This window comes from Bufo gargarizans, chromosome 5, assembly GCF_014858855.1.
Source record: "Bufo gargarizans isolate SCDJY-AF-19 chromosome 5, ASM1485885v1, whole genome shotgun sequence".
In the NCBI taxonomy this organism is placed as follows: domain Eukaryota; kingdom Metazoa; phylum Chordata; class Amphibia; order Anura; family Bufonidae; genus Bufo; species Bufo gargarizans.
Window position 1 is genome coordinate 105,477,558 of NC_058084.1, and position 72,089 is coordinate 105,549,646.

Sequence of the window (72,089 nt, forward strand, 5' to 3'; positions counted from 1 at the left end):
GAACCTCTTTAGGTAGCCCCACTCTGGAAAACATCTCCATTAATTCCTTTGCTATGAGTTTGGCCGATGTATGTCGCAGTGGCACTGCCTCAGGGGACTGAGTGGCATAGTCTAGGACTACCAAGATATGTTGGTTCTCTCTAGCGGACTTCGGTACTGGGCCTACGAGATCCATAGCGATTCTTTCAAGTGGAGTCTCGATAATCGGGAGAGGCACTAAAGGACTATAGAACAGATACTGGGGGCTAGTTGTTTGGCAGTTCGGGCAAGACTTACAAAAGTCATCCACCTCTCTAAACACAGTGGGCCAGTAAAACCGTTGTAGTATCTGGTCCTGTGTCTTCTGCAGTCCCAGATGACCCCCAAGGAGAACATGTTGGTGGGCTAACTCTAACACGAGTTTTCGATAAGCCCGGGGCACCACCAACTGTTCAATGGGTTCACCCCGCATCTGGTTTACCCGAGATAGCATATTCTGGTTGACCACAAAACAGGGAAACATTGACTCCGCCCCAGGTTGTTGGGGTACCCCATCAACTATTACCACATTCTCCCAAGCCCGGGATAGGGTTGGGTCTCGGCTTTGGGCTGTACCAAAATTCTCCCCAGAAATGTTGAGGTTTGCCAACTCAGGTCCCAGTGGCAATTTCCTCCCACCATTACCCTATGCAGGGTTGTCTCCCCCTCTTCTACAAGGTGGTGGTTACCCCTACTGCTGGCCCTTCGGCCTCAGGTTCCCAGGGTTCTGGCTGTCTTCCTGAACAAGGCCAGCCAATCTCCTGGGCTCACCCTTGACTCAGGGATATCAGTCCCTCTCACAACCAGTCATAGGCCCAGGAAACCTGGAAAGTCTCTCAGCAGATTACCTGGGTCCGGCCCATAGTCCGCTGACATGGAGGTAAGTATAAGTGTTTTTTTTTTTCTTTACAATATTTTTACAGGCACAATAAGGGCGGCTCTTGTTACTGGCACATTGGGGGGGCTTATTACTGGCACATTGGGGGGGGCTTATTACAATACTGGCACATGATGGGGGACTTATTACTGGCACATGATGGGGGGCTCTTGTTACTGGAACATTGGGGGGGCTCTTGTTACTGGAACATTGGGGGGGCTCTTGTTACTGGCACATGATGGGAGGCTGGGCTCTTATTACTGGCACGTGATGGGGCACTTATTACTGGCACGTAATGGGGGGCACTTATTACTGGCACGTGATGGGGGGCACTTATTACTGGCACGTGATGGGGGGCACTTATTACTGGCACGTGATGGGGGGCACTTATTACTGGCACTTGATGGGGGGGCACTTATTACTGGCACTTGATGGGGGGGCACTATAGGGGCATCTACTGAGGCCACAAAGAAGGGGTATTTTATATGGGGGGGCTCTGTACAGTAGCATTTTATACTGGGACACATGGTGGGTACTATGGGGAAGGGGGAGAGGAGTGCTATGGAGTCATCTACGGGGGACACTAAGAAGGGGTATTTTATACATGCAAATTATGGAGGACACTGAGGGCATCTACTGGGGCACGATATATGGGGCATTTTATACTGGAACATTATGGGGGGCACTAGGAGGAAGGGGGGAGAGGAGCACTATGGGGGGCATTTACTGGGGGCACTATATAGGGGTATTTTATACTGGCACATTATGGGGGCACTATGGGGACATTAGCTCAACTGGGGGCATTGCAAGGGGGTATTTTTTGCATTGTCACATTATAAGGAGAATTATTTCTACTGGGGGCATTATGGTGGGCTTTATTACTCCCTCGTGGTATGACCCCCTAGTAGCAGCACCAGCCTCTCCCTGCTCTGCTATCCCTCTGCCCCTTCTCCAAATCCTTATTATGAAATCTTTCTCATTAGGATAAAGCACAACATCAGCTCCGCCGAGGCCCCGGCCAAAGTGTTGAAGTGGCGTCCGAGATCCCCAAGGGCCAAGCAATTGTAAGTTTTCATGTGAAATATGTTTATGTTATACACATATAGCATACACTGTGCCACACAATGTACAGTATACCGCTACACTGTGCCACACAATGTACAGTATACCGCTACACTGTGCCACACAATGTACAGTATACCGCTACACTGTGCCACACAATGTACAGTATACCTCTACACTGTGCCACACAATGTACAGTATTCCTCTACACTGTGCCACACAATGTACAGTATACTGCTACTGTGCCACACAATGTACAGTATACCTCTACACTGTGTAGTCTGTTCTATAAGTACCATTGTTTTGTGGCGGCGGACAGAAAATAATCTGGAAGTGCCCCTCCCGAGACCAGGCTCTGGATCCACCACAGTTTATAAAATTTCAAATGTACACTCCTGTGAGAGGTGGGGAGGGAGATCTGTGGATGACACTGTTATGGAGGGGGAAATGGGGATGACACTGTCATGGGGTGGATCTGTGGGTGACACATATAGCATAAGATGCTATATACGGTATGTGGCATCCACAGATCCCCCTTCCCCCATAGCAGTGTCATCCACAGGCAGCTAGGACATGTTGAAATCTGAGCGATTTTTTATCTATTTTTTTAAACCACAGACAGCAGGACATTTCTTCCCTGTTGCGGTTTTGAGTATTGGGTAAAGTATCGCAGCATTTCTAAGTGTACTTGTGTAAATGTATCATTGTTATAGCTGCCCCCCTACTTTTGTCCTGGCCCCCAGTGTGCCCCCCAAAATTTGAAAGCTAGAGACGCCACTGAGCATAAGATGCTATATATGTGTCATCCACAGATCCCCCATAGCAGTATCATGTCATCCACAGATGCCCCCATAACAGTGCCATCCGCAGATTTACCCCGTAACAGTGCTATCCACAGACCAACATTAGTTAACAACCCACCAAATGCACACCTTGTGGTTCAAATTTTTTTTTCTCTTATTTTCCTCCTCAAAAACCTAGGTGCGTCTTATAGGGCGAAAAATACGGTATATATGCGGACAATAAACACATAGAAATATGTATATTACGTTCAGTGCTGGAAATCTGCAAACAAGAAGACGTCAAAAGTTTAGTGATTGTTCTCCTTCTTGCTCTCGGCCATGAATGTACAGTATATGTTTCTTCCAATCCCTGGGAGACGTCCATCAGATTCAGTGATATTATTCTTACCTCCTGCTGTGTGTCATGGCTTCTGGTTATAACACAGACATGGCAGCCATGCTGGATGTGACGACTCTTGATGACCCCCATAATGATATCCTGTATATGTGGAATTTGTGTTCACCCCACTATAAGGCCTCTTTCACACTTGCGTTGTCCGGATCCGGCGTGTACTCCACTTGCCGGAATTACACGCCGGATCTGGAAAAACGCAAGTGTACTGAAAGCATTTGAAGACGGATCCGTCTTCAAAATGCTTTCAGTGTTACTATGGCAGCCAGGACGCTATTAAAGTCCTGGTTGCCATAGTAGGAGCGGTATACTTACAGTCCGCGCGGCTCCCGGGGCGCTCCAGAATGACGTCAGAGCGCCCCATGCGCATGGATGACGTGCCATGCGATCACGTGATCCATGCGCTTGGGGCGCCCTGACGTCACTCTGGAGCGCCCCGGGAGCCGCATGGGCTGCTTTACCACAGCTGCCAGGACTTTAGCGTCCCGGCAGCCATTCAGAAAAAGCTAAACGTCGGATCCGGCAATGCACCGAAACGACGTTTAGCTTAAGGCCGGATCCGGATCAATGCCTTTCAATGGGCATTAATTCCGGATCCGGCCTTGCGGCAAGTCTTCAGGATTTTTGGCCGGAGCAAAAAGCGCAGCATGCTGCGGTATTTTCTCTGGCCAAAAAACGTTCCGTTCCGGAACTGAAGACATCCTGATGCATCCTGGACGGATTTCACTCCATTCAGAATGCATTAGGATAAAACTGATCAGGATTCTTCCGGCATAGAGCACCGACGACGGAACTCTATGCCGGAAGAAAAGAGCGCAAGTGTGAAAGAGCCCTAAACTACACATATATCCTGTCCATTCCCCCTCTAGGACGCACAGGGAACTTACTATACACCTGTATATGTGAAATATGTGTTCATTCCACTATAAAGTACATATATCCTGTTTCATTCCATGTCTAACAAATAAAGAAAACGGATTATACCTACTTCTATAGCTTTAAAAATTAACATGGTTCATTCTTTTTCTTCATTTTTCTAGTATCCCATATAAAAGGTAGTACATGTACTGATGTCTGTACATATACATGAATTATATATAAATGCAAGGTGTATATTTACTGTATGTAATATGTGTATATACACATGTAAGGCAGAGTTCACATTACCTCCATTATAAGAGCAGAACAACAAGACTATCAGATGTGCCAGATCATCCGAACGGGACCGATCCAGCGCGGATGTGAACAAACACTAACATTTATCATTTCCATTTGGACATTCATTTTCTTGCACTTAGATCGTCTTATTGTGTGGCAAGTGTTCACTTTAAAGGTGTACCTAAAGTTATAAACTTTTTTTTTTTTTTTTTCTTACTGTTAGAAATTGCATAAAATTTTTGAATGTATTTTATGTATTCATAGAAGGGTATAGATCAGAAAATAATTTAGCTAACATGAAATCCTCCATCCATGTTGTTAAGGGTGATATTCCAGCAGCATTGGAGAAAAAAAAACACATTGGGGAAAAAAAAAACAACGCATAAGAACCGCATCATTATCGCAATTGCGGTTTTATAACTGAAAGTAAGATCACAATGAAATATGTCTGTGCGATGCTTATAAGCCATGAAGAGATGTAATGCTTTTGAATGACTGTATTTTAATATCAACTATGTCACAGTTGGATTTCTCCATCACAATCTGTGCCGGGTTTCCGATATGACTTGTGCATGATCCAAGTCAGGATTCGGTTCCAACTGGATCCAATTAGGAAACAGGATATAAAAAGGTGTTACAATAGGAGCCAGGTTACCACGGAGGAAGAAGTCAGTAACCTATAGGACTTTGAAACGCGTCTGAGAGGAACCTGGACTCTGTAACACCACAGTCCCTGCGTACACTGGAGAATATCTATACATTTACCTCCTGACCACCTGCTGAGTGGGAAACTGATCCGTCCCATACATGTACAAGTGCTCGCTATAGAACTGCTTGGAGTGATATCGATCCACCCTCATTCTGACCGGAACAAACCAGGACCTGAGCACGAGGGACGCCGAAGTAGCGGAGACCAGAGGAGAAAGCCGCACTTCGATTTGGAGGTAGGGGAATAATATAGCTCAAAACAGCTGAATTCCCAAACAACTTAACTGTGGAATTCACTGCACAGAGTTACGACATTGATACAGCGACACCATTAGATGCTGAAACATATGGTGCGGACGTAACAGCACTTACCATTCACATTAACTATCCGAACTGAGACAAGTTGACCTTTGGATAAAGATAAACCAATATGTTACAATAACATTATACGGCGATTATTATAATCGAACTACCCGGTCCCTGATTGGGGTGGACACTATCTATGCAATTAAGCCTATGCGATCAATTAGTGTTCCCACGCCTTAGTAATATCAACTACAATCCGTCATTTTAGTGATGTTTTAAATTATTAGTATATGGTTATTAATTTGCATGTATTTTATGTGTTTATGACCTTTTAATCTATAGTGCGATTTATGGAATATTTAATTAATTGAATATATTGAATAAAATCAAGTGTTTAAGCAATTCTCCAGATATCCGAGTGCCATATCATCAATTATGATTTATTTATTACCCTCTGGTGTTTTGGAGTTTACACTTAGATATTGAGCACAACTCCATCCTACTTATTGGTAGAGCCACCTCATCCCACTAACAGTTCCGTATTTTATGTATTCATTTCATTGTTTTACTCGTAAAATAGGCCCCCAAAGTTCAGATCTTTGTGTAGCCACGTGTGGTGTACGGATTCTGTGTTCTACAATACGCACTGCAGTGACTCCTGTTCAGCTCTCAGTGTAAGCGCTTTTCTTTCACACTGATGGTACTGCTGTCAGTTAACTTACATCATCAGCGAGCAGATCAATCGGTATGAAGGGGAAAGTTCTTTTGTTCCATCCCCGCCAGTCCAGGGCAGGCACTCACATCACAAAGTTGGATTCACTGTTTGGCTGCAGATTTGTGTAGTGTGAGGTTTTGCAGCGGCTGAGGTTTGTATTCTGAGGTTCTGCAGCAGGGGAGCTGCAGTTCTTGTGTGAATCTCACCCTGTTCAGTGCAAGGGTGAGATCCGCAGTAAAGCTGCATCAAATCTGCAGTTTTTGGTGCAAAAATCTACATGGAAATTTGGGTGGAATTTCTGCATGACAGCCCACACCCGTGTGAAGGCAGCTTAAAGGGAACCTGTCACCGGGATTTTGTGTATAGAGCTAAGGACATGGGCTGCTAGATGGCCGCTAGCACATCCGCAATACCTAGTCCCCATAGCTCTGTGTGCTTTTATTGTGTAAAAAAAATCGATTTGATACATATGCAAATTAACCTGAGATGAGTCCTGTCCCTGACTCATCTCACATACAGGACTCATCTAAGGTTAATAAAAGCACACAGAGCTATGGGGACTGGGTATTGCGGATGTGCTAGAGGCCATCTAGCAGCCCATGTCCTTAGCTCTATACACAAAATCCCTGTGACAGGTTCCCTTTAAAAGAGATTCTCCGGGCTTTTAATATTGATGAACTATCCTCAAGATAGGTCAAAATCAGATTGGCAGGGTTACGACACCCCCGTCGGAGGCGCTCCCTTCTCTCTTCCTGGACAGCAGCAGCGAGCGGGAAGAGAGAAGTCAGACATCACACGCACACTTTCCCTTCAATACGGCTGATCAGCTGGGGCACCGGACCCCCGCCAAGCTGATATTGATGACCAATTCTGAAGACAGGTCATTAATAAAAGTTCGGAGAACCCCTTTAAAGGGTTTAAATTTATCCTCTATCCCAGTGATGGCTAGCCTCCAGCACTTCAGGTGTGGTGAAACTATGACTCCCAGCATGCTCCATTCATTTCTATGGAGTTCTGAGAACAGCCAAGAAAGTGAATCTTGGTAGTTGCAGTTTCACCACAAGTGGAGTACCGGAGGTTAGCCATCACAACCCTATCCACTTCTATAGGACGGCTCCTTCCTGTTCAAGTGAATAGGAAGGAGTCGTCCCTTTGAAGTGAATAGGACAGCTTATTTGTAATTACATCTGCTCACAACTGCGGTTGCAATGGCGAGCAGGTAAACAGAGAAGAGAAGGCAGCGCTCATATGAGCGCCGCTTTCTCTTCAAACATCTGAACGACAGGCATGCCAGGAGTCCGATCCTGATACTGATCACTTATCCTGTGTCTAGGACTAGGTCAATAAAAAAAAAAAAAAAAAAAAAAAGCAGACAACCTCTTTAATTTTGCACTATAGACTTCACATTTTTAGAAGAACCAGCTTCAGGGGCCATTCACACAACTAAATGTTTTGCAGTTTGCAAACCACAGATACTGGGCGTGTACACGTCGCATCACAGTGTGGACCCACTGACTTTGAAGAGTCAGTATGTTGTGGAGATTATAGGACATGTCATATCTTTTGTGGAGCAGCTGCATGGATGTGTGCACAGAAGATAGGACATGTTCTATAGTTCACCACAAGATGTAGACCACGGAGCCATTAAAGTCAATGGAACCGCAGCATGAAGTGGGCTACACACACCAAGTATATGTGGCCTGTGGACCGCAAAGCTCTTAAATCATGTGAATGCACCCTAAAGGAGTACATATACTGAAGGCTATACTATAGCACTTTAAACCACCGGTCCTTGACAATCATGAGAATGAAGGGACAGAAGACCATTTGGTTTAGGCCTCTTTCACATGACCGTTTTTTATTTCTCCGTTTACGGGCTGTTTTTTGCGCTCCATATACGGAACCATTCACTTCAATGGTTCCGCAAAAAAAACTGAATGTACTCAGTGTGCATTCCGTATTTCAGTTATGTTGAAAGATAGGACATGTCCTATTATTGCCCGCAAATCACGTTCTCTGGCTCCATTCAAGTCAATGGGTCCGCAAAAAAAAAAAAAAAAAAAAAAAAAAAAAAAAGAGAAACATACGGAAATGTGTATCCGTTCCGTTTTTCCGTAAACGTCTATTGAAAATTTTATGCCCAGCCTAATTTTTTTCTATGTAATTACTGTATACTGTATATGCCATACGGAAAAACGGAACGGAAACACAACGGAAGAACGGATCTGTGAAGCACAGACTGCAAAACACAGAAAAAGCCATACAGTCGTGTGAAAGAGGCCTTATTCCCAGCACTGTTTTGTAAGTTAATGGAGCTGCAGTGTAGCTGCCAGCATGACAGGGAGCACTGCTCTGCAGGATGAACATGTGAAGGAGCAGCAGTGCAGAACTAGCAGGACTGCACCTTCATTCTGAGGACAATGATGGTCTTGGGAAAACAATACCCCATTGACTAGTAAGTGACAAACTAGCTAAGCGACATGTGTAATCTTCCTATCATGGGTTTAGTACTTTAACCCTAAGTTCACACTTGCGCGTTTTACAGCGCGTTCGAACGCGCTGTAAAACGCAAACCAATGCTTCCCTATGGGACTGGTTCACATTTTCGCGTTTTACAGCGCGTATGATCGCGCTATAAAACGCCCTACGCTCAAAAAAGTACATGAGCTTCTTTGGGGCGTTTTGTCGCACGTTCCCGTACAGAGACATTCGGGAACGCGTGACAATGGGCGTACGCTTGTCTCTGTATGCGCGATTGCAAACGCCGGTACAATCGCGCATACAGAGCGCTCAGGTGTGAACCCAGGGTAAAGGTGGCAAAAGTGTTGCGCTATATAATGTACAAAATAACAGCAATCTGAATACAGAAAAACGGTGCATGACTGTTGTGACTCCCCTTGGCCATACTCCATTTTCACAGGCACTTAAAAAAAAAAGTATGTTTGTACCAAAATTATTGTGTGTTAGGGTGCTTTCACACTTGCGGCAGAGGAATCCGGCAGGCAGTTCTTTCGCCGGAACTGCCTGCCAGATCCAGCAATCCAGACTCAAACGGATGCATTTGTCAGACGGATCCATCTCACAAATGTATTGCAATACCGGATCAGTCTTTCCGGTTGTCATCCGGAAAAACGGATCCGGTATTTGTTTTTCTCATTAGATCCGTTTTGCCGTAACACTTGGGGCCAGATCCAGCATTAATGCATTTCAATGGAAATTAAGTGGGCAAGTGATCAGGATTTTTGGCCGCAGAGAGAAAACTGCAGCATGCTGCGGTATTTTCTCTGGCCAAAAAACTTAAGAGGGACTGAACTGATGCATCCTGAACAGATTGCGATTCAGAATGCATTAGGATAAAACTGATCAGCTTTTTTTTCCAGTATTGAGCCCCAAGGACGGAACGCAAAACCGGAAAACTTTAATGCAAGTGTGAAAGTACCCTTAAAAAGTTTGCCTGGTAGGAATTTTTTTTTTGTGTCAAAAAAGTTACATTTAAATGTTCAGTTTTTTTTATGCAGTTTTTGAAGCCAAAGCTGGATTCAAAATGAGGATATAACGCAGCCCTTCCTTTATAAGTTTCCTCAGTTTATGATCAGCTCCTGAATTCTGCTTAAAAAAAAACTGAATAAAAAACCTGAACGTGCAAACCAAGCTTTACCAACTACAAGAAATATGAGGGACCAGAACCATGTAGGTATGGGAACGAGTAGTGATTGGTAAGGGGAGTTTGTGGGGGTCCAACTCCCAGCACCGCCAATCAGCTTACCAACCACTGCATAGCGGCTATACTTGGTATTGCTGCTCGGCTCCATTCACTTCAATGGAACCGAGCTGCGCCTGATGAACGCGACATCGCTGGCTTAGGATGAGCGCCGCAGTGCTCATGGGATGTTCAAACTGATCGGTAAGGGTACTTTCACACTTGCGTTTTTCTTTTCCGGCATAGAGTTCCGTCACAGGGGCTCTATGCCGGAAAATAACTGATCAGGCATAACCCCATGCATTCTGAATGGAGAGTAATCCGTTCAGTTTGCATCAGGATGTCTTCAGTTCAGTCGTTTTGACTGATCAGGCAAAAGAGAAAACCATAGCATGCTACGGTTTTATCTCCGGCGAAAAAAAACTGAAGACTTGCCTGAATGCGCAGACCTTTAAAAATGAAAAAAATAAAAATAAATGCCTGATGACACCGGAAAAACGGATTCGGTATTGCAATGCATTTTTTCTGACTGATCAGGCATCAGTCAGAAAAATGCCTGATCAGTCAGAAAAAAATGACATCCGTTTGCATACAGTTTGCCTGATCAGGCAGTCAGTTCAGGCCACGGAACTGCCTGCCGGAATCAAACAACGCAAGTGTGAAAGTACCCTAAGCGTGCAGAGTTGGAGCCCTACTCAGGTCATCAGTAGTGAAGACTCAGACAGCCCCTGTCTATCAGCAATGCTACACCCTATGAAAGAAAACATACATCCACAGGCTGCAAACTGGATCTTTTACTATGGATTTAGGAATGCAGGGCAGGACACCAGAGAACCTTGGCTGCCCCAGGCCCCCCAGTCTTACACTGCAGAGGGGCAGACAATTAACTCAAGTTACAAAAATAATCTGTAAATGAAAAGTGAAGGTGCCACCTCCTCTGTATCCATACAGCCATCACCAGTCCCGACATGTACCCCATCCAGCAGCTGGGGTGGCAAAGGGGTCACTTTGGTGGGCAGGAGTCCATACCCCCCAGCTGAGAATGAGCATTGAGTCTCTACTTTACTTTCTTTTGCCCTTGCCTTTCTTAGCTGGTCCCTTCCTGGGCCCTCCTTGGTATTTACCCCCTTTGCCCTTCTTGGGCCCCCCTCGGTCTTTACCCCCTTTGCCCTTCTTGGGCCCCCCTTGTTCTCTGCCCCCTTTGCCCTTCCTCCTCTTGGCAGAGGCTTCTGCATCCTCCTCCCTCATCTGTCTGTTCACAGCTTTGGTGACATCCATTTTGGGCTTCTTACTGTCCATGACCTTCAGGATCTCCAGCTGCTTGCTCTTCTCAGCTTTGAAGTCTCCCACCAGAGGCTGGAACTTCCTCTTCTTGCCCATGTTCCTGGGCTCCTTCTCCTTGGGTAACTTGTCCTGGAACCTCCCCACTGAGGCTGTGGAGCGCTTGGCCACATGCATGGCTTTGCCCAGCTCATTCTTGGATGGCTGGCTGGTGGGGGTGAGCCCCACGCCTGGCACTTTACCCTTGTGTGCCCGGGCGAGGTTCCTCAGGCGGTTCAGCTCGTTCTTGGCCACCCTCTCCTTCTTGGCTTTCATTCTCTTCCCGAACTGGTCCTCATTGGGGTCGGAGGTGACGGGCACCTCGGCCAGCCAGTCCTTGGTGTCATCCTTGGCCCTCTTAAAGCCCCAGCGCCGCCGCCATTCCTTGTGCACTTCGTCCCACACCAGGTTGGTCTTCTTCTTCTTCTGGATCCCCTTCAGCTTAGCGAACTCCTCCCAGCGGGTGGGAGCTCGGGGTTTGGGCACAGGCTTCTCCCGGGGAAGGCGGGTGGTGGGCTCCGGTAAGGTGGCGGTCACGCACTCCTGCACCCGCTGTGTGGGCAGCGTCCATAGCTGGTTGATGAGCAGCTGCGTGTTGTCCCGGGCGAGGGAGCGCAGAAACTCGGCTCGTTTCTGCTGCCGAAAGGCTTTGCCGTCCGGAGCATTGGGGTCTACGGCCAGCAGGTTCCCCAGATCGAACTGCAGCTCCAGCTCCTTGTGCACGGTGATGAGCTTCAGCTTCTCCGCCTCATCTTTCTCCACCTGGGCTAGCACTTCCTCTACGGTGGTGGCCGCCATGTCTACAGCGCTGAGCGGAAACACGTGCGGACAGGCAAGGGGAAGCACGTGACTTATCTCAGGTCAAAGGTTTGCTTCCGGACAGGAAAGGCGCTCGGATTGGGTGTTAGTGACATGAGCGGCGCTTAGGAGGGCGTGCGGGGACTGCACAGGTGATGTTACTTGTGGCCACTAGGGGTCGCACTGTACTCGACAATGTGCTCCCGAGTTGCTAGAACTGCTTGTACTGCTCACAGGGATTGCTGGTACTTGTAGTTCTACATTCAGCTACAAAGTGTTACTTTTCGAAATAAGTATTTGACAAATGAACCTTGCCCTAGAATGGGTCAGATTGTGTGATATGCTATTGGTCTGTCCTTAGGCTAGGCCATCAATATTTCATGTGGGGTGGTCCATGTTCTGTAGTGCCATTCTGCGTCCCTTCCATTGTGCGCGTTGACACAGGGGCTGTCCGGTCCGGCGGCTGTGCCCGGTACTGTAGCCGGTTACAACACCAGCGTCAATGTTTAGATGGCATATGGACATGGGGCGTAAATAGCACTGAGAAGATCAGTCAGGGATTTGCGTAAGAATGTGGACTTCTAAAGATTGAAATCTGCAATTAAATAGACTTTCCACCTTTTAGATATTGATGTCTGGTCCTCTGAATAGTTATTTAATATCAGATTGGTGGAGGTCCGAACTGAATGGAGGCTGCTGGAGAACCTAACATGGCCACTATACGAAACATTCTGCCATCTGCTACATCCACTCTTAGGATGCGGAGCAGGTGCGGACCCATTCATTCTCTATGGGCCCGGACGTGAAGCAGAGAGCGAACTTCTGGTCCGCAGCTCCGCAAAAGATAGAACATGTCCTATTCTTGTCCGCAGCTGCGGACAAAAATAGGCATTTCTATAGGGGGTGCCGGCCGGGTGTGTTGCTGATCCGCAACACACCACGGACGTGTGGATGGACGCTTAACCCCTTAAGGACCAGGCTCATTTTCACCTTAAGGACTTGGCCATTTTTTGCAAATCTGACCAGTGTCACTTTAAGTGCTGATAACTTTAAAACACTTTGACTTATCCAGGCCATTGTGAGATTGTTTTTTCGTCACATATTGTACTTCATGACACTGGTAAAATAAAGTAAAAAATAAAAAAAAATTGCATAATAAAATACCTAATTTACCAAAAATTTGGAAAAATTAGCAAATTTCAAAGTTTCAGTTTCTCTACTTCTGTAATACATAGTAATACCCCCAAAAATTGTGATGACTTTACATTCCCCATATGTCTACTTCATGTTTGAATTATTTTGGGAATGATATTTTATTTTTTGGGGATGTTACAAGGCTTAGAAGTTCAGAAGCAAATCTTGAAATTTTTCAGAAATTTTACAAAAAACTAATTTTTAGGGACCAGTTCAGGTCTGAAGTCACTTTGTGAGGCTTACATAATAGAAACCGCCCAAAAATGACCCCATTCTATAAACTACACCCCTCAAGGTATTCAAAACTGATTTTACAAACTTCGTTAACCCTTTAGGTGTTGCACAAGAGTTATTGGCAAATGGTGATGAAATTTGAGAATGTCATTTTTTTGCCTAATTTTCCATTTTAACCCATTTTTTCCACTAACAAAGCAAGGGTTAACAGCCAAACACGACTGTATCTTTATTGCCCTGACTCTGCTGTTTACAGAAACACCCCAAATGTGGCCGTAAACTACTGTACGGCCACACAGCGGGGCGTAGAGTGAAAGATGCGCCGTATGGTTTTTGGAAGCCAGATTTTGCTGGACAGTTTTTTTGACACCATGTCCCATTTGAAGCCCCCTGATGCACCCCTAGAGTAGAAACTCCATAAAAGTGACCTCATCTAAGAAACTACACCCCTCAAGGTATTCAAAACTGATTTTACAAACTTCGTTAACCCTTTAGGTGTTGCACAAGAGTTATTGGCAAATGGGGATGAAATTTGAGAATTTCATTTTTTTGCCTAATTTTCCATTTTAACCCATTTTTTCCACTAACAAAGCAAGGGTTAACAGCAAAACAAGACTGTATCTTTATTGCCCTGACTCTGTTGTTTACAGAAACACCCCATATGTGGCCGTAAACGACTGTACGGCCACACAGCGGGGCGTAGAGTGAAAGGTGCGCCGTATGGTTTTTGGAAGCCAGATTTTGCTGGACAGTTGTTTTGACACCATGTCCCATTTGAAGCCCCCTGATGCACCCCTAGAGTAGAAACTCCATAAAAGTGACCCCATCTAAAAAACTACACCCCTCAAGGTATACAAAACTGATTTTACAAACTTTGTTAACCCCTTTGGTGTTGCACAAGATTTAATGGAAAATAGAGATACAATTTCAAAATTTCACTTTTTTGGCAGATTTTCCATTTTAATATTTTTTTTCCAGTTACAAAGCAAGGGTTAACAGCCAAGCAAAACTCATTATTTATGGCCCTGATTCCGTAGTTTACAGAAACACCCCATATGTGGTCGTAAACTGCTGTACGGGCACACGGCAGGGCGCAGAAGGAAAGGAATGCCATACGGTTTTTGGAAGGCAGATTTTGCTAGACTGTTTTTTTTTGACACCATGTCCCATTTGAAGCCCCCTGTTGCACCCCATTTTAGAAAGTACGGAATAGGGTGGCAGTATTGTTGGTACTAGTTTAGGGTACATATGATTTTTGGTTGCTCTATATTACACTTTTTGTGCGGCAAGGTAACAAGAAATAGCTTTTTTGGCACGTTTTTTTTTTTGTTATTTACAACATTCATCTGACAGGTTAGATCATGTGGTAATTTTATAGAGCAGGTTGTCACAGACGCGGCGATACCTAATATGTATACAATTTTTTTTATTTATGTAAATTTTATACAATAACTTCATTTTTAAAACCAAAAAATTGTTTAGTGTCTCCATAGTCTAAGAGCCATAGTTTTTTCAGTTTTTGGGCGATTATCTTGAGTAGGGTCTAATTTTTTGCGGGATGAGATGACTGTTTGATTGGCACTATTTTGGGGTGCATATGACTTTTTGATCGCTTGCTATTACACTTTTTGTGACGTAAGATGGCAAAAAATTGCTTTTTTTTATACCCTTTTTTTTTTTTTTTTACGGTGGTCATCTGAAGGGTTAGGTCATGTGATATTTTTATAGAGCCGGTCGATACGGACGCGGCGATACCTAATATGTATACTTTATTTTTATTTATGTACTTTTACACAATGATTTTATTTTTGAAACAAAAAAAAAATGATGTTTTAGTGTTTCCATAGTCTAAGAGCCATAGTTTTTTCAGTTTTTGGGCGATTATCTTGAGTAGGGTCTCATTTTTTGTGGGATGAGATGACGGTTTGATTGGTACTATTTTGGCGTACATGCGACTTTTTGATCACTTTTATTACCTTTTTTGGGAAGTAAGGTGGGCAAAATTTAAATTTTCTCATAGTTTTTATTTTTTTATTTTTATGGCGTTCACCGTGCGGGGAAAGTAACATGACCGTTTTATAGATCAGGTCGTTACGGACGCCGCGATACCTAATATGTGTAGTGTATTTTATTTTTTTATTTTTATTCAGTGATAAATGTTTTTTTTTAATCTTAACTTTTTTCACTTTTTTTACATTTTTTTTGACCCAGACCCACTTGGTTCTTGAAGATCCAGTGGGTCTGATGTCTGTATAATACAGTACAGAACCTATATAGGGTTCTGTACTGTATTTTACTTACACTGAACAGATCTATGCTTTTAGCATAGATCTGTTCAGCACCATGGACAGCAGGACGCCTGAGCAGGCGTCCTGTTGCCATAGGAACCTTCCCCGTCTGCCACAACTTCGCAGACGGGGAAGGGTGAGGACGGGGCTTCGGGGGGCTGCCTGGGGGCTCTCTCCCTCTCCATCGGGGGGCTGCAAAGGCACAGCAGCCCCCCGATCGGAGAGGGAGGGAGCTCCCTGCGCTGTTAACCTTTTCCATAAAGCGGTCCATACGATGTCAGACGTTTATACCAGGGTGCCAGCAATGTGCTGGCACCCTGGTATAACCCACTAGGCGCCAACGATTATTCAAGGGGAGGCGGGCGGGGGATCGCGATCCCGCCTGCCGCACCTCCCGCAACGCCCCCACCGCCTGCGACACCCCCCCTGCACCACCCGCCACCATCAAATCGTGCAGGGGTGCATGGGGGGGGGGGTTCAAAATCTTGATTTTAGGCACTCTGAAGTTTCTGATCCCCGCGGTCAGGGACCGCGGGGATCAGAAACTGCAAAAAGCGCAGCAAACCGCAGGTCTGAATTGACCTGCGGTTTGCTGCGATCGCCGACACGGGGGGGTCACATGACCCCCCCCTGGCGTTGTGACAGGATGCCGGCTGAATGATTTCAGCCGGCATCCTGTTCAGATTAACCCCTGGGGCGCCGGAATGCCGATTTTAAAGTTAGGTACGTCCTTGGTCCTTAAGGACTCGGGAAATAGGGCGTACCGGTACGTCCTATGTCCTTAAGGGGTTAAAGGGGTTGTGCAGCAATTTATATTGATGACCTATCCTCTGGATAGGTTATCAGTATCTGATCAGTGGGGGTCCGACACCAGGGACCAGAGGTGCACCTCCAATGAGGCCAGGTGAGGGGGCTGTCTGAGGCGGCGAGATCTAGAGACAAGCATGCCTCAGGCAGCAGAAAGGCTAGGTGCACCCAGGGCCGTCTTTTTTTTTTTTTTGTTTATATTTTGTGATACAAAAAATAAATATCCATATAACCTTAGTAGTATTATAAATCCTAAAGTCCGTACATTTCTGATTTATAAGCATAATTAGTACCAATTACATACAAATAACCATACTTATGGAGATAAAACAAATCAAATGGAGATCTCGCTTGCTAAGAGGGGAGCGGGACTCGCAGCCACACAAAGCATCTAACTTAACATGTCAATATCCAAAAGAGGGCAGAGGTCGGGGGCCCACGGTCCGGGCGGCCATCGGAGAGCGAGCACGCGCTCCACGCGTCCTTTCCCGAATATGGGTACAGAAAACGGCAGGATTAACAATCTTAGATCCATTCACCTGGTGCTCACATTAACCATACATAGCGGGCTTATAGCGATCTTTAATCCCAGGGCCGTCTTTAATATTGATTGGACCCTGGGCAAGAATTTACTTGGGCCCCCTGGATCCCGCGTTCCCACACCCTAGCATGCAATCACGCCCTCCACCACAACACACACAAAAAAAAAATAATCCCCACACCTCATAGAGTAGTAAACTTTAATAATGAAACGGCAGTGTTTACATTAAAAAGCTTGCAGAGACATGCTATAGACACCAGAACTACTACATTCAGCTGTTGTGGTTCTGGTGACTATAGTGTCCCTTAAAGGGAGTCTTTCACCTAATCTGAGCGTTTTAGACCGCTCAGATCAGGTTATAGACTCTTTGACCCTCATTACAATCGTACCTTTCTCTTGTGTGTCCCTCGTCCAGATAATGAAAATAACACTTTTTAAACTTATGCAAATTACCTTCTGAAGGTGCTTTTCATATTGCACATGTGCCGGCCAACTAACGACAGCTGGCTGGCGCATGCGCAATATGAAAGGATGTTCCTCTGCCCATAATGGGCAGAGCAGTGCGCAGGTGCGGGCCAGTTCCCAGCCGGCAGCTGGAGGTGTGTTTTTCTGGGCACATCGTCTAGTAACGCCGCCCCTGGGCACCTTCAGAAGATCATTTGCATAAGTTTAAAAAGTGTTATTTTCATTATCTGGACGAGGGACACAGAAGAGAAAGGTACGATTGTAATGAGGGTCAAAGAGTCTATAACCTGATCTGAGCGGTCTAAAATGCTCAGATTAGGTGAAAGACTCCCTTTAAGCTGGCGGACATTAGCGATGTGCTAATGTCAGCTAAACATAACTATATTAGAGCCATCTCACTGCCTGCCGCCGTTATTGAGAAAAAAAACGAACGTTTATAATATGCTAATTAGCCTCTAGGTGCAGGGGGGGGGGGGGGTGTTGCCCCTGCTCCTAGAGGCTCCGTTCTCCCACCTCTGGCCACGCCCTGCTACACTAGATTGACAGGGGCAGGCATCGTTGGTCTCCTACCTCCATCCCTGTCTGCGGTGTAAATCTTGCGCTGTTCAGTATTCGGCGCAGTGAAGAAGCTGGCAGCCATCGAGCGCCCTTCACTCACTGCGCCTGAACGGCGCAAGATTTACACTGCAGACACGGCCGGTGGGAGGAGAGCAGCGCTGCCCTGGCCCTGTCAATCAGGAGAAGAAGGGCGTGAAAAGAGGTGGGAGAACGGAGCCTCTAGGAGCAGGTGCAATGCCCCCCCTTCTCCTAGAGGCTAATTAGCATATTATAAAAGTTCGTTTTTCTCAATAAAGGCTTTAGGCTATTTTCACACTAGTGGCAGGACGGATCCGACAGGCTGTTCACCCTGTCGGATCCGTCCTGCTGCTGTTTCGCCGTGCCGCCGGAGCTCCGGCAGTGCATGGCGAAAGGCCACCGGACTAAAAGTACAGCATGTACTAGTACTAATAGTAGTACTCCGCAGATAGTGCCCTTCAATAATTATTGGCACACAGTGCCCTAAAATAACAGCGCCCAGCGAATAGGCCCCTGACACTAATAGTGTAAACATAACGTCCACACAGTCACAAAAAATAATGCACTATAATAATAGAAGCAAGCATAACATATGGACTAAGCCCTCACTCTATTGATAAAATCTGAGACACTTGGTCAATACATTTTGATCAAAACACATCTAAGCTCACCTACCAAGCGACAAGGTGGTCTCAGTCCAGGCGGGTCTTACGCTAAACCTGCCTATGCCGTTATGCATCTATGTTCAGGAGCGCAGACCCCGCACATTTAGTGTGTGGCTCCTAGTTACCTCCATGTGCAGCAGCCCCCGGTGGGAGGAGGAGGACCACACACACTTATATGTACCACCTTCATCAAGGTCGCCTATTAGACAGGTGGGGCAAAAGTGCACATGAATGCTACTCCCAAGATAGGAGCGTATTCACAAATGACGGTGCCACTCCTTCCAGACAAAAAATATCTAAAACATCCTGCACGATATGATAATGAATGTTGCGGATGTAATAGGCGACCCTGATGAAGGTGGTACATATAGGTGTGTGCGCTCCTCCTCCCACCGGTTGCTGCTGCACATGGAGGTAACTAGGAGCCACACCCCTATACAGAGCCCCCCATATAAAATACCCCTTCTTTGTGGCCTCAGTAGAAGCCCCCATAGTGCCCCCCCTTCCCCCATATAAAATACCCATTCTTTGTGGCCCCATAGTGCCCCCAATAATGTGCCAGTAAGAAGTGCCCCATAAATGCCCCATAGTGCCACCCAATAATGTGCCAGTAAAAAGTCCCACCAATAATGTGCCAGTAACAAGTGCCCCCATAGATGCCCCCACAGTGCCCCCCAATAATGTGCCAGTAAGATGTGCCCCATAGATGCCCCCAATAATGTGCCAGTAACAAGTGCCCCCATAGATGCCCCCCAATCATGTGCCAGTAACAAGTGCCCCCATAGATGCCCCCCAATCATGTGCCAGTAACAAGTGCCCCCATAGATGCCCCCCAATCATGTGCCAGTAACAAGTACCTCTATAGATGCCCACCAATCATGTGCCAGTAACAAGTGCCCCCATAGATGCCCCCCAATCATGTGTCAGTAACAAATGCCCCCCAATCATGTGCCAATAACAAATTCCCCCATAGATGCCCCCCAATCATGTGCCAGTAACAGGTGCCCCCATAGATGCCCCCAATCATGTGCCAGTAACAGATGCCCCCATAGATGCCCCCCAATCATGTGCCAGTAGTAGTACCATATAAAAGAAATAAACACTTATTCTTACCTCCATCAGGCTGGCAGCGATGCGATGCAGGCCTCTTCCGGCCTGTGTCCTGCACTGTACGGCTCAGGCGGCGCGATGACATCATTGCGTCGCTTGCACCGGCCTCTGATAGCCTAGTGCCTGCAGCCTATCAGAGGAACGGGGAAGGGAGACGCCTCTCCCTCCCCTGCCCCGCCGCAGCACTTCCATCTGTATCGCTGTCCTGAGGACGGCGATACAGATGACTATGGAGATGAGCGCTTCCACAATGGAAGCGCTTATCTCCCTGTGCCCTGCCACTGCCCCCCACATCACCAGTGGCTAGCGGTGCTCAAGAGGCAGCTGCCTTGGGCCCCCCAGGAGCAACTGGGCCGGGGGCACCTGCCCCTTTTGCCCCGCGTTAAAGATGGCTCTGGGTGCATCCTTGCCTGGGACCCCCCGCCGATCAGCTGTTTGAGAAGGCACGGGCACTCTTGTGAGTGCTGCGGCCTTCTCTCAGCTTTCGATAGGTCATGTGATGTCACGTTCATCGATTACGTGGTCTAGGTACAGCTCAGTCCCATAGAAGTGAATAGGGCTGAGCTGAGATACCAAGCATAGCTGCTATACTATGTCCAGCGCTGTGCTTGGTGAGCAGGGAGAAGGTAGTGGTGCTCACTAGTGTTGATCGAGCACCAAAGTGCTCGGGTTGAACACCTCGGGATGCTTGGGTGCGCTACCGAGCACCTGAGCACAATGGAAGTCAATGGGAGAACCCGAGCATTAAATCAGGCACCCCCTGCTCTGTAGAGAAGAGGGTGTCTGGTTCATAGGAAAAGGTCAGAAATTGATGGGAACACCACCTAAATGGTTCGGGAACAGCATGGGGAGGATGTCTGGATACATCTTGGACTCCCTGGTCGCTGCTGGGAACAATGTTGTCCGAGTAGTACGTCACTTTTACAGACTGACAATAGTACGCACAAAACCGAAGATAAAATCGATTTTAGAGGAAAAATTGTTAGGAAACATTCTTTCCCAGGGCTTTTTTTCTCAGAGAAAAGGTGGTGGAACTCACCCCCCCTCCCCTGGCCACGTCCCTACCCACCCTTAGGACCGCCCCCTAAAACCGCCCCTTTAGAGAACAGGGATGCAAGTAAAATTGCCAGTGACGATCGTGACAGCCAGGCTGCCAGTGCCCGCGGCCGCCGCCGCCCTAGTCCACACATGGGCAGAGCAGCCTGGCCTGGCCCCTTCCTTCCCTGTTCCTGTTCCCCTAATTGGCCAATTCAATCTTTTTTAATTAAAAAATGAAATAAATGAAAAATTACCTTTTTCCTTTTGTTTCCTTTTCCTGCCTGGTGCTGCTCTGCCTCCTGACTCCTGCCGACACCCACGACACTAAACTGCCTTGTCACTTTCATTCCCCCCCCCTTGTCACTCTCATTTCCATCCCCCCCCCCTTGTCACTCTCATTTCCATTCCCCCCCCCTTGTCACTCTCATTTCCATTCCCCCCCCCTTGTGACTCTCATTTCCATTCCCCCCCCCTTGTCACTCTCATTTCCATTCCCCCCCCCTTGTCACTCTCATTTCCATTCCCCCCCTTGTCACTCTCATTTCCATTCCCCCCCCCCTTGTCACTCTCATTTCTATTCCCCCCCCCTTGTCACTCTCATTTCCATTCCCCCCCCTTGTCACTCTCATTTCCATTCCCCCCTTGTCACTCTCATTTCCATCCCCCCCCCTGTCACTCTCATTTCCATTCCCCCCCTTGTCACTCTCATTTCCATTCCCCCCCCCCTTGTCACTCTCATTTCCATTCCCCCCCTTGTCACTCTCATTTCCATTCCCCCCCCCCCATGTCACTCATTTCCATTCCACCCCTTGTCACTCTCATTTCCATTCCACCCCTTGTCACTCTCATTTCCATTCCCCCCCCCCCTTGTCACTCTCATTTCCATCCCCCCCCCCCGTCACTCATTTCCATTCCCTTCCCCCTTCCTCCTGTCACCTCTAGTGTAGCGTGGCCAAGCTCTGTTCGGTCCGCGGTACAGGAGCTTTTGTTTCCTGTACCCGGCCGGACTGACAGGAAGTGCTCACTAAGGCTACTTTCACACTTGCGTTCGGAGCGGATCCGTCTGGTATTTGTACAGACGGATCCGCTCCTATAATGCAAACGATGGTATCCGTTCAGACGGAACTGTCTGCATTATATTTTACTAAAAAAGTCTAAGTACAATTTGTATTCAGTCCAGACTTTACATTAAAAGTCAATGGGGGACGGATCAGTTTGAAAAATGCACCACATTGTGTCACCTTCAAACGGATCCGCCCCCATTGACTTCCATTGTAACTCTGGACGGATCCGTTTGCCTCCGCACGGCCAGGCGGACACCCGAACGCTGCTGTTCGGGTGTCCGCCTGCTGAGCGGTAGACAGACGGTGCCAGACTGATGCATTCTGAGCGGATCCGCATCCACTCAGAATGCATTAGGGCTGGACGGATCAGTTCGGGGCCGCTTGTGAGAGCCTTCAAACAGAACTCACAAGCGGAGCCACGAACGCTAGTGGGAAAGTAGCCTTAGTGAGCACTTCCTGTCAGTCCGGCCGGGTACAGGAAACAAAAGCTCCTGTACCGCGGACCGAACAGAGCTCGTCTACCCTACATTAACAACAGCATAGAGCAGGCTGCGTAGCACTAAGCCGGCGGCCGGAGATTCTTTAGAGCGGCAAGCGCTCAGCCGCTCAGGAGGCGCAGCATGAGGGGCGCCGCCGGCCGGCCAAACTTATATAACCAACTTTTATTTTTTACACCACACCGCAACGGGCGCCCAACGGGGCGTTCCGCCAGAAAAAAAGGCCTGTTCTTTCCTATTTATTTACTTTTATATAAAGTGCAAATGCTGCCAAAAATTACAAGGAAGAGGCACTCTGATACAACCTGTATATCACATAATGGAGGGTCTCATTCACATTGTGGTACAATTGTTCAGGTAGTGGGACTTCTACACTCATAAAGCCTATGCACTAAGTGAAAGGGCTGCCAAAAATTAGAAGGAACTGGCACTCCAATACACTTTTTATTACACATAAAGGAGAGCATCATACACCTTTGAAAAATTATGATTGATGGCTTGCTGGTGACCCTCAAAAACATTAGGAGCAAGGGCATGCTGGTGACCCTCTAAAACATTATGGGCGAGGGCCTGCTGCTGAGTTGACCATCTAAAACATTAGGGGTGAGGATCTGCTGCAGAGCTGACTCTCTAAAACATTATAGGCGAGTGCCTGCTGGTGAGCTAACCATTGAAAAAATTATGGGCGAGTGCCTGCCGCTTAGCTAACCATTGAAAAAATTATGGGCGAGGGCCTGCTGGTGAGCTGACCCTGTAAAACATTATCGTTGAGGGCCTGCTGGTGAGCTGACCCTCAAAAATATTATATGCAAGGGCCTGCAGGTGAGATAACCCTCTAAAAGATTGTAGGTGAGAGCCTGTTGGTGAGCTGACCTTCTAAAACATGCGAGGGTCTGCAGGTGAGCTGACCCTCTAAAAGATTGTAGGTGAGGGCCTGCTGGCGAGCTGACCCTTTAAAACATTATATGCGAGAGCCTGCAGGTGAGTTGACCCTCTAAAAGATTGTAGGTGAGGGCCTGCTGGTGAGATGACCCTCTAAAACATTATATGTGAGGGCCTGCAGGTGAGCTGAACCTCTATAAGATTGTAGCTGAGGGTCTGCTGGTGAGCTGACCCTCTAAAACATTATATGCGAGGGCCTGCAGGTGAGCTGACCCTCTAAAAGATTGTAGGTGAGGGCCTGCTGGTGAGCTGACCTTCTAAAACATTACATGCGAGGGCCTGCAGGTGAGCTAACCTTCTAAAAGATTGTAGCTGAGGGTCTGCTGGTGAGCTGACCCTATAAAACATTACATGCGAGGGCCTGCAGGTGAGCTGGCCCTCTAAAAGATTGTAGGTGAGGGCCTGCTGGTGAGCTGACCCTCTAAAATATTATATGCGAGGGCCTACAGGTGAGCTGACCCTCTACAACATTAGGATCGAGGGCATACTAATAAGTTGATATGATGGAAAAGGAGGAGGACGAGAAAAGGAAGATTGAACCATTTGCCCAGTGCCTTTATTTTCAGCCGGTTTCCCTCTGGTGGAGTAGACAAGTCAGGGGCAATCCAGGCCTTGTTCATTTTTATAAGAGTCAACCTGTCAGCTTTTTCAGTTGACAGGCGGCTGCGCTTATCAGTTATTATGCCCCCAGCAGCACTAAATACCCGCTCTGACAAAACGCTGGCGGCAGTGTGTGAGCTAACACTGAGCCGAACACGTGTCATCGGGTGCTATATAGCACCCGATGACGCATTCCAGCCAGCCAATCACTGTAATGCCAGTAACCAACATGGCTATGGCATTACAGTGAAGGGCAGTACTTACCTGCACGTTTATTGGCTGCGTAGCTTCCAACAAATGTGCGGGGAGGAGACTCGGCCGAATACCGCCATGTGGCGAGCATGCTCGATCAACACTAGTGCTCACAGGAGTTTTCAAACATGCATGAAAATGCAGTGTGAATGCATCTTAAATGTTTGCAAGCCAAATTTTAATTTGGATGGAGAGAGCTTTATTTTCTGAATTCTTACCATTAACTGAAAAGGTTGATAGATCTTTGATCTCTGGATTGTGTTTTTGCAGATTGAGTTGTACATTACAGTGACATCATTTTGGGATACATATAACTTATTAACTTTTATTAACTTTCTCTGGAGGGGAATGGCAAAAAAAAGCAAATCTGTCATTTTTGCACTGTATGGTATAAATATTGTTACCTTGATTCTTTTTGTCAGTACAATGACGGTGATACCACATTTATATGTTTTCTTTAAAATATTTTTTACTACCTTTGCCTAATAAATAGGAGCTGTGTGAGGGCTTGTTTTTAGCATAACAACCACTAGTATTCATTGGTACCACCATGGGGTACATATTATTTTTTTCACTTTTAGTTTTTTTGGAAGGAAGGATAAACAAAACATCAGGTATAACTGACGTTTTAACTCTGCTCTGCAGGTCAATACAATTTATGGTGATGTCAAATGTATACAATTTCTTATACCGGTATGTTTTACCCCTTTTGTGGCAAAGAATCGCTTAAAAAAAGAAAAAAAATATATAAAATTCCATTGTTGTGCCATATTTTGAGAACCATACCTTTTGTATGTTTCAACTGGCAGAGCAAGATCTAGGCTTGTTTTTTTGCGGGGGAACCTGGAGTTTTTATTTGGGGCACATACAAGTTGTTGATAGTTTTTTTTTTTTACATTTTATGGAAGGCTGGATGAACAAAAAGAGCAATTTTGGAATTGTTTTTAATTTATTTTACAGTGTTTAACATGCGGGCTAAATTACATGATATGTTTATAGCAGAGATGGGCAAACTCAGCCCTCCAGCTGTTTTAAAACTACAAATCCCATCATGCCCTGCTGTAGGCTGATATCTGTGGGCAGACTGGGAATGATGGGATTTGTAGTTTTACAACAGCTGGAGGGCCGGGTTTGCCCATCCCTGGTTTATAGGATGGGTTGTTATGGACATGGACATGGAGATATCAAATTTATATAGTTTTTTAGTTGGATTTTTACAATAATACATAAGCCTCTCGGTACCATAGCAACCATCAGAACTCCTCCCTTCTTCTAAGCACATTGATGCTGCAGTCATTATTGTTATCTGGGGCTAAATGGCTGGGATTGGAGCTAGCTCTGATCCTGAACATTGCAGCTTGAGCCTGGCTGTATTTTATAAAGTCATTACAATGGATTTTCATTTACATTTTTTTCATTGAAATACATGTATAGGCATTCTATCATAATGGAAGAGGTCATCAGCATGTGGGAGGCACGGGGACAGTGAGGGAAGCACTTACACTGCTTTACTCACCCTCCCTGGTCTTCTTCTGTGCTCCGCTCTGCACTGTGTCCTGATGGCATACAACGTCAGGACGTAGTTGTCAGGCTTCGATGTGGGAGGAAAACACCACACCGAGCATAGTAGGGAAGGGGGGAACAGGGAATCAGGCCTAAGAACTAGGGAAGAAAATGGACACCTCCTAGTGAAAACCCTAACCAAAATCCTGACTGACTACCAGTATGAACAGACCCCAAAGGTAGGTGAGTTCATATGCAGGAATACCTAGATTCCTATCAAGCCCTATAGGACCCTGGTACTAATGGCAGGGACGATACTACCTGTTCCTCCAAAAGGAAGGACAAACAGGAGTCTTCTTCAGGCCTAATACAAACAATAGGGAAATGCAACACACAGAACCCAAACAAAATACAAAAGGGAAAGGAAAGGCTTATTTTCAAAGGAGCAATGGAAGCACCAGGAACTCAACCGAGATCCAATCACAATCTATCCAAAGGTCCAAACAGAAGCTGTAAACCACACAGCATTGTGGGAGAAGGTTAAATGACCTTAAAGGGTTTCTACCACTTCAGTATGACCAAATTAGCTTTCAGACACTAGCGATCTGCTAGTGTCTGATCTCCATAACCATGAAATTCTTAGACCTTTGTGTGGAGCAGTTTCATTAAAAAACAAACTTTTATTCCTATGCAAATAAGCCTCTAGGTGCTATGGGGGCGTCTTTTCAGCACCTAGAGGCTCGGTCTACTCACACTGTATGCCCGCCCATCTCGTCTTGAATGCCTGCCTCCATCACAGCGAATTCACTCCATCACACGAATTCACGCGCCTGCGCCGTTCACTTCTGTCATCGGCGCAGACGCAGTGAATAAATGATACGCTCCTGGTGCCGGATTCCTCACTGCGCCGACTACGTCACAGTGAGGAAGCCGGCATCAGGAGAGCGGCCTTCACTCACTGCGCCTGTGCCGAAGACAGAAGTGAACGGCGCAGGCGCGTGAATTCGTCCGATGGCTGTGATGGAGGCAGGCATTCAAGACGAGATGGGTGGGCATACAGTGTGAGTAGACCGAGCCTCTAGGTGCTGAAAAGATGCCCCCATAGCACCTAGAGGCTCATTTGCATAGGAATAAAAGTTAGTTTTTTAATGAAACTGCTCCACACAAAGGTCTAAGAATTTCATGGTTATGGAGATCAGACACTAGCAGATCGCTAGTCTCTGAAAGCTAATTTGGTCAAACTGAAGTGGTAGAAACCCTTTAATAGCCACACCTGGGGAAAGAAGGTGTGGCAAACCCCCAAAGCAAAAACAGACGTCATTTTATCCAAAAGGAAAACATGTCAGATCAAACCACGTGTTGCCAGTCTCACCAATTTCCTGCCACCTGTTGTGGGTACGTCCGTGACAGTAGTACACGTACCAGAGAGTGATGAGTGTGTGGCAGCGCCGTCCGAAGCAAACGAGTTAAGTTTATTTTTTAATTTTTTGAACATCTGATCTGAGGGCTGATGGCGAACTGATCTGAGGCTGATGGAGTCTGAACTAATGCTGATGGGGTCTGATGGGAAAAATCCATTACAGAGAAAAATGACAGGCAGAGGCAGGCCACCCCACAGGGGCAGTCGTGGTCATGGTGCTGTGATTTCCACTGGCCCTGGAATAATGCCCAGTGTTCAGAGGCCACGTACCCTGAACCCCAAAAATTCGGAGAAAATAGTTGACTGGCTTACATAGGACGCCCAATCTTCAACAGCTTCCGCTAAGAACCTTGACTCACCATCCTCCTCCAGCTCAGCTTTGGTCACCTGCTCTCAAGTTACCAATCTCCTGCCTGCCGCCACCACCACCACTACCACCACAGCCACCACAGCCGCTTCACTTGATCCCTCAGAGGAGTTATTTACACATCAGTTGGATGAAATTAGTGATGCGCAACCATTATTGCCAGAGGATGTAGATAACAGGGATATGTCTCAGTCAGGCAGCATTACACACATGGACGTACAGTGTGATGATGATGATGATGTTGTACCCGCTGCTGCTTCCTTTGCTGAGGTGTCAGATACAAGTGAAGCGGTTGATGATGACGATGTGTCCGTGGATGCCACGTGGGTGCCTGCTCGAAGAGAAGAAGAAGAGGGGGAAAGTTCTGAAGGGGAGACAGAGAGAAGGGGGAGACGAGTTGGAAGCAGGGGGAGGTCGTCGTAAGGAGCTAGTGGCACAGTCAGACAGCATGTATTGGCACCCGGGGTCAGCCAGACAGCACGCCAATCAACGCATGCTGTTGCCACCACCAGAATGCCGTCATTGCAAAGCTCAGCAGTGTGGCATTTTTTGTGTGTGTCTGCCTCTGATAACAGCAATGCCATTTGCAACCTGTGCCAAAAGAAACTGAGTCGTGGGAAGTCCAACACCCACCTCGGTACAACTGCTTTGCGAAGACACATGATCTCACATCACAAACGCCAATGGGATCAACACATGAGTACAAGCAGCACACAAACTCAAAGCCACCATCCTGCTCCTGGTCCAGCATCTTCTGCCACGTCAACCACTGCTGTTCTCCTTGCCCCCTCTCAACCACCCGCCACTCCGCCTCTCACCTTCAGCAGTTCCATCTCATCTGCCCACAGTCACGTGTCTGTAAAGGAAATGTTTGAGCGTAAGAAGCAAATGTCACAGAGTCACCCCCTTGCCCGGCGTCTGACAGCTGGCTTGACGGAACTCTTCGCCCGCCAGCTTTTACCATACCAGCTGGTGGAGTCTGAGGCCTTCAAAAAATTTGTCGCTATTGGGACACCACAGTGGAAGGTACCCGGACAATTTCTTTTTTCAAAAAAGGCAATCCCAAACCTCTACTCAGTGATTGAAAAGGAAGTCATGGCATTTCTGGCATACAGTGTTGGGGCAAGGGCCCATCTGAGCACTGATACCTGGTCTGCAAAGCACGGTCAGGGCAGGTATATCACGTACACTGCGCATTGGGTCAACCTGCTGACGGCTGCTGACGGCTGCCACTACTTCTCCTACTCCATCCTCTTCGATAACCTCCTCAGCCGAGTCCTCTTCTGCTGCGGCGTCTGGCTGCACATCAACTGAATCCCCCCAGCTCCCCAGGGCCTATTCCACATCCCGGATACGACAGTATCACGCTGTCTTGGGGTTGACTTGCCTGAAAGCAGAGAGCCACACCGGACCAGCACTCCTGTCTGCCCTGAATGCACAGGTGGATCAGTGGCTGACCCCGCACCAACTGGAGATCGGCAAAGTAGTGTGTGACAATGGAAGCAATTTGTTGGCGGCATTGAATTTGGGCAAGTTGTCACATGAGCCGTGCATGGCACATGTGTTGAATCTCATCGTACAACGCTTTGTGTCTAAGTACCCAGGCTTACAGGACGTCCTCAAGCAGGCCAGGAAGGTGTGTGGCCATTTCAGGCATTCCTACACGGCCATGGCGCACTTTTCAGACATTCAGCTCCGAAACAACATGCAAGTGAGGCGCTTGATTTGCGACAGCCCGACACGTTGGAATTCAACACTCCTAATGTTCGATCGCCTGCTCCTACAAGAAAAAGCTGTCAACGAGTATTTGTATGAGCGGGGTTCTAGGACAGCGTCTGCGGAGCTGGGAATTTTTTTTCCACGTTACTGGACGCTCATGCGCAATGCCTGTAGGCTCATGCGTCCTGAGGAGGTGACAAACCTAGTCAGTCGCACCGAAAGCACCATCAGCGACCCAATCCCATTTGTTTTCTTCCTGGAGCGTGCCCTGCGAAGAGTGCTGGATCAGGCTGTAGATGAGCGTGAAGAGGAAGAGTTGTGGTCACCATCACCACCAGAAACAGCCTTGTCATCATCGCTTGCCGGACCTGCGGCAACGCTGCAAGAGGAGTATGAGAAAGAGGAGTCAGAAGAGAAATGTGGCTTTGAGGAGGACGAAGACCAACCACAGCAGGCATCCCAGGGTGCTCATTGTCACCTATCTGGGACCCGTGGTGTTGTACGTGGCTGGGGGGAAGAACAGACCGTCAATGACATCAGTGAGGACGAGGAACGGGAAATGAGTAGCTCGGCATCCAACCTTGTGCAAATGGGGTCTTTCATGCTATCATGTCTGTTGAGGGACCCTCGTATAAAAAGGATGAAGGAGAATGACCTGTACTGGGTGGCCACGCTACTAGACCCCCGGTATAAGCAGAAAGTGGCAGAAATGTTACTAAATTACAGAAAGTCAGAAAGGATGCAGCAGTTTAAAACCAAACAAAAAAATATGCTTTACACAGCTTATAAGGGGGATGTCACAGCACAACGGGAATCTAACTGGGGAAGAGGTGAAAGTAATCCTCCTCCTACCACGACCACGGCGGCAAGGACAGGACGCTTTACAGATGTGTTGTTGATGGAGGACATGCAGAGCTTTTTCAGTCCTACACATCGCCACAGCCCTTCGGGATCCAGCCTTAGAGAACGACTCGACCGACAGGTAGCAGACTACCTCGCCTTAACTGCAGATATCGACACTCTGAGGAGCGATGAACCCCTTGACTACTGGGTGTGCAGGCTTGACCTGTGGCCTGAGCTATCCCAGTTTGCGATAGAACTTCTGGCCTGCCCCACTTCAAGTGTCCTGTCAGAAAGGACCTTCCGTGCAGCAGGAGGCATTGTCACTGACAAAAGAAGTCGCCTCGGTCAAAAAAGTGTTGATTACCTCACCTTCATTAAGATGAATGAGGCATGGATCCCAAAGGGACTGACAGTGGGGGTTACGTTTGACTAACAAAAGGCCTGATGGCATGCCTTGTACTCAATATGGTCCCCACGCTGCTGTATTTAATGTCTGCATACCGGATGACTTTCGTGAATTCTCCGCCACCAACTAGGGTTCAAGCCGCAATGTTTTAGTCACCTTTCTGCCTGGAAAACATCAATTTTTCCATCCGCTGCTACAGCAGCGGCTGCAACAATACCTAATTTTTCAGGCATGTGTACATGCCTAATTTTTCTGGCCTCTGGTGCTGCACTGTGGCTGCAAAAAAACAAAAACAAAAAGGCACATACATGTGTCAATTCCCCTTCGTGATCGGTACCTTGTTGTGGTGAAGGGGCTTGCGTATCACAATGAAGCGATCATCACCTCTATGAGTGTGTTGGCAATGTTGCTACACCCCAGATTATAAGGTCGTTGCTTCATTATGATCAGACCAAAAGCGATCGGCTGGATAATTTTTCATAGAAAAAACATTTTTTTTGTTGTAAGTGTTGTAAGTTGTATGGGTTTTTAATACATAAAAATAAAAAAATCATAATAAAGTCTCTTAATAGTTTATTAGAAATAATGCAGACAATTTAAAAAATCCCCATCAATTCCAATACAAAGCAAGTACAAAGCTCAGAACTAAATTATTTCAGGATGTCGTAATGGTTCGTTAATTCGACAATGGTTAATCAATTTGACACACGTCCCCGGATAGGGGACGTAACAGGGATTAAACTGATAGGAATAGTACTAATTAAGACACCACTCATATAGGGTGTCACAGCACATTGCCGTGCAAGCGCAGTGCCCCAACTTGGGAGTAAGAGGACCGACCAAGCTGCTTTTTCCATCTCCCGGTTCCTAAAATCAATTCAGTTTGGTGTATCAGAGTTTGGTCTGTCACTGTGAAGGCAGTCGAAGGTACCTGGCCTAAATTTTTTTTCACAAAAGGCAATCCCTGATATGGGACGGAACAGGGATTCAACTGATGAGAAGAGAACTACAGAAAATACCACTCATATCGGGTGTGACAGTAAATTGCACGGCGCAGACGCAGTGACCGTGGATTCAAACAAAATGGAGGGAGCCAGCGTTTTTTAACCATCTCCCCATTCGAAAAATCAATTCAATTCACCTTTCGGGGACCCTTGGTGTTGTATGTGGCTGGGTGGAGGAAGAAACCTTCAATGACATCAACGGGACATGGCTAGCTTGGTATCCAACCTTGTGCAAATGGGGAGTTTGCGGTTGGGCAAATGGACTGTTTGCGGTGCATTAAAAGCAGAGTTTGGTCTGTCAATGTCTGTGAAGCGGGCGTAACCCTTACACTACCTGATCGATACAACATCATACCTGATCGTATACACACACTGGATGTTTTAAACCACGTTGTTCAAAAAAATTTAGGATTGTTAGGTGATTTATGCCCTTTATGGATTAAAATCCAACTCTGCGTCAACTATGTAATTTTCAATGGGAGTTTTGCCATGGATCCCCCTCCGGCATGCCACAGTCCAGGTGTTAGTCCCCTTGAAACAACTTTTCCATCACTACTGTGGCTAGAAAGAGTCCCTGTGGGTTTTAAAATTCGCCTGCCTATTGAAGTCAATGGCGGTTCGCTCGTTCGCAAACATTAGCAAAAAATCGCGTTCGCCGTTCGCGAACGGAAAATTTTATGTTCGCGACATCTCTACTCTTTAACACACTGCCTGCAAATCAGACCCCATGTTCAATGTTATAGGTTCCCTTTAAGTACCTGTCCCTTTACCCCTTAAGCATGTTTGAGAGTGTCTCACTTTCTAAGAAATATATTTGTCTAAACTGTGCTGCTAATAGCTTGTGTTGGCAAAGGACACGGCACTATACATATTACTCCTGTTCACCTTCAGTACATAAACTCACATCTAAATGTGGAACTTTACAGAATTGCAGCTTGATGGCAGAAATGGTGCGAGATGATTCAGGCTCACCACACGCCTGCTGTGAGGATAGTTGCTGTGATTGCTCGGGAATCTAAACGTCCCCGCTGTAGTGTAAAGTAACGGGGAAGAGCCCTTATAATACTTACTTATCATTTTCCTTATTTTAGAAATTTAAGTGCAGAGTTACGAGTTTGCCTGAGCAATCCTTAGAGATATTTTATTATATGACTAATGCTTATCTGATATCATCTTCTGGTTTTATTTCATTACTATGACTACCTTTGATGCTGTTTTTTAACCCCTTAAAGGGTTCGTCTCATCTTGGACATTGGGGGCATATCGCTATGTCTGATATCGCTATGTCTGATTGATGCAGGTCTCACCTTTCGGACCCGAGCCTATCCTTAGAATGGAGCCCGCAAAATGACGGAGGGCGAATGGCGCATGTGTGGCTGCCTTCCATTCGTTCCTATAGGAGTGACGAAAAATAGCCAACTGCGTCGTTAGCTCCATAGGAGTGAATGGATCAGTGGCCGCACTTGAGCAGTTCGCTTCCCATTCATTTCAAAGACACTTCCGAAAACAGGTGAGCGAGCCACTAGGCTGTTTTCGGCACTCCCATAGGGATGAATTCAGGGCAGCCACGCATGCGCGGTGCGCCCTCCGTCATTTTGCGGACTCACTTCTAAGTACTGTATATATTTTTTGCCTTTGTGCTTTCAGCCATGGCAACGCGCACCTGCGCACTGGATGTGCTGACTGACCCCCAATTTTTCTTTGCAGTTTGTATTGGAGGTGTGGCTGACTCTGTTGGTTGTGCACTCCTGATTACCCTGTCTGCCCTATAGGCTGATTTGAATTAGTATAGCTATAAAGCTGCAGCCTACTCTCCCTGTATGTATTGGAGGCCATTTGGCACCAGGTAAGGTGGAATACAGAGTGGGCCCTGCATGCTAGTGAAACCTGCATTCCTTGAACAAAATGGAGGCCGGCACCAAAGAAGTATGATATAGTGTGGCTTCGGCATGCATGAGGAGTCTGCATCCCCTGGATATAACGGAGGCCATTTGGCACCATAAGAGGCATAATATAATGTTGGCTCGGCATGCATGTGGAACCTGCATTCCCTGAATGTAATGGAGGCCATTATGGCACCAGTTAATGTGGTATTTAGTGTTAGGTTCCCATCTTACTGAGATCGTCTTGACGTTTGGCAGACGGGCCCAAATAATTTTGTACAAAATGATTTGCCAAGCATCTCAAATTTATTAGCGTAGCATTTGCACCAGAAAAAGTTCTGCTCCCTCTCCGGGCAGGGTCAGCCGCTTTGGTTAGATGCCCTAGCCCAACCTTGGCCAAGCACTCTATTGTATGCCTTCCCCCCAACCCCCCACCCTTCAGCCTAATACCGAGAACGCTGATGAAGATAGAGGAAGAACGAGCCCGTGTGATCCTCATCGCACCTTACTGGCCATGGAGGGTTTGGTTTCCTCTACTGCTGAAACTGTCCGAGGGGATTTACTGGACATTACCACAGAACACAGACCTTCTTTATCAGGGTCATCCAAACTTAAAACAACTGAACCTGACGGCCTGGAAATTGAACGGTCAGCGCTAAAAGAGAAAGGTCTGTCAGATGAGGTGGTTGCTACTCTTATGCTGAGCCGCAAACCAATTACCTAGAAAATATACCTAAGGACCTGGAAAGCCTTCCTGACCTTTTCAAAAAATTCTCTTTATCCTGACATCCCTCAAATTCTAGAGTTCCTGCAAGCAGGTCTAAACAAAGGTCTTCGTCCTACCACTCTAAAGGTTCAGATATCTGCATATGATATAAGCGCCTTTCTGGATTTAGGACTGGCCGATTACCCTCTTATTAAACGCTTTATCAAGGGGGCTACCAGAAAGATTCCGACTGTTCGTTCCATTGTTCCACCTTGGGATCTGAGTCAAGTCCTCTCGGTGTTAATGGAGCCTCCATTTGAACCGGTGGATAAAATCTCTCTAAAACTTTTAACTTACAAGACAGTATTCTTAGTGGCAATAACCACCGCCAGAAGAATTGGGGAAATACAGGCCTTCTCTTGTAAGACACCCTATTTGTCTATACTAGACGATCGTATAATTCTAAGGCACTGTCCCTCATTTCTTCCTAAAAGATTCTCCCCCTTCCATTGTGGTCAAGAAGTCTCGCTGCCATCCTTTTTCCCACATACTTCCTCTGAAAAAGAGAAGAAATTTCATAACCTGGATGTAGGCTAAGACAGATCTTCTTCTTATCTAAAAGCCACGGAGGCTTTTAGACGATTGGACCAACTTTTTCTTCAACACCAGGGGGCCAATAAAGGAAAAGCCGCCAGCAAGTCTTCCATAGCCAGATGGATTCGGGATGACCTCTCCACTGCATACATCAAGAAAGACCTTTTTACCTCCTGTAGGAATAAGAGCCCACTCCACTAGGGCAGTTTCATCCTCCTGGGCAGAATCAGCCTCGGTCTCTTTAGACCAGATTTGTAAAGCGGCCACCTGGGCGAGTCCCATGACTTTCTACAATCACTATAAACTAGATGTCCAAAAGAACCTGGACTTATCCTTTGGGCGTAGAGTTCTTGCCGCTGTTGTTCCGCCCTAGTAGATTACTCTGCTAATCCTCCTGTCAGTGCCGTTGTGGAGGTGCCAGGGAAAAGTGTAAATTTTTCTTACTGTAATCCAATCTTGCTGTAATTGGATTTTCCAGTAACCTCCACAACGGCACTGAGTTTTTCCCTCCCAATTGAAATGTATGTTTATTGATTACTGCAAGTATTATGTTTCTTATATTGTCAAATTATGTTATTTGATATTTAATACAATTTTCTTTTGCATTTTCTTCGAGTACTCTCTTACTGACTGGTGAGGTAAGGGGAAGGAGGCCTTTTTGAATAGTTGCTCCTGCGTTGTTTCCTGTCCTGGGGGCGGGGACACCCTCCTGTCAGTACCGTTGTGTAGTTTACTGGAAAATCCAATTACCGGTAAGAGTAATTTACACTATCACTACCACCATGTAAACCATACGTGTCAATACTGGAGAATGTGACGCACTGTGGCGAATTTTTCAGGCATAAATCCAACCCCCTTTGCAGGTCATGACTTTTAACAAAGCCCAAGCAAAGGTGCTAGAGTGGTTCATCAGTGTTAGCAAAGGGCACAAATGGAGGGTCATAACTGAAACAGAGGTATTAGGGTCATCTGAGGCAGGGTAAGAGGTATTAGGGAGGCAACTGGAAAATATGCAATATTGGGGGTGCATTTAGAGTGGGGGCATTGGGGGGCAATCTGGAGCTGGGGTACTTATGAGGGTGCACTTAAAGCAGAGGCATTGGGGGTACCTTGGGCAGAGTCCCCCCAATGCCACTCTGAACTCTGCAGAGAGCAGCACACATTCAGAGATCTGTGTCTACTTTAAACAAATCCCCTATTTTCCCCTTACAGTCTCCTACAACACACTACTGTCACACACCTGATAAATCAGCCCAGCACCGCAGAGGAGTCCTTCTCTCCAGCAGCCAGTTTTCTGAAAGCATGGAGGGCATGAGGATGACCAGACATGTTCTCTCCTCCTTTACTGGCAGCAGTCAGGAAGTTTAGAAGATACTGCGGGGCCTCCTGTACAATTTACACCAGTAGGAGGCTGCATCACTGTCCGATACTGCCACCTAGTGGCTACAATAATTATCTCTCCTGAGAAACAAGAGAAATAATCCTCCGTCTTATCTCCAGGCGCAGGAGACTGGGGGCCCACCGAGGAATCCCCCGCCTCCCTGGTGGGCCAGTCCGAGCCTGGTTGTATAAGGCCTAGATCTGTGCGAGAACAGTTTGGTTGTGGGGATACTTAGTAAGTTTTGCTGACCGCACATGGCCGGCACTATGACAGAAATTACTATTTTCAGACAACAATCGGACATGCTCTATCTTTCTTGTGGAGCCGCGGAACAGAAGTACACTGCGTGCTGTCCGCATCTTTTGCGGCCCTATTGAAATGAATAGGTACGCACTACGGAACGGATGTGGACCCATTCATACAGTCTTCTGAATGAGCCCTTATCCTGTGATGTCCTTTAGTCGCATGGCCTTTGTGCAGCCTAGTCCCATTCAATGAGATGAATTGCAATATCAACCATAGCCAATATAAAATGTACAACAATGTGTTTGGTATAATATGAACATGTATCAGCGCTATTCTGAGTGCTGCAGCAAACAGATCATCAACTGGGGTGCCATGAGTCAGTCCTCCATCAATTAGATATTAACCCCTTGATGAAATACGCCATATATGTATCTTTAAAAAAGGGACACTGACAGGCCAAATCAGCATATTTAGTTATATATATGACATTACAGGTCTTATACAGTCTATTTAAAGCATCTAAGTATCCCCCCTGTTTACCTTATAAATACAGAAAAATTAAGTTTTATAACCTGCCTGTCTCGTCACCAATCTGCCCAAGGGGCGGCGTTTCATCTCAAAATGTGCCCAGCCAGCCGCTCCCAACTGCCGTTCTGAAGCCCCACCCAGCTCATCAATATTCACTTCGCTGGGCGGCGGCTACAGCTCTCCCCAGTCAAGATCCTGCGCATGGGCAATTGAATCCTCTTGGCATCGTCCTCGTCTAATCTTCTGCTCTTGCGCCCGGCCGTAGTTACATCGCGCCTGCGCAGGATCTTGACTGGGGACAGTTGTAGCCGCAGCCAAGATGGCTGGGCGCAATTTGAGATGAAACGCCGCCCCTTGGGCAGATTGGTGACGAGACAGGCAGGTTATAAAACTTTATTTTTCGGTATTTATAAGGTGGACACGGGGGATACTTAGATGCTTTTAATAGACTGTATAAGACCTGTAATGTCATATATATAAATAAATATGCTGATTTGGCCTGTCAGTGTCCCTTTAAAGATGCCGTACACTCCAGGCCAGAATGGGTGTCATAGCTGTCAGGTGTATGCTATTTCACAAAGCAGACACCCGGGGCTAATGTAAATTGTGACCATGGCATCTGAGGCAGCTTTCCCTGGGAGAATTGCGCTCCCGGGCCTGAGATCATGGAAGCCCTTTCTTGTTGGTGATAGGCCAGAGCGTGTACAAGCCTACCCGGTACATCACAGTTCCATGTAGGCCTCCAGCTGATACTACTCGAATATGCAGCATTTCCCATATGTTAATGTATTAAATCACATTAATGTATAGGAAAAGCAATTTAATGACTGCTCATTCATGTCCCCTAGCGGGGGCTTAAAAAAAAATTATTACATTTTTTAAAATAAAAATTCTAATCACCCCCTTCCCCAAAATAAAAATAAATTAACAATTACAAAATATAGATCATATGCACCACACATCCCAAAATGCCCGAAAGATGAGGCCCAGCTGTATCATCTGTTGGAAAATGTGCCCCAGGATACCTTACAGAACCTGTATGCCTCCATGTCCAACCGTATCTCATCTTGTATTCAGGATAGAGGCGCCCGCTACGGGAACTGGGGGTAGCGACATCCTGGTTTGTGTGCACAGAACTTTTGGGTAAGTTCCCGTAGCGGGTCCCAGGTCTTCATAATAAGGGTAGATTTTTCTGATCCCGGTTATTATTTATTTCTTTATTGTCATTCTTTGATGAATTGATGTGAAGGATTATGGGTCTCTGATAGTTATTGCTTATATAATTTAAGATATGGGACATACCCTTATTACATTTTCTATGTAAGAATCTACAATATATCATTAATATTTAGTCTGTGTAACTGACCAGGATGGTGTTTCTTTCTGCTACCTTTCCTTTTAAAGTGACATTGTCTTTTTATATGCATGTGATTCAATAAAATAAAATTTTTACTGGTACTCTGTAAAATCTTTTTTTTTTTTTTTTGTAGGTTTTGTTTTGGATTTAGGAGCTGGTACTCACAATTCTTTATAGTTAGCCCCCTTATTTTGCCACAATATGCATTGATGTACTATTATAGTCTTGGCATGTGGCATCTTTTCTCGATAATCCAAACTAGTACACAGTCTGGGTTTTAAATCTTTTATGTGCATGGCGGATGTTGAGTCTTTAAAGATGGCATCTGCTCTGTAGCGGAGCAAATGCCACAGCCGCTGGATGTCTGCTGTTTCACACAGCAGATAACCGGGGCTAATGTATATGAACGGTGATGACGGCGATTGCAGACATTTAACCCCTCAGATGCCGTGGTCAAATGTGACCACAGCATCTGAGAGCGCTAAAACTCAAAGCCACATGCTTCCCAGCCCGGGAAGCCTTCCCCTGGCGGAGAGCAGAGAAGGAGTTGCCCGAGCTGGTATATTCCAGTGCTGGCCTGCAGGTGGCAGCACTGAATTTGAAATATACTGAATCCTGTATTATGTGTAAAAATCCATTACAGAATACAAATGACAATTTAATGACTGCTTGTAATAGTCACCTAGAGTGAAAGGTTTTAAAAAAAAATATATATATATAAAATAAATATATATATTGTAGGAAGGCGCAAGAGTTTGTCATTGACGTAAGGTATGTGTCACCGAGGTTCCTGGCCTCGGTGATGTAAGAGCCGGTATTTTCAAGTGTCAGTGGCAGCTAGTGCTGGTTAACACGTTGCTACGCATTTTTAGTATGCAAGCTGATCCGGGCCATCTCTTACTGGGAGTAGCCAAAGTGCTGGGTGGGTGGCTTCTCCCCACGCTCCCTGCCTGGTCTGTACTGGCCTATATCAAACCCTGCCAGGAGTCTCAGCTGTGTGCGGATTACTCCTCTCTGACAGTGGAGCGCTGTCAGTCCTTGTGTGTTTTGGGATCTGAAAACTTGTGCGGTGCAAAAGGGCTGGGAGACGCATGCTGAGAAACAGGTGTCTCCTGGTAATGCCTTAGAGATGGTCGACCTGGTGGAGCGCTACGAGGCCATCAGAAAACTACAGGGGGGTTCTTTTGGGAGGGGGCCCATCAAACCCCGGAAATCTCCACCCCAGACCCGATGGCTGGTGCCAGCAAAACCCGCCCGGGATGTACCCCTGCAGACCTAGCCCCAGTGGTCTGCTGGCGGTGTCAGGAGCCTGGACACATAAGGGCCGACTGTCCCCATCGGGGTGAACCCATGGATACCATCTATGGCTACTGCCACTCATTGTATGCCAGGAAACTGTGTGCCACAGGTACCTCCGAGACTTTAGACAATGGCCACCTGTGCCAGGTGAAAGTGGGGGACACTCTGGCGGTGGCACTTCTGGATTCAGGGAGCCTGGTGTCCCTGGTAAGGGCTTCCCTGGTGCGGCCTGCCGAGTGTACTGGCCGAAAAGTCGGCATTGTGTGCATTCATGGAGACTTAAAGAACTATCCCACTGCCCTGGTCTCTCTGTCAATGGTGGCCGGCAGGTGGACTTATGAGGTGGCCGTTGACACAAAATTACAGTATGAACTAATAATTGGGAGAGACTTCCCCACTATGGCCGGATACGAAGATTACCGATACCCGTGAGACAGATGTAACCCTAGCAGAGTGGCCTGGCTTAGGGGGGAGACCAGAACCCTGGGAAACTGAGTCTAAAGGGCCAGCGGTAGGGGAGACCGCCACTTCAGTGGAAGAGGGGGAGACAACCCCGCTAAGTGTGATGGTGGGACTCGGGAGACATGGAGGACTTGCCGCTGGGTCCTGAGCTGGCAGACCTTAATGTTTTTGGGGATAATTTTGGTTCTGCACAACACCGGGACCCAACCTGGGAAAATTTATTAATACTAGATGGGGAATCACAACAACTGGGTGCAGAGTCGGTGTTTCCCCGTTTTGTGGTTCATCAAGATATGTTGTATCGGGTAAACCAGCTGTGAGGTGAATTCATTGAACTGTTGTTGGTGCCCCAGGCTTATCGCAAACTCGTGTTAGAGTTAGCCCACCAGCATGTTCTCAGGTGTCATCTGGGAATGCAGAAAACACAGGACCAGATACTACAACGGTTTTACTGGCCCAGTGTGTTCAGAGAGGTAGAAGAATATTGTAAGTCTTGCCCATCCTGCCAGATAACGGGCCCCCAGCAACATTTCCGTAGTCCCCTGGTACCCCTCCTGATTATCGAGGTACCGTTCGAGCAAATCGCTATGGATCTTGTAGGCCCAGTATTGACGTCCGCTGGAGGGCACCAACACATCTTGGTCGTCCTCGACTATGCCACTCGGTAACCTCCCTGGTCGTACTTCTATAATCCGGCATAACATTATCACTGAGCCTCAGGCAAAAGTCCAGTTAAAACCATACCGGGTACCCGAGGCTCGGCGACAAGCCATTGCGGAGGTAGTTTAGCTAATGCTGCAGCTAGACGTCATTGAGTAGTCCAAAAGTGAATGGGCCAGTCCGATAGTTTTAATACCCAAGCCGGACGAGACATTACAGTTCTGTAACGATTTTCGCAAACTAAACAAAATCTCTAAGTTTGATGCATATCCCATGCCTCGGGTGGATGAGCTTATTGAGAGGTTAGGCCAAGCTCTGTATTTTTCTGTTTTAGACCTCACCAAAGGGTACTGGCAAGTACCCTTGATGGAGGCTTCCAAAGAGAAAACTGCCTTCATCACACCAGAAGGGCTATACCAATACAAGGTGTTACCCTTTGGTCTGCATGGGTCCCCTGCCACTTTTCAACGGCTCTTGGGCATTGTACTTCATCCACATAATCGGTACGCTTCGGCTTACCTGGACGATATTGTCATTCATAGTACTGACTGGGAAAGTCTTCTACCAAAAGTGCAGGCTGTAGTGGACTCCCTTAGGAAGGCTGGACTGACCGCTAACCCCAAAAAATGTGTGATTGGGTTACCCAAGTAAATAAAATAGAGGCGATTCGGAATTGGCCCCGACCTGTCACCACTAGGCAAATAAAGTCGTTCCTGGGAATAGTGGGCTATTATATGAGGTTCGTTCCCCATTTTGCCACTTTAGCGTCTCCGTTGACAGGGCTCATGAAGGGACGGAAGTCCACCTGGTCATTCCAGCGGACCATCAGGGAAGAGGCTTTTTCCGCATTGAAGTCGGTCCTGTGCGGTAATGTGAGGAATGCTTGGGTCTAGGGATCGACCGATATTCATTTTTTTAGGGCCGATACCGATAATTTGTGAACTTTTAGGCCGATAGCCGATAATTTATACAGATATTATGTGAATTTTCATTAAAAAAAATAAATAAAAATTCCTGCTGAAAATGAATGTTTATTGTTAACGTGTATTTTTTTTGTAAATCTTTTTTTTCCATTTATACCTAATATTTTGGTGTTTTTTTATTTATTTTTTTACATTTATTTTATTTTTTTTACTAACTTTTAGCACCCTTAGGGACTAGAACCCTTTTCCTATTCACCCTGATAGAGCTCTATCAGGGTGAATAGGATCTCACACTGTCCCTGCTGCCCTGTGCTTTGTGCACACAGCAGCATGGAGCTTACCATGGCAGCCAGGGCTTCAATAGCGTCCTGGCTGCCATGGTAATCGATCGGAGCCCCAGGCTTACACTGCTGGGGCTCCGATCAGAGGAGGAGGGGAGAGGGGACCCTGTGGCCGCTGCCACTAATGATTAATACTGGGGGGCTTGGGTGAGGGGATGCACTGCGCCACTAATGTTGTTAATACTGGGGTGGGGGGCGCACTGCGCAATCAATGATTAATACTGGGGGGCTTGGGGGGGCGCACTGCGCCACCAATGAAGATAAATCTCTCATTTATATACAGGAGGCGGGAGCTGGCTGCAGAATCACATAGCCGGCTCCTGACCTCCATTAGCGTTAGCTGCGATCCGCGGCACCTGAGGGGTTAACTACCGCAGATCGCAGCTGCTTGTCATAGAGGTCAGGAGCCGGCTATGTGATTCTGCAGCCAGCTCCCGCCTCCTGTATATGAATGAATGAGAGATTTATCTTCATTGGTGGCGCAGTGGCCACAGCCCCGCCCCTCCTCTTGTCCCCTGTCCTCCCATTGGTGGCAGCGGCAGCAGCAGCACAGGGGGAGGGAGACACTGCTTACTTCTCCCCTGTGCTGCTGAGGGAACACGGAGAGCGCTGACAGCAGCGCAATCCTTGTTCCCCATACGTTATCGGAATATCGGCAAAATAAATGCTGATACCAATAACAGTCAAAATCCTCAATATCGGCCGATATCATCGGTAAAACCGATAATCGGTCGATCTCTACTCGGGTCACCAGATGGTTCTTGTCGATACAGAACTTCAAGTTCTCAGTGGAACACAGGCCAGGCTGCTTACAGGGAAACACGGATGCCCTGTCCCGGGTACACTGTCTTGCAAGTGTTCACCCCCTCAGGGTTGAACAAAGGGGGGAGGTATGTAGGAAGGCGCAAGGGTCCGTCATTGACGGAAGGTATGTGTCACCGAGGTTCCTGGCCTCAGTGAAGTAAGAGCCGGTATTTTCAAGTGTCATCGGCAGCTAGTGCTGGTTTAGACGTTGCTATTTTATTATGGCTGTAAGCTAATCCGGGCCGGCTCGTACTGGGAGTAGCCAAAGTGCTTGGTGGGTGGCTGCTCTCCAGGCCGGGTCTTTACTGGCCTATATCAAACCCAGCCAGCAGTCTCAACTGTGTGTGGATTACTCCTCTCTGACAGTGGAGTGCTGTCGGTCCCTGTGTGTTTTGGGATCTGAAAACTTGTCCTTGTTGCTACACAAAGCTAAGATGAAGACAGAAGGAGATGCCGGCTACGTGAGCAAGTGGATTAAGGTGAGTTAAAATATTTTTAATTTTTTTTTAACCCCCTCCAGTGCTATTTTACTATGCATTCTGTATTCAGAATGCTATTATTTTCACTTATAACCATGTTATAAGGGAAAATAATACAATCTACAGAACACCGATCCCAAGCCTGAACTTCTGTGAAGATATTCAGGTTTGGGTACCAAACATGCTCGATTGCAAAACGTATAACAATGTTTTGCACTCGCGCGGAAAAATCGTGGGTGTTCCCGCAACGCACCCGCACATGTTTCCGCCCTGTGAAAGAGGCCTAAGGCTGGTTTCACGCGGGCGTTGCGGATTGGGGCCGGATGCGTTCAGAGTGCGTTCAGTGAAACTCACACTATTTTGCAAGTAAGTTCAGTCAGTTTTGTCTGCGATTGCGTTTAGTTTTTTCCGCGCGGGTGCAATGCGTTTTGATGCGTTTTTCACATGCGTGATAAAAAACGGAATGTTTACAAACAACATCTCTTAGCAACCATCAGTGAAAAATGCATCGCACCCGCACTTGCTTGCCGTTGCAATACGTTTTTCACGCAGCCCCATTCACTTCTATGGGACCAGGGCTGCGTGAAAAACGCTGAATATAGAACATGCTGTGATTTTCACGCAACGCAGAACTGATGCGTGAAAAACAATGCTCATGTACACAGACCCATTGAAAGGAATGGGTCAGGATTCAGTGAGGGTGCTATGCGTTCACGTCAACAGTCTATTCAGTAGGACTATCAGCTGTGTATCCACCTGACTTCTCCACAACGCAACTGATGGTCCCAACCCCATTTATAAGGCAAGAAATCCCACTTATTAAACCTGACAGGGCACACCTGTGAAGTGAAAACCATTTCAGGTGACTACCTCTTGAAGCTCATCAAGAGAATGCCAAGAGTGTGCAAAGCAGTAATCAAAGCAAAAGGTGGCTACTTTGAAGAACCTAGAATATGACATATATTCAGTTGTTTCACAGTTTTTTGTTATGTATATAATTCCACATGTGTTAATTCATAGTTTTGATGCCTTCAGTGTGAATCTACAATTTTCATAGTCATGAAAATAAAGAAAACTCTTTGAATGAGAAGGTGTGTCCAAACTTTTGGTCTGTACTGTATATATATATATATATATATATATATAAATCCGGAAAAATGAGCGGCACTCCAATGGTAGAAAAAACAAGTGAACCTTTATTCACCCAGGTGCAACGTTTCGGCTCTGCTCTTGAGCCTTTTTCAAGCATGCTTGAAAAAGGCTCAAGAGCAGAGCCGAAACGTTGCACCTGGGTGAATAAAGGTTCACTTGTTTTTTCTACCATTGGAGTGCCGCTCATTTTTCCGGATTTACAAATTGGGGTAAGAAGCCTATTCCCCCAGGGTCGTGCACCCTACCTTTTGCAACTATATCACACCAGTGCCGCCATTTTTTCTTGAACTATATATATATATATATATATATATATATATATATAAAAATGACAAAAAGGGCAGCACTCCAAAAGGTAAAAGATGAAAAAAATCTTTGATTACCCATATGGGACAAGCGACGTTTCGGCTCAATGTGTGAGCCTTTCTCAAGCAATGTGTACAGACAAAATACTGAGTATATATACCAGTAGAGGTGAATACAATCAATGTGCACTACAGGTGTGCTCAATTCATAACAAATAAGTTAATCAAATACAAAATACAGTACATATATCCAATTTAGAAATACATCTCATGGTGAAAATTAGTGCATAATAATGTAGTGAATGATCGATTAAGAAATAAACATATTGTTCACTGAAATATACAGATACATATAAATATTTCATAATTGTCAATCATAAAGTAATTGGTGTCAGCTGTGCATGCTGATAAAGTGCTAAGTGCTTACTGCGTAGGTCAGGCAGACGGAGGGTGAAGGAGGATATAGAACATGGACGGCTGTTATAGTTCATGCGGTTCGGCGTGCTTGTAACATGACTGCGCATGTCACAATGACGTATGTGGCGTACTTCCAGGTTACGATGTTGATGTAGTACCGCAACTGCGTCTTGGCCTTCTGATGTCTCTTGCGCCATCTTGGATCAGGGCATCATGCCCCTGTTGCCAGGGACTTCTGTTAGTGACAGCCGATGTATAACAAAGTCAGGTAAGGGCACATGTTAGTGCTCCTATGGCCTATACTAGTGGCTGGGTGAGTTCAGATACGGGACGCAACAACATCAAAGCTGCAGCCCACATCCGTGATCCCAGTACAGTTGCGTACCAACACGTTAGTGTGGGGTCACACTGCATCTGCGATCAATGCCCACCCATTACCACCTCATAGGGAGGGATCTCCTCATATCTACCTGCTATGTAAACAATAGACTGTAGTTACAGAAGCACCAAATGCATCTAAAGGCAAGAAATGTACTGACAAAAAGAGACTATCCTTGTATGGGCATGCCGTCCACAATTACAGCCTCATATCTCCTCACTCCAAGCTCCGTGGCCCACCTACCGCAGAATAAAGGAAAAAGAAAAAGAAGAAAAAGAAAAAGAGAATAAGTATATTGTATATAAGAATAAATAAAAAATAATAAAGAATATATTTTTTTGTCTTGTACAGAAAATCTCACAATATACATAAGTACGGTCAACACCATAATATACAACATGGAGGCAAACCACAAACCTAACCCACCCCAATTTTATAGTCCACATTTAGACCATAAGGTTTGAGGGAATTAAGGGTGTGAATCCACCTCAACTCCCGTCTATTTAGAAGATTAGCCCTGTTGCCACCTCTTCTGGGCATAGGTATAAAGTCAATAATACAACACCTAAGGTCTCTTTCAGTGTGTTTGAAGTCCGTAAAGTGTTTAGACACTGGCAAGTCAAGCCGTTTTTTTTCTTATGCTTAGGCCTCATGCACACGACCGTTGTGTGCATCCGTGGCCGTTGTGCCGTTTTCCGTTTTTTTTCACGGACCTATTGACTTTCAATGGGTCCGTGGAAAAATCGGAAAATGCACCGTTTGGCAGCCGCATCCGTGATCCGTGTTTCCTGGCCGTGAAAAAAATATGACCTGTCCTATTTTTTTCACGGCCAACGGTTCACAGACCCATTCAAGTCAATGGGTCCGTGAAAAAACACTGATGCACACAAGATTGGCATCCGTGTCCGTGATCCGTGTCCGTAATCCGTGTCCGTTTTTTCCTATCATTTCAATGGCAAACTTGACTTAGATTTTTTTTTCATTTTACATGTCCGTGGATCCTCCAAAAAACAAGGAAGACCCACGGACGAAAAAACGGTCACGGATCACGGACCTACGGACCCCGTTTTTGCGGACCTTAAAAAAAAACGGTCGTGTGCATGAGGCCTTAGACGGTGATTATTGAGCCGTGACTTGAAGTCAGTGGTAGTTTCGCCTACGTAAATTAAATTGCACGGACATGTGAGTGCGTAAATGATGTAACTAGAGTCGCAAGTTAAATAGTATCGTATCGGGTATGCCACCCCAGTTTGTGGATGTACAAAATTTCTACCTTTTACAATATATTTACAGTTTACACATGATAAGCATGGGAAGCATCCTGTGCTATTTGTTGTCAGTGTTATCTGTCTTGATTTTTTTTAAGTCCCCACATCAGCCTTAACTAACTGATCTTTAATACTTTTGGATCTGCGGTAGGACATTAAGGGTGGGGAATGAAATTCCTTTACGGCACTATGGCATCCACCCATCCACTTTTTTCCTTTATTCTGCGGTAGGTGGGCCACGGAGCTTGGAGTGAGGAGATATGAGGCTGTAATTGTGGACGGCATGCCCATACAAGGATAGTCTCTTTTTGTCAGTACATTTCTTGCCTTTAGATGCATTTGGTGCTTCTGTAACTACAGTCTATTGTTTACACAGCAGGTATATATGAGGAGATCCCTCCCTATGAGGTGGTAATGGGTGGGCATTGATCGCAGATGCAGTGTGACCCCACACTAACGTGTTGGTACGCAACTGTACTGGGATCACGGATGTGGGCTGCAGCTTTGATGTTGTTGCGTCCCGTATCTGAACTCACCCAGCCACTAGTATAGGCCATAGGAGCACTAACATGTGCCCTTACCTGACTTTGTTATACATCGGCTGTCACTAACAGAAGTCCCTGGCAACAGGGGCATGATGCCCTGATCCAAGATGGCGCAAGAGACATCAGAAGGCCAAGACGCAGTTGCGGTACTACATCAACATCGTAACCTGGAAGTACGCCACATACGTCATTGTGACATGCGCAGTCATGTTACAAGCACGCCGAACCGCATGAACTATAACAGCCGTCCATGTTCTATATCCTCCTTCACCCTCCGTCTGCCTGACCTACGCAGTAAGCACTTAGCACTTTATCAGCATGCACAGCTGACACCAATTACTTTATGATTGACAATTATGAAATATTTATATGTATCTGTATATTTCAGTGAACAATATGTTTATTTCTTAATCCATCATTCACTACATTATTATGCACTAATTTTCACCATGAGATGTATTGCAAATTGGATATATGTACTGTATTTTGTATTTGATTAACTTATTTGTTATGAATTGAGCACACCTGTAGTGCACATTGATTGTATTCACCTCTACTGGTATATATACTCAGTATTTTGTCTGTACACATTGCTTGAGAAAGGCTCACACATTGAGCCGAAACGTCGCTTGTCCCATATGGGTAATCAAAGATTTTTTTCATCTTTTACCTTTTGGAGTGCTGCCCTTTTTGTCATTTTTATCTATTTGGATTGGCTTATATCCACACTGGGCCAGCTGCACCCATATTTTTTCATTGACGGTGCTGCCATTGAACTCTTTTGTTTCTGTGTATATATATATATATATATATAAATATTATTCACCATCCTTTCCCAGAATGAAAATAAAAATGAATGAACAATCAAAAAAATAAACATCATAGGCATCCCTGAGTTCGAAAAACGCCCACACTATTAAAATAAAAAAATATTTATCCCATGTGGAGAATGACATAACAAAAAAAAATTCTAAATGACCGATTTGCCTTTTTTTTTTCTCTTTACCACTCCAAAAAATTGAATAAAAAGTTATCAAAAAGTCATCCACATGCCATACTCCAAAAAAATTTGTCTTCTTATTAGGGATCGACCGATATTGATTTTTTAGGGCCGATACCGATAATTTGTGAACTTTCAGGCCGATAGCCGATAATTTATACCGATATTCTGGGAATTTTCATTTTTGAAAAAAAAAAAATTTCCTACACAAATCTGCAGAAAATTTATATGTTTATTGTTAACGTGTATTTTTTATTTTTTTTGGAAATCTTTCTTTTTCATTCAAACTTAAGATTTTGGTGTTTTTTTTTTTACTAACTTTTAGCCCCCTTAGGGACTAGAACCCTTATCCTATTCACCCTGATAGATCTCTATCAGGGTGAATAGGAGCTCACACTGTCCCTGCTGCTCTGTGCTTTGTGCACACAGCAGCATGGAGCTTACTATGACAGCCAGGGCTTCAATAGCGTCCTGGCTGCCATGGTAACCGATCGGAGCCCCAGGATTACACTGCTGGGGCTCCGATCGGAGGAGCAGGGGAGAGGGGATCCTGTGGCCACTGCCACCAATGATTAATACTGGGGGGGCGCACCTCGCCACCAATGTTTTTAATGTGGGGGTGGGGGCGCACTGCGCCACAAATGATTAATACTGGGGGGCTTGGGGGGGCGCACTGCGCCACCAATGAAGATACCTCTCTCATTAATTCTTATACAGGAGGCGGGAGCTGGCTGCAGAATCACATAGCCGGCTCCCGACCTCTATGAGCGGTAGCTGCGATCCGCGGCACCTGAGGGGTTAACTACCGCAGATCGCAGCTACCGCTCATAGAGGTCGGGAGTCGGCTATGTCATTCTGCAGCCAGCTCCCGCCTCCTGTATATGAATGAATGAGAGATTTATCTTCATTGGTGGCGCAGTGGCCACAGCCACGCCCCTCCTCCTGTCCTCCTTCCTCTCATTGGCGGCAGCGGCAGCAGCAGCACAGGGGGGAGGGAGATACTGCTTCCTTCTCCCCTGTGCTGCTGAGGGAACATGGAGACCGCTGTCAGCAGCGCGATCTGTGTTCCCAATAAGTTATCGGAATATCAGCAAAATAGATGCCGATACCGATAATGGTTAAAATACTGAATATCGGCCAATAATATCGGTAAAACCGATAATCGGTCGATCCCTACTTCTTATAGCCCCATAGACATAACTATAAAAAAGTTATGGGGTCAGAATATGGCAATGAAAAAAATAAATAACAATGTTTTCCAAAAATTTTTTTCAGTATTAAAACACAAGAAAATAAATGCAGTGTCATTGTAATCATACTGACCCGTTGATTGAAGAGAATGGGTCAGATTTACTGCATAGTGAACACTGAAAAAAGCAAAACTCATAAAACTGTGGTGGAATTGTGTTTTTTTCCCAATTCCACCCCATTTGGATTTTTTTACCAGCTTTTCACTACCTCCTATGCCATTAGAAAAAACAACTTGTCCCGCAAAAAAACATGCCCGGTAGAGGAATGAAAAAATAAAACTGTTGTGGCTGTGGAAAGGCAGGGAGTAAAAAAATGAAAATGCAAAAACGGAAATTCGCCATGTCAGGAAAGGGTAAATCATAACATGGATATTCTTACAATGAGATATTTTCTGGCAGTGTGGAATTGTTAAAAGCGTGCTTAAAATATCTCTGAATATGTCATCATATCATATGTGATAATTGGTTTTGAAGTTCAGTTTTTTCTATCCTGGAAATATTTATTTGTGAAATACTACTATGGGACCCTAGAGGGCAGTACATCTTCACTGACAGTACTAGCGCAGAATTGTCATTTTGCTACTTGATACACTCTTATACTCTGCTTCTGTCCATAAAATTATTTTACTTTATGAAATGTTTTAGCCTCTACTATTCTTTTCTACTCATTTTTCTAGTTATTTCCAGTATAATCCTAAGCATACATCAAGGTCGAATTTGGATTTAAACAAAAATTTAGCTCTAGGAAAGCATAAATGATGAAAGCTGATGATCAGGAAATATCTGAATGCAAGTTGAAAAAAAGTTTCTGTATGTGAACAGAGAAGAATGATGCTTGTCAAGGCGCTGTACCCCATCATTTTCTGACTGGGATATCTTTGGTATTTACTGATCACCTCAGTGGAACTGTAAAATGCATGCATCTGCATTGGACCAACTTGTGTGGACAATAGAGGGTGGAGAAGAAGGTGCCAGAAGTGTTGGACTGGGGTTCCTTAGGTCCACTAGTGCAAATTATTCTCAGGGCCTAACCTCTATATCATCAATAAAGTCTAATATGTTTTGAATCAAATACACCCCAGTGACAAATGATTATCAAAGCCTGGGATAACCCCCTGATACTCTGGTGGGCCAGTCTGACCTTGGGTGTCAGGGTGTAACAATACAGCCTGGACCACAGCGGCTCCCTGTGACGATACACTGGCTTGCGCTCCAGCGTGGAACGCACCGGCCGTCTGCGATGATACGCTGGCTTGCGTTCCAGCGTGGAACGCAGTGACCGCCTGTGTTGTTACGCTGGCTTGCGCTCCAGCGTGGAACGCATTGGCCGCCGGGCCTTCTGTGACTCCGCCCACTTACCATTCAGCCCTTAAATTGAAGACAGGTGCTAAGCAGGGTGTTCCACTAATGGAGTGCGCACCCTGCTAGCTCCATGGTATCTGAAGACTCTGTCCACATATCCAAACCTGGATGCCTAACTACATCGTGAAGGGCTGTCTACCTTCTTGCCACTGGCTTTCTAGCCAGGACCAACCAACCGCAAGTATATGCCTGTTACCTGCTCTGATTAATGTCCTAGAACTCAGAGTGAACCTACTGCATAGTGTATACCAAACTGTGGACATGCTATACTAACTCTGAACCTACTGCATAGTGTATACCAAACTGTGGACATGCTATACTAACTCTGAACCTACTGCATAGTATATACCAAACTGTGTACATGCTATACTAACTCTGAACCTACTGTATAGTATATACCAAACTGTGGACATGCTATTCAAACTCTGAACCTACTGCATAGTATATATCAAACTGTGGACATGCTATACTAACTCTGAACCTACTGCATAGTATATATCAAACTGTGGACATGCTATACAAACTCTGAACCTACTGCATAATATATATTAAACTGTGGACATGCTATACTAACTCTGAACCTACTGCATAGTGTATACTAAACTATGGACATGCTATACTAACTCTGAACCTATGGCATACTATATACTAAACTGAGGACATGCTACATATTAACTCTGAAGCTATTGCATATTAGATGCTAACTCTGAACGTTGCACAAGCTTGTACTAACTCGTGACTCCTGTAATTCTGAGAGTCCCTCCTTACCATCAGTAATTAGCCCGAGGAGAATTACCACTTACACGTAATGCCTTGATGCAGAAGGCCACCACCATTGACAGACGGCTGAGGGAACGCAGAGCCGAGAGAGTCTCAGGCTTCACACCCAACCCAAGACCGTTCTGCCAGGGTCCTGCTGTAGAGATGATGGAGATTGGGGCGATCCGAGGACCTCTGACTGAGAGAGAGAAAGCCCGGAGACGTAACCTCAAGCTGTGTCTATACTGTGCGTCTGCTGACCATACTGTTGACGGATGTCCCGCGATACGTAAGAAGTGCGAAGGTAAGAGCGGCACGTCTTGTACCATAGGCAGTACAAAAAATAGTACTGGTGGTTACATTTACACGTCTCTCACCTTACAGTGGGACCAAAACCGTATTACCGTTGAAGCCATGGTGGACACGGGAGCTTCGGGGAATTTTATCGACACACATCTGGTCGAGCAAAATAAAATTCCCCACATGAGAAAAAACGTTCCGATATCCGTGAGTTTCATTGACGGTACCACTTCTAGTTCTATCCACAGTCAGACTCAACCCCTCATTGTGACATGTGAAAATAACCACACAGAATTCTTATCCCTTGATATCATACACTCTCCATTGTTTCCCGTGATTCTTGGGTTGCCATGGTTGCAAATACACCAGCCAACCCTCCTATGGAAACAGGGGAGAGTACAGTTCACGTCACCTTATTGTATGGAGACCTGTTTTCCCCTTAAATCTCTCATGCACGTGGGAGTGAACCAGGTCCCCAGCCAATACGCAGACTTTGCTGAGGTGTTCAGCGCAAAGAAGGCGGAATCTCTTCCGCCCCATAGATCTTACGATTGCCCCATAGACTTGCTGCCGGGTAGTGAGATACCCACGGGTAGAATTTATCCATTGGCACAACCAGAACTTGTTCACCTCAAACAGTACCTAGAAGAGAACTTACGAAAAGGTTTTATTCAGCCTTCAACCTCCCCGGCAGCAGCAGGGATGTTCTTCGCGAGAAACAAAGATTCAAGCTTAAGGCCCATTATAGATTACAGAGCCTTGAACAAAGTAACAATCAAAAATCGCTACCCCTTGCCGCTAATATCCGAACTCATAGAAAGATTACAAACAGCAACAATCTACACCAAGCTGGATTTGAGAGGCGCATACAACTTAATTAGGATCAGAAAAGGGGATGAATGGAAGACCGCTTTCCGCACTCGGTATGGACTCTTCGAGTATACAGTGATGCCCTTCGGGTTGTGCAATGCCCCTGCCACATTCCAAAGTTTTATTAACGACATCTTTAGGGATCTACTAGACGTATGTGTAATCATCTATCTTGATATACTAGTGTATTCTGATAACTTACACGATCACAGGAAACATGTCCGTTGGGTTCTCGCACGGTTAAGTGTTCATCGTTTATACATCAAACAGGAAAAATGTGTATTCGAGACTACCTCTCTTCCCTTTCTCGGATACATAATTTCACCCAAAGGTATCCAGATGGATCCCTCAAAAATCACTTGCATCCAAAATTGGCCGATTCCGGATTCCAGGAAAGCTCTTCAACGGTTCCTGGGGTTCTCAAACTTCTATAGGAAATTTATTAAGGATTTCTCCGCTACCACTAAGCCACTAACCCGTTTAACTAGTGTCAACACGAAGTTCGTTTGGTCCAAGGACGCCCAATCAGCGTTTGAGTTATTAAAGAACAGGTTCGCTACGGCACCGATACTGACTCTCCCAAATCCGAACTATCACTACGTGCTGGAAGTAGACGCATCCCAGGCAGCCATAGGAGCTGTTCTGTCCCAGCGAAGCTCTTTTTCAACTCCGTTACATCCTATCGGCTTCTACTCCCGGACGCTAAATACCGCCAAATTCAATTACCCCATAGGCGAAAAGGAACTCCTCGCCATAAAATGCTCCCTGGAAAATTGGAGGCATTTACTAGAAGGATCAATACACCCCATCACAATTTATACGGATCACCGTAATCTACAATACCTGAAAACCAATAAAACATTATCAGGCCGTCAAGTACGGTGGAGTTTTTTTTTTGACAGGTTTAACTTCCAAATTACATACCGACCAGGCTCAAAAAATGGGAAGGCCGATGCCTTGTCACGACTGGCTCAAATACGCACCTCAGACACGGCCCCCACATGGATCATTCCACCGAAGAAACTCGTCCTTGCCACCATAACGTTGGAAACCCAGCTCAAGGATGCTCTAATTAATGACCGTGCTAATACCCCCCCTGGTCTTTCGCAGAATCAACAGGGTCTCCTTTACAAGGACAGCCAACTGTATATACCACCCTCCCTCACCAATCAGGTGATCAAACTTTGCCATGATTTACCCCTCGCGGGACATCCCGGCATTGCTAAAACCACAACCCTGATATGCAGGAACTTCTGGTGGCCAAAGATGACCAAACAAATTGAGGAATACGTTTCCACGTGCGAGACCTGTGCCTCATGTAAAACTGACAGGAACCGACCTTATGGTCTCCTAATGAGTCTTCCCATCGCCAACAGACCCTGGGAATGGGTCTCAATGGATTTCATAGTTGAACTTCCCCTTTCCAGAGGAAACAACACCATCATGATGGTAGTGGATTTGCTGACTAAAATGGCACACTTCATGCCCCTCAAGAAGTTACCCTCCTCCAAGGACACGGCCGTGGTATTCCTGTCTAATATTACTAAGTTACATGGAATTCCTAGCCAGGTCATATCAGACAGGGGTTCGCAATTCATATCCAAATTCTGGAGAGCACTTTGTTCCAGACTTCAAATCGACCACAGAATGTCTACCCCCTATCACCCCCAAACTAATGGGCAGACTGAAAGGGTGAATCAGTGTCTGGAACAGTTTCTCAGATGTCACTGCTCATTTCTCCAGGATGACTGGGAGGGCCTACTTCCTCTCGCTGAATTCGCCTATAATAATTCTACGAATTCCTCCACATTACATACTCCATTCTTTGCTAATTACGGATTTCACCCTAGGTCTCTTCCTCAAACCAGCCTTCCCACAAACGTTCCAGCCACAGACGATTATCTGACCACTTTGCAAACTACCCTTAAGACGCTAAAAGACAATCTTCAACGGGCAAAAGAAAGACAGAAGCGTTACTACGACCGTCATAGGAGAGAAAGTCCTCCCTACCAGGTCGGGGACTCGGTTTGGTTATCAACAAAAAACCTTCGGTTGGGGGTACCTTCCAAGAAATTGGGAAGACAATTCCTGGGTCCTTTTCCGATAGAAAGGATTATTAACCCCAACACGGTGAGACTCACCCTTCCTCCTCGATTACAGATACATCCCACATTTCACGTGTCACTACTGAAGCCGTTTAGACCTAGACCGTTCCCATCAAATGACCCTCGACCCTTGCCTCCGATAGAGGTCCAAGGAGAAGAAGAGTTTGAAGTTGAGCAGCTCATTGATTCCAGAAGAAGACAGGGGAAGATCCAGTATCTCGTTAGATGGAAGGGGTATGGTCCCCAGGATGACTCTTGGGAAGATGTGCAAAACGTTCATGCTCCCAGACTCCAAAGATTGTTCCATAGAAGATTTCCCAACCGACCCTCTCCTAGCGGGGTACAACAGAGGGGTCCCTTAAAGGGGGGGGTACTGTAACAATACAGCCTGGACCACAGCGGCTCCCTGTGACGATACGCTGGCTTGCGCTCCAGCGTGGAACGCACCGGCCGTCTGCGATGATACGCTGGCTTGCGTTCCAGCGTGGAACGCAGCGACCGCCTGTGTTGTTACGCTGGCTTGCGCTCCAGCGTGGAACGCAGTGGCCGCCGGGCCTTCTGTGACTCCGCCCACTTACCATTCAGCCCTTAAATTGAAGACAGGTGCTAAGCAGGGTGTTCCACTAATGGAGTGCGCACCCTGCTAGCTCCATGGTATCTGAAGACTCTGTCCACATATCCAAACCTGGATGCCTAACTACATCGTGAAGGGCTGTCTACCTTCTTGCCACTGGCTTTATAGCCAGGACCAACTAACCGCAAGTATATGCCGGTTACCTGCTCTGATTAATGTCCTGGAACTCAGAGTGAACCTACTGCATAGTGTATACCAAACTGTGGACATGCTATACTAACTCTGAACCTACTGCATAGTGTATACCAAACTGTGGACATGCTATACTAACTCTGAACCTACTGCATAGTATATACCAAACTGTGGACATGCTATACTAACTCTGAACATACTGCATAGTATATACCAAACTGTAGACATGCTATACAAACTCTGAACCTACTGTATAGTATATACCAAACTGTGGACATGCTACACAAACTCTGAACCTACTGCATAGTATATATCAAACTGTGGACATGCTATACTAACTCTGAACCTACTGCATAGTATATATCAAACTGTGGACATGCTATACAAACTCTGAACCTACTGCATAATATATATTAAACTGTGGACATGCTATACTAACTCTGAACCTACTGCATAGTGTATACTAAACTATGGACATGCTATACTAACTCTGAACCTATGGCATACTATATACTAAACTGAGGACATGCTACATATTAACTCTGAAGCTATTGCATATTAGATGCTAACTCTGAACGTTGCACAAGCTTGTACTAACTCGTGACTCCTGTAATTCTGAGAGTCCCTCCTTACCATCAGTAAAACTAATTAGATGGATAGCGGTAAATGATTTTGTTACCCCAAACTCTCCGCCTAAGACTGAGAGTGACGCCTGGGGTACATACTGAGTAACCGCGAATCCCACAGCCAAACACAAGGGTGGTGGGATAATAGTGGATGTCCATTGCTTCCGCAGTTGAGATCCTAACTGATCAACTAGGTGCGTTACACAGGGTGGGAAAACTTGAAATGCATGTTGGATAGTGGTTAGACAAGAGAAGAGCCCAGGAAGGGAGCTTGGGCACAGATGTTTTTGAACTAATCAACCCCTCCTGCTGTGATTGAATGGTTGTTCGTAATTAAAATATATGGGTAGATCATGCAGATCCAATGCCGACCAAAAATACGTTTGTGTGCATGAACCCTGGCTTAGAGGATGTTAACACTGAGTTTTTGGTGCTGATTTTGGTGTGTTTCTGCCTTAAAATCAGCTTAAAAAAATACCTCAAATCAGCCTCCCATCCATTTAAATAGGAAACAGCATTTGCTTCTTTTTCCAGGTGGAAGGTGTTTCCCATTGTAACAAATGAAAAGCGTAAAAAAGAAACCACTCCATACCACTCACTGTTTTTTTTTGTGGTTTTTTTTGCACGTTTTTGGTTGTTTAGTGTTAATCCGCTCCCAAAATCCACAAGCAGAAAATGCGAGCACAAAATGTAGATTTATGTAAATTAGCCCATGAATTTAATTGGGTAGATGTCTGGCGGGTTTAGAACCCGGACTAAACTATGTATTCCTGTTACTCAAAAACACACCAAACTTGGTCGAGAATAGATATGATTTTTGGAAATAAAAATTTAATGTCCCAAAATAGGATTAGGATAAAGTATATACCTATGGCTTTGTCAGACCATAATGCAATGGTAATTGAGCTGGACTTGAATAAAAATAATACTTTGCCGTTGTTCAAGTTCAATTCCCATTGGCTATTATTGATCTCAAATAAAGAGAGTATAATCGAGGAGTTAAAACTCTTTTTTACGGAAAATAACGGTTCTGTTAATAGACTTGTAGTTTGGGAAACTTTCAAGGCATTCTTGAGGGGAGTACTGTTTAAAAAGGTAAATTACTGGAAAAAAAAGTACTAGAGAGAACGGGAAGGCATTGGAGAAAAAATTGCAAGAGGCAGGAATGGCATGTATGAGTGTCACGAGGGTGTCAAGAGCCACGTCTGACTCCGTTATACCCGGGGTCAGGAAGTCGCAGTGGGTGGCTGCGCGCTCTATGTCTAAAGATCACGTTGTTTCTTAGTGATTGTTTTCTGTGTTTGCCTTGCTATCCTTTTTGTCTCACTCAGGGATCCGTAGCTTCTCCTCCTCAGCTGTTTCTTGTCTGCCACTCCCAACCTCCTTATATTCTCCTCTCACACTTCTCTAGTTGCCAGTTATAGAGCTTCCTGCCTGGACATCTATACTGACCCACTGGAGCTGTGAATCCTGGTTGTTGTTCCAGAGTGCTACCCTCCGGATCCCTGTTGGGCTTTTTGTTGTCTCCTGTTGTCGCCCACCTGGGATTATATGTTTAGTCTGTATTGTCTGTCCTCCCCTTGGTGTTTTCCTTTAGAGCTAGTGGTGCGGACTAGTGTTCCCACTGCCCTGTTCACTATCTAGGGCTTATCTTAGGGAAAGCCAGGGTTTTAGGCACGTGATCGGCGTACGGGTGAGGAACCCGTCTAGGGACGTCAGGGCAGCCAGGTGCCAGCCGCAAGGTGAGTCAGGGGTCACCACCTTCCCTCTCACTTGGGCAGGGCCTTCCTCTTTCCCTCCCTCTGTGTCACGTATGTGATAGTCACGCCGATCGTGATATTATAACTGGCCCTTATTTTTTGAGAAAAAATAAATAAATAAAATAAAAAATAATTTTTTATTTTTTTTCTCTACTTAGAATCCAATATGGATCCTATTGCTGCTTTGGCAAAACAGCTTCAAGGCCTGTCTTTGGAGGTGGCAGGATTGAAGGCGTCTGTCCTCCAACAACAGCAGCAAATGCAGCAGACCGCAAGCCCAGCGGTTGCTATGGGTAACCAGGTTGTTACAGAACCCAAGGTTGTTCTTCCTGACAGATTTTCTGGGGGAAGGGACAAATTTGTGACGTTCCGTGAGGCCTGCAAATTATATTTTAAGCTGCGCCCTTACTCCTCAGGTAATGAAGAACAGCGGGTGGGGATTGTTATTTCCCTGCTTCAGGGGGACCCGCAATCCTGGGCGTTCTCGTTACCCCCTGGTTCCCAGGCTCTCCGGTCAGTGGAGAGATTTTTTGGGGCTTTGGGTCTCATATATGATGACCCTGACAGAGTCGCCCTGGCTGAGTCGAAGTTACGGAGACTCCTACAGGGAGATCGGCCAGCAGAGGAATATTGCTCAGAGTTCCGTAGGTGGGCTACGGATACTCAGTGGAACAACCCGGCTCTGAGGAGTCAGTTCTGCTCTGGGTTATCTGAAAGGGTTAAGGATGCGCTGGCGCTGTATGAGACCCCCCTTTCCCTTGATGCTGTTATGTCCCTCTCTATAAGAATAGATAGACGTCTTAGGGAGAGATCGAAAATTCCTGAGCAATCGGTAACCTCTCCCAAGCAGCAGTTAGTCTGTACTGACTTAGATGAGCCTATGCAGCTAGGAGGAACTTCTCGTCAGGTCCGTCCTCCTGAGGTTCGCCGTAGGTGGGGGGCTTGTTTTTTCTGTGGGGGGAGGGGTCATTTCATTAATGTCTGTCCCTCCTTTCTCAAAAACAAAAGACCGTCGGAAAACTACTAACCCCAGGCTGTGCGGAGGATGTCAGCCGGGGGGTATACGTTTCCTCCATACGAACATCTCAATTTGTGTTGCCAGCGGTTATTGTTTTTGGTGTTAAGACGGAGTCTATTTCTTTTTTTCTAGACAGTGGAGCAGGGGTAAATTTGATAGATGCCCATTTTGCCCGCACTATGGGTTTGTCTCTCTGTACGCTGCAGAGACCTATTCCCATATTCGCTATTGATTCTGCTCCTCTGTCTCAGAGAAACCTCACTCACATTGTCCATAACTTACACCTTCGGGTAGGGGACCACCATAATGAGTGTCTTTCATGTTACGTTCTGGAGGGCCTTCCCTCTCCTGTGGTATTGGGTCTTCCCTGGTTGGTAGCGCACAATCCAGTGGTGGATTGGCAGGCCAGGGAGATATTGGAGTGGAGTGAGCATTGCAGAGAGAATTGCTTAAATAACAATTGCTTAATCGCCTCCATAGCTTCCCTACCTACATTTATTTCGGACTTTGAGGACGTTTTTTCTGAAAAGGGTTGTCAGAAGCTACCACCTCATCGTCCTTATGATTGCCCGGTTAACCTGATTCCCGGTGCAAAATTACCCAAGTTCAGGTTGTATAATCTTTCGGGTCCCGAGAGACAAGCCATGAAAGATTATATCTCCGAGAGTCTGGCTAAGGGACACATCAGACCCTCTTCTTCACCCGTGGCTGCAGGGTTTTTCTTTGTTAAAAAGAAAGATGGGGGCCTGCGTCCTTGCCTAGATTTCCGTGAGCTAAACCGGATAACCATCCGAGACCCATACCCTCTTCCTCTCATTCCTGACCTTTTTAATCAGATTGCGGGTGCTAGGTGGTTCTCCAAACTTGATCTTAGGGGGGCCTACAATCTGATTTGTATCAAGGAAGGGGATGAGTGGAAGACAGCTTTTAACACCCCTGAGGGGCATTATGAAAATTTAGTCATGCCTTTCGGTCTGACCAATGCCCCTGCTGTCTTCCAACATTTCGTTAATGATATTTTTAGTCATCTCATCGGCAGGTTTGTAGTCATATACCTAGATGATATCTTAATTTATTCGGCTGATCTGAAAACACATGAAGTACATGTCAGGCAAGTACTGCAGGTCCTACGGACGAATAAATTATATGCAAAAATTGAAAAATGTGTCTTCGCCGTTCAGGAAATACAGTTCCTGGGATATCTATTATCTGCTTCAGGTTTCCGTATGGATCCTAGGAAGGTCCAGGCAATTTTAGATTGGGATCTTCCTGAGAACCTTAAAGCTCTACAACGGTTTTTGGGTTTTGCAAATTTCTATAGAAAGTTCATTAAAAATTATTCAGTGATCGTTAAACCCCTTACTGACATGACTAGGAAGGGGACTGATTTTTCTAAATTGTCTGACGCCGCTAAAATTGCATTTTCCTCTCTAAAAGAGAGATTTACCTCGGCACCTGTTCTAATTCAACCTGATGTCTCCCAGCCTTTTATTGTTGAAGTAGATGTGTCAGAGGTGGGAGTGGGGGCTGTATTGTCTCAGGGTCCGTCTCCTGGCAAATGGCGTCCTTGCGCTTTCTTTTCCAAAAAGTTATCTACAGCAGAAAAGAACTATGATATTGGAAATAGGGAACTGTTGGCGATTAAACTGGCGTTTGAAGAGTGGCGTCACTTCTTAGAGGGAGCAATCCACCCCGTCACGGTGATTACGGATCACAAAAACCTTCTGTACCTAGAATCGGCTAAGCGTCTCACCCCTAGACAAGCTAGGTGGTCGCTATTCTTTACCAGATTTAACTTTGTAATCACCTATCGTCCTGGGGCAAAAAATACCAAGGCAGACGCATTATCTCGTAGTTTCCCTGGAGGGGGTAATGTTAGTGATCCGGTACCTATTTTACAAAGAGGAGTGGTTGTCTCTGCTGTACACTCTGTTCTAGAGGGAAAGGTGTTAGAGGCCCAGGGGGACGCCCCGGCCTCTTGCCCCTCAGAGAAATTGTTTGTACCGTTAAACCTGCGTCTTGAACTATTAAAGGAACATTATAATTCGGCACTTGCTGGGCACCCGGGTAGTAAAGCAACCTTGGAGCTATTGTCTCGTCGTTTTTGGTGGCCAAGGTTGCGTCAGGATGTAATGGATTTGGTGTCTACTTGTTCTACTTGTGCACGCGCGAAAGTCTCTCATACACATCCAGCAGGGTCTTTATTGCCACTTTTCATCCCCAATAGGCCATGGACACATCTATCAATGGATTTCATCACTGACTTACCTTTGTCTGCGGGTAAAACAGTTATCTTGGTAGTAGTAGACAGGTTTAGCAAGATGGTACACTTTATTGCGCTACCCGCACTTCCTAATGCTAAGACTCTTGCTCAGGTGTTTATCAGTGAAATCGTGAAGCTTCACGGGGTCCCTTCCGATGTGGTTTCGGATCGGGGAACCCAGTTTATTTCTACGTTTTGGAAAGCTTTTTGTTCCCGTTTGGGGGTACACTTGTCCTTTTCCTCAGCTTTCCATCCTCAGTCGAATGGACAGACTGAGCGTACCAACCAAAACCTAGAAACATATTTAAGGTGTTTTGTGTCTGAAAACCAAGAGGTGTGGTCATCATATTTACCGTTAGCCGAGTTTGCCATAAATAATCGCTGTCAGGAATCCACTGGCAAGTCACCATTTCTTGGTGCATACGGTTTTCATCCCCAATTTTGTACTTTCAAAGAGGGGGGGGGGTCTTCTGGGGTTCCCGAAGAGGAACGGTTTTCTTCATCTCTTTCATCGGTATGGCAGAAGGTGCAAGCTAACTTGAAAGAATATGAGTGGTAAATATAAATGCATGGCCGATAAGAAACGGTCGCCAGGTCCGGACCTAGGAGTGAATGACTATGTGTGGTTGTCTACTAGGAATATTAAGTTGAAGGTATCCTCTTGGAAACTGGGTCCTAGGTTCATTGGTCCTTATAAAATAGTAGCCGTCATTAACCCTGTGGCTTTTCGCCTGGAGCTACCTCAGACTTTTAAGATCCATAACGTCTTCCATAAGTCGTTACTCAAGAAGTATGTTCCACCTCTAGAACCATCACCGCTGCCACCTCCTCCTGTTATTGTGGATGGTAATCTGGAGTTTCAAATATCCAGAATTGTTGATTCTCGTCGGGTCCGCCGCTCTCTTCAGTATCTGGTGCATTGGAGGGGTTACGGTCCCGAGGAAAGAATGTGGGTTCCAGCGTCAGAGGTAAACGCCAACAGGTTAATTCAGGCTTTCCATGCCTCTCATCCTGAGAGACCTGGTCCTGAGTGTCCGGAGGCCCCTTGTGAAAGGGGGGGGTACTGTCACGAGGGTGTCAAGAGCCACGTCTGACTCCGTTATACCTGGGGTCAGGAAGTCGCAGCGGGTGGCTGCGCGCTCTATGTCTAAAGATCACGTTGTTTCTTAGTGATTGTTTTCTGTGTTTGCCTTGCTATCCTTTTTGTCTCACTCAGGGATCCGTAGCTTCTCCTCCTCAGCTGTTTCTTGTCTGCCACTCCCAACCTCCTTATATTCTCCTCTCACACTTCTCTAGTTGCCAGTTATAGAGCTTCCTGCCTGGACATCTATACTGACCCACTGGAGCTGTGAATCCTGGTTGTTGTTCCAGAGTGCTACCCTCCGGATCCCTGTTGGGCTTTTTGTTGTCTCCTGTTGTCGCCCACCTGGGATTATATGTTTAGTCTGTATTGTCTGTCCTCCCCTTGGTGTTTTCCTTTAGAGCTAGTGGTGCGGACTAGTGTTCCCACCGCCCTGTTCACTATCTAGGGCTCATCTTAGGGAAAGCCAGGGTTTTAGGCACGTGATCGGCGTACGGGTGAGGAACCCGTCTAGGGACGTCAGGGCAGCCAGGTGCCAGCCGCAAGGTGAGTCAGGGGTCACCACCTTCCCTCTCACTTGGGCAGGGCCTTCCTCTTTCCCTCCCTCTGTGTCACGTATGTGATAGTCACGCCGATCGTGATAATGAGATACCCTACTGCACTTAATAAGAGAGTTTGGGAGGAAGAACAGGAAAAGTTGAAGATATATCAATTAGAAAAAAGTAGGAAAGAATTGCTTTTTCAAGGGATTCGGTTAGCCTCAGAGGGTGAAAAGGTCGGCAAAATACTAGCAAATATAGTGAGAAATCAAAAAGGGAAATCATGGATCGGTGCAATTAAAGATAAAATGGGCAAATTAATCACCATACCCGAAGGTATTAAAAAAAGTGTTCTGGGAGTATTTCCTAGAGCTATATAAGTCCAGGGTACAATACTCAAAACAAGAGTTAGATTCATACTTAGACAAGATTACTTTTAGTAGGATATCTAAGGTCCAAAAAGAATATCTTGAAAAAGAAATAACGGTGGCAGAAATAAATTTGGCTCTGGGGAAGGTTAAACTTGAGAAAACACCAGGTGGAGATGGGCTTCCTTTTGAAATATATAAAACCTTCTCCCAGGTTTTAGTACCAGAATTAAAAATAACACTGGACGAGGCTCGAAAACTAGGCGATCTACCGAACTCTATGAAGGAAGCAATTATTACATTAATTCAAAAAAAGGGAAAAGAACAAACAGATCCCGGTTCATATAGGCCAATATCCCTGCTGAATACGGATGTAAAAATTTTGGCAAAAGTCCTAGCTGATAGGCTCTCAAGGGTTATCAAAGTAATAATAAATAAAGATCAGACAGGATTTATACCGGGTAGAACAATATACTCCAATATAAGAAGGCTATTCCTTAACATCGAAGCCAATAGATTAGATGCAGGGGAGAAAGCGATACACTCATTGGATGCTCAAAAGGCATTTGATTGCATTGAATGGGAGTATCTATGGGCAGTATTAAGGAGGTTTGGTATAGGGAAGGGATTTATAGGGTGGATCCAGTTGATATATCTCAACCCTAGGGCTAGAGTGGTTGTGGATGGGAGCTTGTCCCTGCCGTTTGCCCTATCTTGTGGCACAAGGCAGGGATGCCCTCTCTCCCCACTGTTATTTGCTATCGCAATTGAACCCTTGGCAAATATAATAAGAAATGCTAGGGAGATCAAAAGTTTTCAATATATGGGTGGAGAAGAAAAACTGTTAATGTATGCGGACGATATTTTACTTTTTCTGCAAAACACTGGGGATCAGTTTAGTAGAGTGATAGAGATAATAGATAAGTTTTTATTTTTTTCCGGCCTAAATATTAATTGGGGGAAATCACACATGTTATTATTAGGAGATGGACAATTACAGGGAGACACACGAGTGCACGTTCTTAAAAAACACGAAAATTTTAAATATCTTGGCATACAAATCTCCGGAAATGAAGAAGAATTTGAAAAATTAAATATCCTCCCCCTAATAAAAGAATTAAGAACTAAAATACACATATGGAAAAGATTACCAATGTCAATACAAGGTAGGGTAAATCTAATAAAAATGGCCTTTCTCCCAAAGATACTTTATGTATTGCAAAATGCCCCAGTGAGAATACCGCAGAACATTTTTAAATTATTTGATAGACTAATGGGGGACTTTATTTGGAAGGGTGCGATCCCTCGGATAAAGAAGGAAGTCCTTCAGCTTCCAGTGCAGGAGGGAGGATTAGCGGTCCCCAATTTGTTTTTTTATTATTTAATAACACAATATGGGAACATAAAGGGTAGTTTAGATAGTCAGGTGGGTAGGCAAGAATTAAATAATTGGGGATGGAAAGAGGAATGAAATCACTTAGAGGTGTTGGAGTCAGGTTTCTTGGGGAAAAAAAATTACTGGTAACAGGATATTAAGCTTAGTAGAATACGTATGGGGGGAAATTAGGAAGATATTAGAGATTAAAGGGTTTTTGAATTATACACCGATATGGAAAAATCTTAATTTAAAGGAATTGGAAACTGGAAAAATCTTAATTTAAAGGAATTGGAAACAATAAGGGACTATATAGATTGGGGAAAAAAAAGGAATGAAATATCTAGATCAGATCTTTGAGGAAGATAAGCTGAAGGACTTTAACATAATGGTGCTGGAATTTGGGATCCCCCATAGTGATATGTATAAATACTTCCAGCTTAGGAATGCACTGCGTACAGTGGTACAGGAGGATAGGTATAGAAGGGTATAGTAGGGGAAGGAGGAGGAACAACCGCAAGGAGATATAGGTTTTTGATGGAGGGAAAGAGAAAAAGGATTACAATGCTTGCTGTGAAAAAATGGGAGAAAGATCTAGATTCCTTTACGGAAGAAAAATGGAGAGATGCCCTCAGAAACTATGCGACAATCTCGGATAGGGGCTCACATAAGATCTCACAATTCTTCATAGTGCATAGATTACATCGATCTCCATGGATGTTGAAAAGAATGGGAGTGAGAGTAACAGATAAGTGTCCAAAATGCTGGGAGGAGAGAGCTGATTTGATACATTGTTTCTGGAGATGTCCCAAGCTCCATAGATATTGGACAGAAATAATGGAAACCGTGTTTTTGCTCCTGAAGGTTCGGTTGCCCAATGATCCAGTAATCTGTATTCTAGGGGCAACTGAACATTTGAAGTTAAATTAAAAAAAATACGACTGGTTTTGAATAAAGTATTAATTCAGGCCAGACTTCTTATACTCAGGAAATGGATAAAGGCAGACTCACCGACGGTGGGACAGTGGAGAAAAGCAATAGATAATCTAATTACAGAAGAACGTGTGATGAAGAATCACACTAAAAAATCACCAAATCTCGACCAAGTATGGAAAAACTGGTTACTTTAGGGTCGGAGGATGTTTTATTTTTTTTCTCACGTCCTCCCCTCCCTTTAGGGGCGGGAGGGTATTGTGGAGGGAGGGGGGAATGGGAGGGAGGGGGAAAGGGGGAGGGATGGAAAGGGGAGAAAGAAAGAAAAATGAATTGTAATTATTAACTGTTAATATCAGATTTTTATTTATTGCTGGAGTAATGTGTTCTTTTATGGATGTATTCTTTCTATGAAATTGAAATAAAGATTCATTTAAAAATAAAGTCTAATATGTTTTGAATCAAATACACCCCAGTGACAAATGATTATCAAAGCCTGGGATAACCCCCTGATACTCTGGTGGGCCAGTCTGACCTTGGGTGTCAGGGTGGGAAAACTTGAAATGCATGTTGGATAGTGGTTAGACAAGAGAAGAGCCCAGGAAGGGAGCTTGGGCACAGATGTTTTTGAACTAACCAACCCCTCCTGCTGTGATTGAATGGTTGTTCGTAATTAAAATATATGGGTAGATCATGCAGATCCAATGCCGACCAAAAATACGTTTGTGTGCATGAACCCTGGCTTAGAGGATGTTCACACTGAGTTTTTGGTGCTGATTTTGGTGTGTTTCTGCCTTAAAATCAGCTAAAAAAAAATACCTCAAATCAGCCTCCCATCCATTTAAATAGGAAACAGCATTTGCTTCTTTTTCCAGGTGGAAGGTGTTTCCCATTGTAACAAATGAAAAGCGTAAAAAAGAAACCACTCCATACCACTCACTGTTTTTTTTTGGTTTTTTTTTGCACGTTTTTGGTTGTTTAGTGTTAATCCGCTCCCAAAATCCACAAGCAGAAAATGCAGTTTTGTATTGAAGTAGACACCTATTGGTTAAAAAAAACCATGTTGAAAAATCGGATAACAAACGTGAAAAAACTTGCAAAAAAAATGCATAGATTCTGCATTGAATTTTATAGGAGGATTTTCAGAATCCATAGTGCGAACATAGCCTCAGGTCTGTGTCATACATGGTATATTGGAAGAGACTCTTGTGAATTGAATTGCACCAGTGTGACAAACAGACTAGATATATTGTGCCTGCTAACTCTTCCTTACTGAAATAATTTGAGTAAATTCATTTTTAACATTGGCAATTGGCCATAGGTGTTCTCCATAACTAGGTTTATCTTGGGGTACTTTCACACTAGCGTTAGAGGAATCCGGCAGGCAGTTCCATTTCCAGAACTGCCTGCCGGATCCGGAAATCGGTGTGCAAACAGATACCATTTGTTTCCGGATCCAGATGGGGATCCGTTTGACAAATGCATTAAAATACTGGATCCGTCTCTCTGGTGTCATCCGGAAAAACGGATCAGGTATTTTTTTCACATTTTTAAAGGTCTGCGCATGGAACACTTGGTACCGTATCCAGCATTAATAAATTTCAATGGAAATTAATGCCGGATCCGGCATTCTGGCAAGTGTTCTGGAATTTTGGCCAGAGAAAATACCGCAGCATGCTGCGGTATTTTCTTCGGCCAACTACCGTAAAATTGACTGAACTGAAGACATCCTGATGCATACTGAATGGAATGCTTTCCATTCAGAAAGAATTAGGACAAAACTGAAGCGTTTTTTTCCGGTATTGAGCCCCTACGACAGAACTCAATACCGGAAAACTTTAACGTTAGTGTGAAAGCACCCTTAGACTACATTCACATCCCCCTTTACATGATACTTAAGAGATGTATGTACAAATGTGGTTTAAATGACTATCTATGCCATGCAGGGGCATACTGTAGCTAAAGGCAGCTTGGGTCCCCCTTCCCTAAGTGCTTTGTGACAAGGGCACGGGTGCACCTAGCCTTTTTACTGCCTGAGGCAAAAATTTAAACGGCACCTCCTCATGCGAAATTATCAGCCTAACCCCTTCCCTTCAGCCCTTCTGTTAAAGACATAATTAGGAAACAATTACAGTACTACAAAATATAAAGGGTAATACAGCCCCACACACCTCTTACATCTAGTGATGTCTCCTCTGATGTAGACGTTCTCTTTCCTCATCTTCTCCGATCAGAGCAGACCGCCATGATGATTTCTTTCACCCATCTCTTAGTTTCCTACTTTTCCATCATCCCACCTTTTAAACACCCCATCCTGCCACGCCCAATACCGTGCCACTGTGCTCCCCAATACTATACTGCAGAAACAGTTCCCCTAAAAAACACAATACTAGTACCATAAAGATAGTACCTCCTTCAATAATTATTGGCACTCAGTGCCCTAAAAAATAACTGCACCCAGCAAATAGTGTCCCTGACACTAATAGTGTAAACATATTGTCCCCCAAAAATAATTGTGCTAAGTTGATACTGTGCCTCTGATTTGAGGTCTGATATGGGGGTCTGAACTGATATGGGAGTCTGAATTTAAAACTCTGATATGGGGTCTGATCTGAGGTGTGATATGAGGATCTGATCTGAAAGTTAAGGTGATATTTTTTGTACTACTGCACATTATAAGATGGTATTTTTTGTACTGGCACACATTATAAGAGGGTATTTGTTGTATTGGCATAGATTATAAGGGGGCATTTTTGTACTGGCACACATTATAGGGAGCAGCGGTGCAGCTAGCCTTTTTGCTGCTTGAGGTGAAAACTGAAACGGCACCCCCCATGCTAAATTCTTAACCTAACCCATTTCCTCCAGCCCTACCGTTAAAGGCATAGTTGGAAAACATTACATATAGCGCTACAAAACATACAGGTAAATATAATGCCACATATATCTTACATACAGTGACATCTCCTCTGGTGTAGACGTCTTCTTTCCTTATCTTCTACATTCGGACCAGACCGCCTTGATGATTTTTTCAGCCATCTCTTGTCTCTGCAGAATTTGACAAACAGACATCTTAGTTTCCTACTCTTCCATCTTTCTCCCCAACTTCTGAACTGCCCATCCTGCCACCCCTATTACTATGCTCACTGTACTCCCCAAAACTATACTGCAGAAGCAGTCCAACTGAAAATATTAGTACCACACAGATAGTGCTCCTTTCAATAATTATTGGAGCACAGCGCCCTAAAAAGTAACTCTGTTTAGCAAATATTGTTCCTAAAGCTTAGTGTCGTAAACATAGTGTCCTCCAAAAATAATTGTGCTAAGTTGAAACTGTGCTAGGGTGCTCCTTACTGTAACAGTTTTCCCAAAAGTCCCACCAAATAGTAATAATTCTCTGCCATAGTGGTAAGAGTGCCACCAATAGTAATAATGTCCCTCATTTTGCCCCCAGAGGAAATAATGCCCCCATAGTGCCGAATCTAGTAATCATGTTCCTCGTAGTCCCCAGTAGTAATAAAGCCCACCATAATTCCCCCTCTAATGTGTACCAGTACATAACATGGCCCCTTATAATGTTTGCCAGTAAAATAATTCCCCCTTACAATGTGTGCCAGTAAAAAGTATAGTTAAAAATACCCCCTTTTTAGTGCCCCCAGTAGAATGAATTTCCCCATATTGCCCCCCTTAGAATGTGTTCCAGTCAAAAAATAACCACTTATAATGTGTGCCAGTACAAAAATGCCCCCTTATGTGCCAATACAAAAATGCTATCTTATAACATGTATCAGTACAAAAAATTACCCCCTTTTAGTGCCCCCAGTAGAACGAATATCCCCACAATGTACCCCTTATAATGTGTGCCAGTACAAAAATGCTCCTTTTTAGAGACCCCAATGTCCCCATAGTGCTTGCCCCAGTTACAAAATAAAGACCTCCCCCCTATTGTAGCCCAACAGAATGATGCCAAATAAAAATAATATTCTGCTGTCGGCAATGTGGTGCAAGACACAGACCTCTTCCAGTCTGTGCCCTGAGCTGTATGCAGAACAGCTCAGGCAGCGCAATGATGATGACACCGGCCTCTGATAGGCTACATTCACTAGGACTAAAGCCTATTAGAGGGAACGGAGGGGTAGGGATTAGTGATGAGCGAGCACCAAAGTGTTCAGTCCGAACACATTGCGTCACGGCGGACAGGATATCAGATACACAGAAAAATAAACAAACAAGTATCTAGGCGAGAAGCTGGGGATCAGGGTCACCTCCTGACAAATCCCTACCCGCTCTCCCTATACTGCTATGCCCATGTTCAGACCCTTAAGGTGGGAATAACGTGTCCTCGTGCCTGGGCTGAAAATACCCTAAAATCCCTAAGATGGTGAAGGGGAATAGAGTCAGCCTGCTCCCTCAGAACCTGAAGGAGACAGGCGTCTCTCTAACAGCCTAGACAGCAAACAACAAGAAAACAACAACCAACTTATCTTTTCTGAGCAGGAACAGCCAATCCTTCCTTCCTTGCTTTCACAGAGCGAGACAGAAGCTATAACCCGCACAGAACACTGGGAGTGGGTGTAATTTAAACCAACGACCGCACCCAGTGCACCTGAAGGGAGGCGGATCTAGCTCGACTCCAAAACAAAACAAAAGACTAGACACGTGCTGCTAATCTGGCAGACGTCCGCACGTATCCCGAGCAGGGTATGACAGTAACCCCCCTTCTACGGGGGACCTCTGGACACCCCAGACCAACCTTATCCGGGTGGGATCTGTGAAAAACCCTCACCAGTCGGCTGGCACTGACATCCAGCACCGGAACCCACATCTTTTCCTCAGGGCCGTATCCCCTCCAGTGTACCAGGTACTGAAGGGAACCCCGAAGAACTCTAGAGTCAAGAACCCTGGAGATCTCGAACTCTAAATTTCCATCAACCAGAACAGGAGGAGGAGGCAATGGCGATGGTTCCACCGGTTTCACATATTTTTTCAGTAAAGACCTGTGGAACACATCATGGATCCTCCAAGTCTGCGGAAGATCCAGCCGAAACGCTACTGGATTGACGACCGCAGATATTTTGTACGGTCCAATAAACCTTGGACCCAGTTTCCAAGATGGCACTCTTAAGTTTAATATTTTTAGTGGACAACCACACCAGATCACCCACACACAGGTCCGGACCAGTCACACGTCTCTTGTCAGCCATTCGCTTATACCTCTCACCCATCTTCTTCAAATTCACTTGGATCCTCCGCCAGATAGAAGACAAGGCAGAAGAAAATCTCTCCTCCTCTGGCATCCCAGAGGAACTAGTCCCAGAAAAGGTACCAAACTGAGGATGAAAACCGTATGCGCCAAAAAATGGCGACTTACCCGTGGACTCCTGCCTACGGTTATTCAAAGCAAACTCTGCTAGGGACAAAAATGAGGACCAGTCCTCATTCGACTGCGGATGAAAAGCCGAAGAGAACGAAAGTTGAATACCAAGCCGAGAACAGAACGCCCTCCAAAACCTGGAGACAAACTGCGTGCCCCTATCAGAAACCACATTCGAAGGAATGCCATGCAATTTCACGATATTGGCATTGGGCAGACTAGCTAACGATATAAAGTGAGCCATTTTACTAAAACGGTCAACAACCACCAAAATTACTGTTTTTCCAGAGGAACTCGGCAGATCCGTAATAAAGTCCATAGACAAGTGCGTCCAAGGACGAGACGGAATAGACAAAGGAAGAAGTGAACCAGCAGGTCGAGTATGAGCAACCTTTGACCGTGCACAGGTTTCACAAGCTGCCACGTAATCCTCAACGCTCTTACGTAACCCGGGCCACCAGAACCTCCGGGACACAAGGTCAAAAGTGGACTTACCACCAGGATGTCCAGCAAGGACAGTATCGTGATGTTCCTTGAATACCTTGTATCGCAGTCCTTCAGGAACAAACAACCTCCCTGGGGAACAAGAGCCAGGAGCCCCCTCCTGGGCTCCCAACACCTCCATCTCCAATTCGGGGTACAGAGCGGAGACCACCACCCCATCAGCCAAAATCGGAGCAGGATCCTCTGAATCACATCCCCCAGGAAAACTGCGAGACAACGCATCTGCCTTGACGTTTTTAACCCCCGGGCGAAAAGTAACCACAAAATTTAACCTGGTAAAAAACAGTGACCACCTGGCCTGTCTAGGGTTCAGACGCTTGGCAGATTGCAGGTAAGCCAAATTCTTATGATCCGTTTATACTGTAACGGGGTGAGACGCCCCCTCCAACCAGTGACGCCATTCCTCAAAGGCCAATTTAATGGCCAGCAATTCTCTATCTCCTACATCATAATTCCTCTCGGCGACCGAGAGCTTCTTGGAAAAAAAAAAGCACACGGATTGCCAGGAGATGAACCCTACGACAGCACTGCTCCAACCCCCACTTCTGATGCATCAACCTCCACCACGAATGGCTGAGACACGTCGGGCTGCACCAGAATGGGAGCAGACGCAAAACATTCCTTAATAGTCAAAAAGGCCTGCAATGCCTCATCCGACCAGACAGAGACGTGTGCTTTTTTTTTGTGCCTGTAGATGAACCCTGCGACAGCACTGC

General features: G+C 45.6%; 1 protein-coding gene across 1 annotated transcript; it reads right to left on the reverse strand.

The window, feature by feature from the left end:
• Nucleotides 1–10,512: 10,512 nt before the first annotated feature.
• RRS1 (ribosome biogenesis regulator 1 homolog) lies at nucleotides 10,513–11,901 on the reverse strand. Its single transcript, XM_044294274.1, has one exon. It carries the CDS (start codon nucleotides 11,854–11,856, stop codon nucleotides 10,801–10,803), a length of 1,056 nt encoding a protein of 351 aa, XP_044150209.1. The 5' UTR covers nucleotides 11,857–11,901; the 3' UTR covers nucleotides 10,513–10,800.
• Between the last annotated feature and the right edge of the window lie 60,188 nt (nucleotides 11,902–72,089).

What these genes read in the sequence shown, in the direction of transcription:
- RRS1 (XM_044294274.1), bottom strand. Translation starts at nt 11,856, where the DNA reads ATGGCGGCCACCACCGTAGAGGAAGTGCTAGCCCAGGTGGAGAAAGAT.